This window comes from Quercus suber, unplaced genomic scaffold, assembly GCF_002906115.3.
Source record: "Quercus suber isolate HL8 unplaced genomic scaffold, Cork oak 2.0 scaffold_261, whole genome shotgun sequence".
NCBI classification, from domain to species: Eukaryota; Viridiplantae; Streptophyta; class Magnoliopsida; order Fagales; family Fagaceae; genus Quercus; species Quercus suber.
Window position 1 is genome coordinate 746,491 of NW_027069717.1, and position 64,100 is coordinate 810,590.

At 33.2% G+C, this 64,100-nt stretch overlaps 3 protein-coding genes across 3 annotated transcripts; 1 reads left to right on the forward strand and 2 right to left on the reverse strand.

The window, feature by feature from the left end:
- Window positions 1-22,033: 22,033 nt before the first annotated feature.
- LOC112000457 (probable serine/threonine-protein kinase PBL21) lies at window positions 22,034-24,698 on the reverse strand. Its single transcript, XM_065781258.1, has 5 exons — window positions 24,464-24,698; window positions 24,088-24,305; window positions 23,843-23,987; window positions 22,269-22,396; window positions 22,034-22,168 (listed from the first exon to the last, which is right to left on the reverse strand). Exons 1-5 carry the CDS (start codon window positions 24,591-24,593, stop codon window positions 22,034-22,036), a joined length of 756 nt encoding a protein of 251 aa, XP_065637330.1. The 5' UTR covers window positions 24,594-24,698.
- Window positions 24,699-32,839: 8,141 nt separating this feature from the next.
- On the reverse strand, window positions 32,840-37,441 carry LOC112000513 (probable serine/threonine-protein kinase PBL12). Its single transcript, XM_065781259.1, has 5 exons — window positions 37,364-37,441; window positions 36,569-36,581; window positions 34,030-34,157; window positions 33,794-33,914; window positions 32,840-33,170 (listed from the first exon to the last, which is right to left on the reverse strand). Exons 1-5 carry the CDS (start codon window positions 37,439-37,441, stop codon window positions 32,875-32,877), a joined length of 636 nt encoding a protein of 211 aa, XP_065637331.1. The 3' UTR covers window positions 32,840-32,874.
- A 21,004-nt stretch (window positions 37,442-58,445) lies between these two features.
- On the forward strand, window positions 58,446-62,639 carry LOC111985753 (wall-associated receptor kinase-like 10). Its single transcript, XM_024017401.2, is given in 6 exon segments — window positions 58,446-59,390; window positions 60,313-60,444; window positions 61,273-61,356; window positions 61,359-61,388; window positions 61,391-61,507; window positions 61,510-62,639. Coding segments are annotated over 6 exon segments (2,211 nt in total). The 5' UTR covers window positions 58,446-58,507; the 3' UTR covers window positions 62,475-62,639.
- Window positions 62,640-64,100: the final 1,461 nt, after the last annotated feature.

Below are 64,100 nucleotides of genomic sequence, written 5' to 3' on the forward strand. Positions count from 1 at the left end.
GTAGTTTTTTTTTTTTTTTTAATTTTGTTGAATTACAATTTTAACCCCAGTTTTTATTTTTAAGAATAAGGATTGTCCAATTAGATTAGAGGTATTTTTGACATTTTTTTTGAAATCATAACTAACTTTTGAACCCTCTTAATATATAGAGATTAAGAACATTTTAAATTGATAAAAAAAAAAAGCATTTTAAATTGTAGGAGTTTTTATGGGAGTAAAATGTGGGAGAGCGAAATCAAAAGTGTATATATATATAATATATTTAGTTGAGTCTTTTTTTACCGAATGTGAGGGTGCTTTTATTTTTTATTTTTAAATAAAATATTAGAAACTTGTGTTATTTAACTTAGTCTATCTATATATATATATATATATATATAACCGAAGTCTCTGAAACTTCAACAATTTTTCACGTCAGCACAATATTTAAATATAATATAAAAACAAATTCAAAAAAAAAAAAAAAAAACATAAAATTGATGCACAGGAAATTCAGCCACGAAGTAGTAATATATAAATCTCTTAAAACCTAAACCTAAACCTGAACGTAAGGACTAAGGCAACGTAGAAAGCAAACATCAAAGTGAGGGGAAAAAGTCCTTCAATTCAACATGGCCTTTTCTCCATGAAATTTATTTTTTTCAATCACCAAGTTTCAATGTCTCTGTAGTTTTCTCTTTTTAATCAATGTTTTTCAGATTCATGGTGATGGGGTTGGCCTCTCTTCACAGAGATATTGATTTTTGTGATTATGTGAAAAGGACTTTGGGTGTTCTAATTTCTAAATAACTGTGATCAATTGTTAAGTGCTTGAGTTTGAAATTTTTTATATTTTGTTTGTTTTGCTTCTATTTCGTAAACACTGCTGGCCAAAATTTGTTTTGTATTTTTCAATGACTTCTTCGGATTGCCTTTTCAATGGGTCTATTGAGTGGACTCATAATCTCAATGATTTTCTATAGATTATGCTATTTTACCGTATTTTCTTTCTTTTGTAGCATGCAGCTTATCCAATTTTTGTGGCAACACTTTCCACCTATATCTTCTGGTAGTTAGGTGTGCTACCAATTCATGCAAAAAAAACTACCAGAGAAACTTTTTTCTTAAAAATTAGAACATTCTTTATTTGAATTTAAATATATCTCACGCATGTTTGATTCACTTTTTCCTAAAAACTAGCATTCACTAAACTCAACACTGTACTCTTTCAATTTTGAAATTTTAGTTTCTTAAAAATTCATTTATGTGTAACCTCACTAACAATAGATAAATTCAAATTGAAAAATTACATTAAACTCAAAATAATAAAAAATAGCTTCATCGCACATGCAGAGCGCGTGTGATGAGGTTGGTGTGTGTGTGTGTATATTCTTTAATATCTACGCTATATATCTATATCTATCTTCTATAGAATCTATATCTAAACTACTATTTAAAGGTCTCTCATTTTTGTGGTTCGAAATTATCTATGCAAACTAGGTTTAAATAGAGACAAAATGGGTATGCCTACATTGGAATATGAATGGTTGCAATTCTCCCATATTCCTTTAATCACTAGAATACTTTGCCTAGGTTTTTAATTTCATTTTTGATTTACATGTTCCTTTGTTTTCTTTTATTTTTCTTTAATGAGTTAGAATATAATAAATGAGAAATCCCATTCCCATGTGTCAATTCATTAGGTCAGAGAAAAAAAAAAGTTAAAATGCAAAATTTACCTTTTAAGTTTCACTAGAATTCATTTTAGTCTTTTTACTTTATTTTTATTCATTTAAGTAGTTTCAACTTTATTTAATTAGGGCATCTTCATCAACTTCTACTAAAAATTTTTAAAATAAAAGTTATGGAAAATATTTTTCAATCATTAATTAGATTTTTTTCAATATAAAAATTGTTGGTGGACTAGGCCCAGGGCCCATTGAGAGTGATGGGCCCGAGGAGCAACAGAAGGATTGCCTTGGGGATCCTTGCATTGGGCCCGACCATCAGCCGAGCACTGGAAGGGCCTGGTTATTCGGTCCAAGAGGGGTCAGTAATCGAGAGCAAAAGATTGAGAATGAATCCACTACCGAGCCTAAACCGGCGTCTGGAACAAGTTCCAAGAGAATTCTCTGATTTCATGAGGATCCCTAGGGATTCTGAGAGACATGGGAATACGTGAGTGAGTGGGAATAAAAAGGATGGCAACCCCACTCACTTATGGATATAAAAGGGGAGCTAGGCCGTTGTAAATGGGGTTGGAAAATTAAGAGTAAGGAAGGTGATAAAAGAGAAACTAGGAACAGAGGGAAGAATTAAGGGATTTTCTATGAGACTAGTACTTTAGAGGGAAAAGCCAAGCTTGAGTTGAAGCCCTATAAGTAAGATTGAGAGTAAGCCCACCAACAAATAAGTTAAGGGTCCAAGTATTTGATTCATCAAGCAGAATTTGCCGCCCATAATTGGCGCCATTTGTGGGGATCTTACTCATATTGAGGGCTTCGAGTTAGGCTAGTCTTGCTAAATTATGGAAGGCCCAGAGGCTAGAGAAGGTTTTATGAAACTGTTGTAAGGCCTCATCACGGGGCCAACGGAGGTTGAAAAGGGAAAGGAGAAGGGAGCAGCAGCACATGCAAGATGGGCATGAACGAAGGTTTATTCTAATGAAGGGTCTTCGTAAGAGGAGAAATCGGTATCGTACATTCCCGAGTACTCTCACCGGGGTGGTCACGAAAGGGAGCTAGAGAACCTGCGGAAGCCGATGAATGACTTGGAAATTGAACTGAGGGGTTAGCACCATTCCGAGGGCGTCATCCCGAGGTAGCGGCTCATACCGGTCAAGAGAAAGGTCCCACGAGACAACAGAGCGATGCAGTGAGTCTCCCCATCATGGTCGACATTGTTATCAAAACGCGGCCCTTGATGCAAAGAGCCGAGCACTGAGGAGGGCAACCCGTTCACCTTTCTCTAAGGAAACAGAAAGCACAAAGATGTCAAGATGATTTACTTGACCTATATTTACCATTTATGACGGAAAAACTAATCCTGTTGAGCACGTAAGTCACTATATACACATGATGTCGCTTTATTCTCATAATGATGGGTTGATGTGCAAGGTTTTCCCTTCGAGTCTCGATCCGACCGCTATGCGATGGTTCAATGGGTTGAGGAAAGGTTCCATCAGGAGTTTCGAGGAGTTAATCCAAGAGTTTGGCGCTAGATTTATCACATGTAGTAAAGTGCAACAACCCATTGGTGCTTTGTTGTCCATGAAGATGAGGAGTGGGGAGACCTTTCAATCTTACAGGAATAGGGAGCTCTATAATGGAATTGGCAATGGTCATGAATGTTGGTGGCTCTTAAGTCCTTTATTTATTTTGCTAAAAAAAAGCCCTTTATTTATTTATTTATTTTCAAAAGAATTAAAATAATTTTAGTCGAATTTGTTGACTATAGTTTTGGCTGTGTCTAGGAATGGAAAGGCTAAAGAAAGAGAGGATGAAGAAATTCTTGAATTTTTAAGTTTCTTGTCACAGAAAACTAAAAAGGGTACACGTGTTGTGCTTTAATACGTTAATAGTTTTGATCAATTTTGAGCGGAGTATTTCAGTACGAAACTCACCTTAATACGTCCCTCATTGATTGCATCTGTTTTGCATCCCCTTGAATGATAACCTAATCTAATTAACTAGTAACAAACTCAAGTGATGCATGTCAATATATGTTATTTTGTGATGTTGTTTAATGTATAGTTTTAAAAAAATTATTTTTCTTGAGAAAAAAGAAAAATCCATAAATATTGAGAAAAAGAATCACATTTAAAATCTCATAGCAACAAAACAACAAATCCAAGGAAATCTCAAATCAAATCCATCATACCCATTCAAATTTCCTATTCACAGAAATCAAATACATTTGAAATCAAAATCTAAAACAAGCACATGCAATGAACATCAAATCTTAACAATCAAATCTAAATCCTCAAACCCACAAGTTAAACAAAGAGAATCTATATCCCTAAACCCACTGATTAAATAAAGAGAAAATAGAAGAACAACGTCAATAACCATTGCCGTAAATCACTGTGGTTGTGGTCATTGGATTCAACTATCACTAAACTCAGTGTAAAGCAAATAAAGGGAGCAAGATTGAATGAAAGTGGGTGAGATCAAAGAGGCTTTGTAGCAAGGAATGAAGAAAACCATGGTGGAAGCGAAAGAGCATATACTCACAGAAGAGAACCTTAGATTGTCATCTTTGTCTTCTTCGGCAGAGAAAGCGAGACTGAGAGGCTGAGAGCGTAAGAGAGGGGTAGCTGAGACTAGGTGGCTGGCGGTAAAGAGAGAGAGAGAGAGAGAGAGAGAGAGAGAGAGAGAGAGAGAGAGAGAGAGAATTTTTTTTATCAAATTTAAAATGTTCTTAATCTCTATATATTAAGAGGATTCAAAAAGTTAGTTATGATTTCAAAAAAAAAAAAAGTCAAAAATACCTCTAATCTAATTGGACAATCCTTATTCTTAAAAAATAAAAACTGGGGTTAAAATTGTAATTCAACAAAATTAAAAAAAAAAAAAAAACTACCAGAGAAACTTTTTTCTTAAAAATTAGAACATTCTTTATTTGAATTTAAATATATCTCACGCATGTTTGATTCACTTTTTCCTAAAAACTAGCATTCACTAAACTCAACACTGTACTCTTTCAATTTTGAAATTTTAGTTTCTTAAAAATTCATTTATGTGTAACCTCACTAACAATAGATAAATTCAAATTGAAAAATTACATTAAACTCAAAATAATAAAAAATAGCTTCATCGCACGTGCAGAGCGCGTGTGATGAGGTTAGTGTGTGTGTGTATATTCTTTAATATCTACGCTATATATCTATATCTATCTTCTATAGAATCTATATCTAAACTACTATTTAAAGGTCTCTCATTTTTGTGGTTCGAAATTATCTATGCAAACTAGGTTTAAATAGAGACAAAATGGGTATGCCTACATTGGAATATGAATGGTTGCAATTCTCCCATATTCCTTTAATCACTAGAATACTTTGCCTAGGTTTTTAATTTCATTTTTGATTTACATGTTCCTTTGTTTTCTTTTATTTTTCTTTAATGAGTTAGAATATAATAAATGAGAAATCCCATTCCCATGTGTCAATTCATTAGGTCAGAGAAAAAAAAAAGTTAAAATGCAAAATTTACCTTTTAAGTTTCACTAGAATTCATTTTAGTCTTTTTACTTTATTTTTATTCATTTAAGTAGTTTCAACTTTATTTAATTAGGGCATCTTCATCAACTTCTACTAAAAATTTTTAAAATAAAAGTTATGGAAAATATTTTTCAATCATTAATTAGATTCTTTTCAATATAAAAATTGTTGGTGGACCAAGCCCAGGGCCCATTGAGAGTGATGGGCCCGAGGAGCAACAGAAGGATTGCCTTGGGGATCCTCGCATTGGGCCCGACCATTAGCCGAGCACTGGAAGGGCCTGGTTATTCGGTCCAAGAAGGGTCAGTAATCGAGAGCTAAAGATTGAGAATGAATCCACTATCGAGCCTAAACTGGCGTCTAGAACAAGTTCCAAGAGAATCCTTTGATTTCATGAGGATCCCTAGGGATTCTGAGAGACATGGGAATACGTGAGTGAGTGGGAATAAAAAGGATGGCAACCCCACTCACTCATGGATATGAAAGGGGAGCTAGGCCATTGTAAATGGGGTTGGAAAATTAAGAGTAAGGAAGGTGATAAAAGAGAAACTGGGAACAGAGGGAAGAATTAAGGGATTTTCTATGAGACTAGTACTTTAGAGGGAAAAGCCAAGCCTGAGTTGAAGCCCTATAAGTAAGATTGAGAGTAAGCCCACCAATAAATAAGTTAAGGATCCAAGTATTTGATTCATCAAGCAGAATTTGCCGCCCATAATTGGCGCCATTTGTGGGGATCTTACTCGTATTGAGGGCTTCGAGTTAGGCTAGTCTTGCTAAATTATGGAAGGCCCACAGGCTAGAGAAGGTTTTATGAAACCGTTCTAAGGCCTCATCACGGGGCCAACGGAGGTTGAAAAGGGAAAGGAGAAGGGAGCAGCAGCACATGCAAGATGGGCATGAAACGAAGGTTGATTCTAATGAAGGGTCTTCGTAAGAGGAGAAATTGGTATCGTACATTCCCGAGTACTCTCACCGGGGTGGTCACGAAAGGGAGCTAGAGAACCTGCGGAAGTCGGTGAATGACTTGGAAATTGAACTGAGGGATCAGCACCATTCCAAGGGCGTCATCTTGAGGTAGCGGCTCATACCGGTCAAGAGAAAGGTCCCACGAGACAGCAGAGCGATGAGTGAGTCTCCCCATCATGGTCGACATCGTTATCAAAACGCGGCCCTTGATGCAAAGAGCCGAGCACTAAGGAGGGCAACCCGTTCACCTTTCTCTAAGGAAACAAAAAGCACAAAGATGTCAAGATGATTTACTTGACCTATATTCACCATTTATGACGGAAAAACTAATCCGGTTGAGCACGTAAGTCACTATATACACATGATGTCGCTTTATTCTCATAATGATGGGTTGATGTGCAAGGTTTTCCCTTCGAGTCTCGATTCGACCGCTATGCGATGGTTCAATGGGTTGAGGAAAGGTTCCATCAGGAGTTAATCCAAGAGTTTGGCGCTAGATTTATCACATGTAGTAAAGTGCAACAACCCATTGGTGCTTTGTTGTCCATGAAGATGAGGAGTGGGGAGACCCTTCAATCTTACATGAATAGGGAGCTCTATAATGGAATTGGCAATGGTCATGAACGTTGGTGGCTCTTAAGTCCTTTATTTATTTTGCTAAAAAAAAGCCCTTTATTTATTTATTTATTTTCAAAAGAATTAAAATAATTTTAGTCGAATTTGTTGACTATAGTTTTGGCTGTGTCTAGGAATGGAAAGGCTAAAGAAAGAGAGGATGAAGAAATTCTTGAATTTTTAAGTTTCTTGTCACAGAAAACTAAAAAGGGTACACGTGTTGTGCTTTAATACGTTAATAGTTTTGATCAATTTTGAGCAGAGTATTTCAGTACAAAACTCACCTTAATACGTCCCTCATTGATTGCATCTATTTTGCATCCCCTTGAATGATAACCTAATCTAATTAACTAGTAACAAACTCAAGTGATGCATGTCAATATATGTTATTTTGTGATGTTATTTAATGTATAGTTTAAAAAAAATTATTTTTCTTGAGAAAAAAGAAAAATCCATAAATATTGAGAAAAAAGAATCACATTTAAAATCTCATAGCAACAAAACAACAAATCCAAGAAAATCTCAAATCAAATCCATCATACCCATTCAAATTTCCTATTCATAGAAATCAAATACATTTGAAATCAAAATCTAAAACAAGCACATGCAATGAACATCAAATCTTAACAATCAAATCTAAATCCTCAAACCCACAAGTTAAACAAAGAGAATCTATACCCTAAACCCACTGATTAAATAAAGAGAAAATAGAAGAACAACGTCAATAACCATTGTCGTAAATCACTGTGGTTGTGGTCATTGGATTCAACTATCACTAAACTCAGTGTAAAGCAAATAAAGGGAGCAAGATTGAATGAAAGTGGGTGAGATCAAAGAGGCTTTGTAGCAAGGAATGAAGAAAACCATGGTGGAAGCGAAAGAGCATATACTCACAGAAGAGAACCTTAGATTGTCGTCTTTGTCTTCTTTGGCAGAGAAAGCGAGATCAAGAGGCTGAGAGCATGAGAGAGGGGTAGCTGAGACTAGGTGGCTGGCGGTAAAGAGAGAGAGAGAGAGAGAGAGAGAGAGAAAGAGACCTAAGAATCTAAGATTAGGTTTAGGGTTTTGAATGGTTAGGATTATAGGATATATATATATATATATAGTGTGGGCAATTTTGTAATTTTACTTCATTCGGGTTCGGTTCGAGTTCAGGTTTGGGATCGAGGTGGGTATTCCTAATACCCGCGTCCAACCCAAACTTGCTATGGGTTGGATTATAAAAACCCAAACCTGCTAATGTTTCATAAGTCGGGTACTCATAGGTCAAATTAATTTTGCCATCCCTAGACCTAACTCCACCCGACTTGTGGGTCAGCCTCCACTTATTGTGTTCTAAATCCTAATCCCGTTAAAGGGTCTTTTAACATGTTATCTTAAACTCACACACACTCTAACATGCGTCTAAACATTCAACATCATCATCCCATTGCATCACATGGTATATAGTCCTAACATTCACCTAATCAGTTCATGTATTATATCTAAGGGCAGTAAACATTAACAAGGCAGAAACATCAAAGAGGCAATAGTATAAGAATCATCACATGCATATTCATCATGACAAGCACGTCCAATCACTTAAGCATGGCATCCTCATATCCAAACATACTATCATTCAAAAGATGCATGTTTATATTCATATATATGACTTACCTCACTACATCACAACACTTATGCATCAGTGCATATTCATGTTATTATCCAAGAATGTGAAACCCTAATCTTTAATCTACTAATTAAACAAAGCAAACATGTTATTCCACTGACCTAAAACATGTGAAAGAAAACTAAGCAAAATAGACAAAACTTGAAGAAGCCTGAATATGGGTTTCTAAGCACGAGCATGTATGCGCATGCATGGGGTATGCATGCACATCCCATGTGCTTGAGTATGCATGTTGTGAGTATGCATACACATGCATGAAGCATGCACATGCTTACAACCCCTAAAACACAAACCTAGAAAACACAAAACAGATGGTTAAAATTGAAAATCTAACAACCAATCATGCTTATAATATAAAGATTAAACAACCTAAACCTCATACAAAGACATCAAAGCAATAAAACACAAAAACAAACAAACAAACAAGAAAAATGAAGAGACAAAGTTTGAACCTTTACCTCAACACTAGAACTCTTTAGAGCTTTGATTTGACCATTTCCCTCAATTAATCTAATCAAGAAAAATACCAAGAAGGTTAGTAATCTTAAAACTCAAAGGTCAAAACCAAAATATGTCCCAATCAAGTAAACTTTAAATTGAGGATGTTTTAGTATAAAAACTCCCTCTTTGATTCACCGTTTTCTAGTGAATTCGACATGTTTTGGTAAAAGAGCCAATATGACTTGTTTATAGTGATTGTAGAGGGGTGTAGGGCGGCTCCCAAATGATGTGAGATTCACTCTATGCAAATTTATGTCCAAAAACTTTCCTTGAAGGTATTCTTAAACCCTATATGCATGCACATGCTCCATATATGCATACACATACTTAAAGGCATGCATGCACATGCTTAGGGTTTGTCCTGCACATTTTCTTTCCCAAAATCATCCTTTTAGTCAAAGTTTCACAAGATTGGGCCCCAAATCAATCTTGGTCCTTCGAGCGATGTTGTCATTGAGGAATGGGGGCTTGAGTTGCAAGGGTACAAAATGATGTGTCTTCAATGGTATGTGGTTGTGAAGTAATGATCAATTGGGTTTGGTGGTAGGTCGTGGGGTGGGTTTGTTGTTGGAGTGGGTTGCAGTGGTTTGATATGTCCAATGATGTCATCGATGGTTGTGGACACATCTAATTTCTAGTGGTTGGTGGTCTAATTTGTCCATTGGTCGGTGGTCAGTTGGGTTTAGTGGTGGGTAGGGGTGGGCTATTAGTGATTTTTGATTGCTTGAGATGTTTTTGAGTTTTTTGACATATGATCTATTTTGAGATGTTTTGGGATTTTGGTGATTGCTAAATTTAAGATGTTTTGGTGATTGTTGGGTTATGGTCTCAATGTGAAGATTACTATGTGTGTTTTGTATGTTTGGTTGCTAAGAAAATGCAAGAAAAGAAAAAAAATCTTGATTTTTTTAATTTTCTGAGTAACCAAACATGTTATTTGGAGAAGAACATGTTCTTCCAACTAAATAATAAAAAGAAATTTTATTTATTTATTTATTATTATTTTTTAAATAGAAGTTTAGAATTTTCTTTCAATTGTTTTTCTGATGTGGCATTATATAAATGCCAAATAATTTTTAAAAAATTTATTTTAATAGCCACAACAGCATCTAAAATGCCAACAATGCACTTTGTCTAACACGTAAGATTTTCCCATTACTAAAATGATAGTAGGGACCAAAATGGTAACTATAATATCCTACACTTCTAATCCAAATGATTAAGTGTGTTTGCATAATCTCATTTATGATCAATATATAATAAATTAAGTTTATTTAACTTAATTAAAAGGTTACATTTTTAATTGTTATGTTACATATATATGCACCTAGTAACTTAGTAAAATACCTTGATATAGGTATATAGTAATTAGGTGTGATGCTTGATATATTATAACATGGTTAAGGTTGTAAATAGGTAGTCAAGAGAAATATTATTATTTTTTAAATAGAAGTTTAGAATTTTCTTTCAATTGTTTTTCTGATGTGGCATTATATAAATGCCAAATAATTTTTAAAAAATTTATTTTAATAGCCACAACAGCATCTAAAATGCCAACAATGCACTTTGTCTAACACGTAAGATTTTCCCATTACTAAAATGATAGTAGGGACCAAAATGGTAACTATAATATCCTACACTTCTAATCCAAATGATTAAGTGTGTTTGCATAATCTCATTTATGATCAATATATAATAAATTAAGTTTATTTAACTTAATTAAAAGGTTACATTTTTAATTGTTATGTTACATATATATGCACCTAGTAACTTAGTAAAATACCTTGATATAGGTATATAGTAATTAGGTGTGATGCTTGATATATTATAACATGGTTAAGGTTGTAAATAGGTAGTCAAGAGAAGGATATTGTGGTAATTTTACCTACACATACAACCAATTAAAGTTAGGCACATGTAATACCAAAGAGTCATACATAGTGACACATGCTATCCTCTTAAACCCAAAGACCAACACTTGGCCGGCCATGTGACTACACTTCCATCTCATTCTAGCTAGTTCTCATTTCTCTACTCTCTCAAAGGAAGAAACATCAAAACACAAAACTCTCTCAAGCACTCTACCCCTCATATTTTCAGGTCTAGCAACTAGAAAGGGAAATTCTTTCATTTCCTTACAAGTTGTCAACCACTATTTCATGCTAGAGTGATTCTAGTTCTACTTCCCCTCAAGAACCAAAAGCTAGGTAAGGGTTCTAGCTACTCTCACCTTGGAATCCATGATTTCTTAATGAAATTTTAGTAAGGATATTTGAGTTTGTAAAATTAGGAAATTGTGAACTTGTAATTATGCATATGATGTTTGAACAAGCTTTGAAACTAATTGGTGGTTATTAGAAGATGAGTTAGGTTCTTATTAATAAATTATTGTATGTGAAAGAAATAAACAAACTATGATAACTACTCACTATGGTTGCTGCCTGAATTTTCATTGAAAGCCGTGATGATTAAAATGGTTAATTGGCTACCTATTAATTTATTCTAACATGTATAGTATAGGTATAAAAATACCCACACAAATTAAAGGTCATTTGCAATTATTTGATGATTTTATGAGAAAATGTGTTAAAGTTGCTACTATGACAAATTCTGTGTTTATAACATGAAAAAGTTGGATTAAATCATATTCTCTGAATTTGGATGCTAAAGGATGTTCTTAAGAATTCTAAGACACGTATGGTTGTAATGGAATTGGTCCCGCATCAATTGAATCAATATAAAAATAATGGTGTAAATTCTAAGTTAAATGAAATTTTGTTGGGACAAATTTTAGTATATTGGCTTGGATGATTTTTAATAAATCATGGTTTTATGCTTTGGCTCTAAAAATGACATGGATCTATGAGAAATCCATAGGAGTGGCTTTGTAAATTGGCATGAAAATTGGATGTGAATTGATAGCCCATTTGTGTTTTATAAGTGAAGTATATGTTGCTAGAATAAGCAGTGAATAATAAGTGACTTACCTAACTTTGAGAATTTAATTCTAAAGTTAGGGTGAATGATTTGAGCTCTAAATTAGTATGCTCATCATTTGGTATGTTTGGATCATAGATAAATTTTTTATTTCTTGGTTTCATGGTTTAGTACTCATAGGAGGGTTTCTAAACCATTCTACTGCTATTTTTATATTGCTGTTTTGTTCAATGTGTTGTGTGTTGTCATATGAGTGTATGGTGATATGACTATGCTTAACGGATTTTATGTTTATGCATGCATTATTGTCCTAATCTTAAGCACATTTTGAAATGAAGTTGGCTTCACTAGAGATATGATATAAATATGAGAATGATGGTTTTTCTTTAGTTTGGTACATCATTTTGTTTGATGTATGCATAATATGTTTTTGGGTACGTATCTCTTTGAGATGGAATTATGATTTCCTTAATTTTGAGAGTTAAGTGTGATTAATGATTAAGAGGGTTTCCTTGATTTTCTTTGGCTATGCTTAAGTGAGAATTGATAATAATAAGATTTGATATTTGGTTTAGGAGTTACCAGCTCCCAAGTCTAAGCTCCTTCAACTTTAGGCTCTCAGTACCTCTACTTTCAGGTGAGAAATAAGTGATATAGTAATTTGGTAAGTCATGAGGTTATTTTAAAATGTATCATGCACTAAAAGGGTTTTGATTAGAGATAAGACATATAATCATGTTTTAGACGAAGATATGTTCATGAGCTTTCAAAACCTTATATATATGATTTAAGCATATTGATGTTATTACATATTTCACGAACATGATATTCAAATAAAATCATGGAAATGCTATTGTTATGAAATGTTATGAAATGTTATGTAAAAGTATGAATTTCAATATGATGTATAAGTATGAAATTTTTTCAGGTTATGTCCTTCGGTATGATTTGAACTCGGCCAGTAGTGGTTAAAATTACTAGCTTTCCATGGAAAACGTTATATGATTGGCCATTAAAAGTGGCATGGACTCTATTGTATGCGCCTTTTTTGGGAACAGCCAACTTGTGGGGGATGCCTATGTCCCCTTGTGGCTGTAAGGGAGTACATCTCGTCCTTGGAGTGGATTGGGTAGAGGGTGAAAAATTGATTCATCGCCTAGATTAGGTCTAGAAACCATATTGGGCCTTTTGGATCACTCATTTACATACATAGGTCTACATACTAGATTATGAGTCCAGAGTTTGTCTACAACTTGGAAAGATGTTAGGCACCCAAAATAGTCCAGTTGTGGACTGGCCTCCATTATGTGTTACTAGGCATACTTAGATAAAGAAGTTATTAAAAGAGCCATAATCCTTAACTTGAACATACATCATGCACTTAATAAAATAACACACACAATATGTTAATGATTACATCACAATATAAAAAGAAAACAAATAAAACACAATTAAACAAAATAAATTAAAAATGGAAAGTTAACAATTAAATATAACACACCAGGAAAAAAGATCAAATAAACCAAACATGCCAAAAAGACTTAAACAAACATGGAAAATAATTAAACACAGATAATTAACCTAAATAGAGTCAAACATAATCAAATAACATGTGAAAAATGATTAAAACAATAAAAACGAGATTTTGCCCTCATCTAGGTTTGGGATGCATACACATACTCAATTATGCATATGCATGGTCGAAACCATGTGCACGCATACTTAATGATGCATACGCATCTTTTAGCCCAGAAACTATAAAATCACATTTTTATGATTTAATCAAAAGCAAAACTAAAGAAACATATGAAAAACCCTAACAATAAATATGATCAATTACATCATGGTTAGATTTACAAGAAATATAACAACAAATAAAATAAATACAACAATTAAACTAACGTCAAAACAATCAAATAAAATACATGTCAATAATTAAACTGACATCAAAATAAATAACATGTTAATATAACATAAGAACCAAATAAAATCACAAAAACAATTAAGGACAGATTATAAGCAACCTAAAATCATATTGATACATATCAAAAGAATTAAAAACAACAAATAAAACAAATACAACAATTAGAAAAACTATATTAATAAACTCATGTGAATCATACTAAACCAAAAAAAAAAAAAAAAATCATGGAAAAAATGCTCACCTTGCTTAAGATTATGAGTATAGAGATTGTTTGACCGACCCCTTAATGCCTATAACACAAAGATTAGATTGAGAGGACAAGAATAATCAAAGAACAAAAAAGTTTTTAGGGATCACTACTTAAGAACAAATTAGTTTTGAAAAGGTTTTGAGAAATCAAATTAGAACATTAGTTTCTGCCTTAGAACTAACTAAAGAGAGGTTTTGAATCTGTAAAAAACGTGCTAAGGTGTTGTGTATGAGTTTTAGAAAAGAGAACTAGGGTTTTAGAGATGATGGAGGCAAAAAATAAACTCTCTCTAGCTAGAGTTTTGATTGGAGACATAAGATGAGTATTTATAAGTTAAAATTAGGGTTTTCGAGGCTATTTAGAGGTCTTTGGACATTCCCAAGGGTTTAGGGGCTGGCCCACATCAAAGATTGATGTTTTGGGCCCTTATAAAAGAAGTTCCATTGCCCAGAAAATGAGTGTGTGTACACACACTTGATTCCTGTGTATGCGTACTATAAATTTGACTACTCTGATGGCCCGAATTCAAACAGCCATAACTCACTTAAAATAAATTCAAATTAGGGAAAATTTGTATTCAAATTGAAGCCCAAGATGTATACTTTCCAATGAAACTAACCTCACTTAGAAATTATTTGTGGATCAAAAGTTATGGTCAAAATAGTGAGCAAATGTCATTTTTCAGCATTGTTTTCAAAGTGATTTGAGCACTTTTGAGTTATGATTACTTCTAGACTATTGTAAACTCTTTAATTACTTTGGTTGATGTATGTCAAACTCATCATTAGGGCTGGGGACCAAAATTTATTATCGGATACAAAATGAGGTGTCTACAATTGCCCTTTTTTTAACTTTGGTTGCACTACAAGTATAGTTAAAAGTCTAAAGAGACAAACATGCAAGCAATTGTGCAAGCATGGGGGCGCGCTTAAAGAAGGTGATTAGTGCAATTCTAACAAGAAGTGTGAAAAACCACATGAGACATAAAAGAAAGTATGAGCTGTTTTCGAGTTTTAAGGACTTCACCTTCATGACACACATACATGCAAGTAATCATGAAAACAAGAAATGTACCTTAAGAGACATTAAAGAAATCTGAGATGCTTTCGAGTTTTAAAGACTCTACTTTTGAGTTTTAAGGACTCTACCTGAAGTTGGGGGAACCACTTTAGTAAGCAATTTACGTCCAAACACAAATAGACCACTTAAGAATGAGAAATTTACGCTAAAGGGACCACTCAACTAAGCAATTTCTATCCAAACGCAAGCAAATCACTCAAGAATAAGCAATTTACGCCAAATAGACCATTCGACCGAGCAATTTACATCCAAAAACAAACAGGCCACTCAAGAATGAGCAATTTACACCAAAGACACAAGTAGTCATACATGACTCACACAAACACACAATCGCACAAGGTTTGCAAAAACAAACACACAAGATTTATGCAAACATGCAAAAATGCAAAACATACACAGACTCACATAAGAAAAAGAACACACATTCACACAAGAGTGAAGCAAATAAACACACAAGGCTCACATAAACATCAAAGAAACATGTGATAAATAAATAAAAAAAAAACTATAAACAATCACACACAACTTACATGAACAACGAAGATGTATGCAAAAGTTTAGTAACACAAAACATAATCACACAAGACTCGCATCAAACACCAAAGATGCATATGATTACAAAAGATAACAACATGGATGAACACAAAAACAAATGGGCAAACAAGCATAACAAAACATGCAAACACACATGATGCTAAACAAGATGGGCCTAGGGCCCAAGACAAAACAAGGATGGGCCTAAGGCCCAACACAAAGCAAGAAAAGGCCTAAGGCTCAAATAAAGTATGAGATGGGCCTAAGGCCTAAGATGAAACGAGGACACAAAAAAAGCAAACAAAAATGTGAAAAACCACATGAGAATATGATTTTAAAGAGTATATATGATTTTTTTTAATAAGAATATATATGATTTTAAAGAGTTAATATTAAGTTTAATAACATTGTAAGAAATGAAAGAAACACAGTCTAAAAGGTTTTTGTTATATTATTCTGATAAGAAAAAGTACAATTATTTCTATAAAAAGTATGTAAGTTGATGATGGATAAAATCAGTTTGGTTGAACACTTCGGCTTCGGTGGGCTACGGCGTTTGCAGAGGCCTGTAAAAGAAGAAAAAAATCAAAGGATGACCGGGGTGGACCGGCCAAATATCCTCCGATGGTGAAGTTAGTGTCTTCCCTTGTATGGAGTTCTAACTGTATTGTGTGTAAAGATCTCAGAATATCATACCTTTACATAGTTCGGACCGGTTCTTATATAGGGTACTTTAGGGCGGTTATTGGTTCAATAACTTCCCCCAGATTTGTGGAATCCGGACATAACTTCTTCAACGGCTATAAAAATCATAACCGCTGCTGGAAGCTACATACTTGGGAGAAATTGACGGCGATGAACACGGGTTGATTAACTGCTTCAGAATTTGCTAAGTATCGTGTGGTCGTCCATGTGCAATGCTTATGGACGACCCTTTGTCATGCTGTTCTTTGGTCGTCCATGCGATTCATCCGTGGACGACCCTTTTGACTTGATTACGGGGTCTACCCAATTGGTCGACCTCTGTGGGAAGAGAGGTCTGGACGAATAGGAGATGGCCTAGTTGCTTGCCAAACTGCATGTCATGGACGACCCCTCTGGACGAACCACATGTGCCATTTTTCGCTATCCCATCATAAGTTATTATTATGAATAGAATAAAATACTATGCATGAAAATATGTTCTCCTATCTGAATATCCATAAAATTAAATGCTTTGGTTTATACGCATTCTTATTAAATTCTCATGTAACTTAACCTTACTGACCTGTGTAGCTCACTCTTTTCACTCTTTTAGTTAATAGGTTTTATCTTGGAGCAGAGGAAGCCTTAGTCAAGTTTTGAAAGGAGCTGGTTTTAGTTTTAAAAGTACAATCCTATTTTGGTAGTTTGATGTTTAGCTCTATAGTATTATGTATTTTAGGATCTATTGATGGGACTTGTATATTTTAGTTTAATCAAAGATGTATTATGTGAAAGTACGAAATTTGAGTAATTGGTGGATTAAGTTATTCCTTAAGTATAGTGTAGATGTTCTAAATATCAAGTGAAAATTTTATATCAAGAAAGTAAAGAAATAAGAATGAAAAAAGAAAAAGAAAAGAGGAAAGCTTTTGTTTAAAGTTTAGTTAGTTCTTTTTAATTTCAGTGTAAGGACACGTAAATTAGGGGTCCAAACCCACCTAGAATAGTGAAGCTTGTACCACCCAACTAGGCCCAAATAGATATATTTGTTTAGAGAGTGGATAAAATAAGTCAGGCTCAAGTTTGAAGATTCAAACAGGAAGGGAATGAACAGAAGTTAAAAACAAGTATATTGATGGTTTCTTACAAACTCACTCGAGGACGATGTTCTTATGCAAGGTTACACACTGTTCTCTCTCTTCCTATTGTTCTTGTTCTAATCTCTTTTTCTTGATTTTTTGCGGGGGCTTCATCTGGAAGTTCTCTTCCTTTATATACTCCCATGCTTCTTGCATCCTAGCCCTCCATCTGCAATCCTCTAGTTCCTCCTTAGGACATTTGTCCCATTAGACTCCTGTTGAATGTGGTAGAAGGAGCTGCTTAGCTATGAACCTATTGTTCAAGGGTCATTTCCTCATCAATGTAGCTAATAAAATTGTTGCCAACCATTTAATGCGGAGGTAGTAGGTAAGCTTTCACAGGAAACTTCTCTCAACTACCTTCACTCTCTCTCTAAACGTTATTCTCTTCGTCTAGATTTCTAGGAGGTATTTTGTCTCTTCCCCTCCTTTCCACGGGCAACCCCACTCCTCAGGCTTAAAGTGCTTTCTCCATGTTGAGGCTCATTTTTTTTAAAAAAAGCCCAACAGGCCCAAGGCCTAGAGTTGCGGACAAACTGAAAGAAAAAGAAAAAAGAAAAGAGAAGGCATATGAATGGTTTAAGGGTCCATGAGATGGGTTCAGAAGAAGCAAATGGGCTTGAATAAGCCCGGAAAGAAAAAAAAGAAACAAATCTGTGGAAAGGATAAGGGAAAAGGAAGAATGGGCCATAGCAGGCCCACTGTAATAAGAAAAAAAGAAAAGAGAAAGTAACAGGCAAATGGGGAACCCATAAGCCTAAAGGAATAAAGTTTATAGAGAAAATTGGGCCAAGAAAGCCCTAAGTGAGTTAGCAAAATCCATGTGTGAAACAAAATCAACGGGCCAGGGATGCCCATAAGAAAAACAAGGGACATTGGAGCCTGCAAGAAATAGAAAAGAAGCCCAGCAAGCATACTAGGCTACGGAGAAGAAAAAAACACACAGCAGGTTCGAAAGGGCCCAGCAGGATTGAGTTGAGCAGCAAGAGTAACAAACATGGCACGGCAGGAGGTGCAAAGTCACAAAGCAAAACGCCCAAACTAAAGGGAAGCCCACTACGGAGCTCAACCCTCCAAAGAAAGAGACAACACATGGACATTGGCCTGTTGGGAAAACAACCCACATCAGAAAATGCCAAAAAGCGCACGGTAAGATATGCGCGCCCATTTTCAGACCTCGACAAATGAATGAAACACCAATAAGGTAACGCATGCGAACGACCCAGGCATCATCAGCCTATACCCAGCCACTATGGGAAAGGGTGACGTCTTGGGTGAGGGCATGGTCTGGCGGTGGGGAGAGGAGCGGGGACCCATTCTACGTTTCTTGCCCAGACTCTTTCGGAGGGCACAGTCCTGCTGGAATGACATGCCACCTAAAAGAGGCAAGGGTGGGTAAGGACCGCTGGGTGCATGCCATGAGAGACCGAGAGAGAGAGAGGACACACTGGACGAAGTAGAAAACGAAGCTTCGTTGTCTGAAAGCCACGGGTCGATGGTGGATCAGAACCATTTTGACTTGGTAAGCGAATGGCAAAAGGCTACGATAGTAGAATAAGGCCATAGAAAGGCTAGAACAGTAAAATCGGCCACGACAGGCCCTATATAAGGGACCCGTGGCTGTGTGCAAAGGAAAACGGGGGGAATAAAATTAAATGCTTTGGTTTATACGCATTCTTATTAAATTCTCATGTAACTTAACCTTACTGACCTGTGTAGCTCACTCTTTTCACTCTTTTAGTTAATAGGTTTTATCTTGGAGCAGAGGAAGCCTTAGTCAAGTTTTGAAAGGAGCTGGTTTTAGTTTTAAAAGTACAATCCTATTTTGGTAGTTTGATGTTTAGCTCTATAGTATTATGTATTTTAGGATCTATTGATGGGACTTGTATATTTTAGTTTAATCAAAGATGTATTATGTGAAAGTACGAAATTTGAGTAATTGGTGGATTAAGTTATTCCTTAAGTATAGTGTAGATGTTCTAAATATCAAGTGAAAATTTTATATCAAGAAAGTAAAGAAATAAGAATGAAAAAAGAAAAAGAAAAGAGGAAAGCTTTTGTTTAAAGTTTAGTCAGTTCTTTTTAATATTAGTGTAAGGACACGTAAATTAGGGGCCCAAACCCACCTAGAATAGTGAAGCTTGTACCACCCAACTAGGCCCAAACAGATATATTTGTTTAGAGAGTGGATAAAATAAGTCAGGCTCAAGTCTGAAGATTCAAACAGGAAGGGAATGAACAGAAGTTAAAAACAAGTATATTGATGGTTTCTTACAAACTCACTCGAGGACGATGTTCTTATGCAAGGTTACACACTGTTCTCTCTCTCTCTCTTCCTACTGTTCTTGTTCTAATATCTTTTTCTTGATTTTTTGCGTGGGCTTCATCTGGAAGTTCTCTTCCTTTATATACTCCCATGCTTCTTGCATCCTAGCCCTCCATCTGCAATCCTCTAGTTCCTCCTTAGGACACCTGTCCCATTAGACTCCTGTTGAATGTGGTAGAAGGAGCTGCTTAGCTATGAACCTATTGTTCAAGGGTCATTTCCTCATCAATATAGCTAATAAAATTGTTGCCAACCATTTAATGCGGAGGTAGTAGGTAAGCTTTCACAGGAAACTTCTCTCAACTACCTTCACTCTCTCTCTAAACGTTATTCTCTCCGTCTAGATTTCTAGGAGGTATTTTGTCTCTTCCCCTCCTCTCCATGGGCAACCCCACTCCTCAGGCTTAAAGTGCTTTCTCCAGAGGAACGAGCGATGGTCTCAGTGGTTTTATCCTTCCTCGGTCCTCAGGCCTCCACAATCAGGCTCAAGCTTAATATTAGCATGTCAGTCATAGTTACAAATCCGAGTATTTGGTTTGGGTCATTACAATAGTAGTTTTCAATTTTCAAGGACCAACTTAGGTTCCCTAATAAAGTAGCAACTAAAATAGAAATTGGCCCAAAATATAGGAACCAAATGTATTTTCCTCTATGTTTTAATACCCATAACTTTTAGATGATCATAAGTTCAATTAATTATTTTATATTTAACTATATTAGCACCTAGTATGTGTGCATGTGCGTGTGTGTGTGTGTATATATACAAATATATCAAACCTCAAGTTCACAAGGTTATTTGCAAACACATTTTTATGTTTGAGTTTGGCTTGTTTTAAATAATTGTTTAGCTTAAACTTACTTTATTTGCTAAATAAACACAGACAAGCCTTTCCTAAGTAAAGCTCAAATTATTCAAAAAGAGCTCAATTTACAACCCTATCTAAAACATCTATTAGCAACTTACTACTTCAGTTCTTTTTCTCGCTTCTTTTTCGTTGTCTGAAGCGCTGACCCCAAATCCAATCAAATGCACAAGTAAACAAAAATGTGATAACTTGTTATTCCAGCAGTGCTTCCCATGCAATATACATCATATTTGCGGACCTCATGCGAGGCTAAAATCATATACACGAATCAACTTCATGACTGCAATTGATACAGAACAAGTAATCCTATAAAACGGTAGTGAAATCAAATAGAGAAATAACTGAATCCTTCTAAAGTTCCAAATTCCCAAATTGATCAGGACAGATAATCATCTGTTTTTACATTCCAACTACATTGCCATAAAGTTGAACAGCTTGTAAACCCTCAAGACGCTTGACAACATCCTTCATGGAAGGACGCTTATCAAGTTCTATTTGAATGCAGCGCATGGCAAGCTCAGTTATCATTATTCCATCAGAAGCATAAAAGCCAGGGTCTTCAACGAGGCTTTCATGCACAAGATAACGATTAGGCCTATAGTGCTTAATTCCAGGCCCAACGGTAAACCAAAGTCTTCAGAGTATCTTCCTTGTCCACAATTCTTTTTGTTATTAGCCCCAGGAGAACAACTCCATAAGAGAAGACATCGTGGTAGGTTACCTCAAATCCACGTTCCTCTGGTCCACCTGACAAACTCAATAATCAATTTCCAGTGAGTAAGAAATACTCAAAAAAACATAGTTTTTCTAGATAAATCCATTAGTGTAAGCCGTTAGAGGCTCTTATTATAATGCTGTTATAGCTCGTCAAAACATGACGAATGCTTTACATTGTATACAGCCTGGTCCATAATGAAGTTGTCCAACTCCTACGGCATAAAAATTAAGAGAGAAGAAAAGAAAGAAAATTGAATACTAATACTAGATGAACAAATCTAAAAGCATGCATTGAATTGAAAACATGTAAGTAACTTCAAGCCTCAATACCTAAGGGGAAGTCTTCTGGATCATCATAGCCAACAGTCAACAATTGCTCTTTGGGGCGTGTCAGCTTACCAAGAATACCTCCACTCATAGTTGAAAAGTCAAATATCTTTGGGTTAATGCTGTTATAGCTCGTCAAAACATGACGAATGCTTTACATTGTATACAGCCTGGTCCATAATGAAGTTGTCCAACTCCTACGGCATAAAAATTAAGAGAGAAGAAAAGAAAGAAAATTGAATACTAATACTAGATGAACAAATCTAAAAGCATGCATTGAATTGAAAACATGTAAGTAACTTCAAGCCTCAATACCTAAGGGGAAGTCTTCTGGATCATCATAGCCAACAGTCAACAATTGCTCTTTGGGGCGTGTCAGCTTACCAAGAATACCTCCACTCATAGTTGAAAAGTCAAATATCTTTGGGTTGCAATCCTAAACATCACATTAAAAAGTCAAGGATAAAGCAAAAAAAAGAGTAAAAAGAGAGAAAAAGATGGATTTACTGATAGCTATCAAGAGTCAATTACTGAACTTGATCAAGAATTATATGAGCTGCGTTAATGTTGCGCACTAAATAGGGCTTTTTTGGATCATGAAGAAATTCAAGTGCGCGAGCAAATCCAAGAGCCACTTTAATCCTTTGAAGCCAAGTAAGACTACCTAAACACAAACATAAGGAATTTAATGACAGTAATAACAATTTATCTACAAAAGTAAAAATTATAACCTCACTACCAAATTTTAACATATTTGGATAAATACAACCAATTCACTACGTTCCAACAAAAGTCCAATGTATTTACCATATTACAACTGAATCACCTGTGACTAGGGGTGTCAAATGAGTGGGTTTGGGGTGGGCATAATTGGGTTGGGTATAATTGGGTTGGGTATATAAAACTCATTCACCCATTAAAACCCATTTAACTAATTGCTTTTAACCCAAACCCAACCCAACTCAATTATAATGGGTAAACTCCAACCCACTCAATTATCAAAATTACTAAAATGCCTATAAACACATTAACAGCTCAGCAACTGGAAAATGGAGAAATAAGATAAGAAACTATAAGTGGTCCAGCGTTTGGTTGCTGAGAAAAAAAAGAAAACAAAAATAAAAGAAGACAAAACCTCTATTCCGCGTTTGGTTGCCAATAAAATGATAGAGAAAATGGGAAGAGAAATTAAAAAAATGAGAAATCCAGATCTCTCATTATTCAAATGCCAGCAAAACACCAACATTAAAATTAAGCAAACATCATTTTCCTTCCATTACCTCCGTGAAAACACTGAAATAAATGAGAGCTTGGTTTTTTTTTTTTTTTTTTTAAATTATGAAAAGGGCTTGGTTGAATTTGAGTATATTGTATTTGGATTAAATGGGGTTCAATGAGTTTTTAGTTAAAACCCAATAATCATTGGGTCTAATTGGGTTGATGCCCATTTAACCCGACTAACAATTGGGTGAGTTTGTGTTCAATTAGAGTGAGTGGACATATGAGTTTGGGCTTACTTTGCCACCCCTACTTGTGACCTCAAAATAAAAATAGGTTTTTTCTTGAAAAAACCAACCCTGGGACCCCCCAAAAAAATAAATCTTACACCACCAGTTGGACAATCCCATGTTTTCCAAGATGCTTCATCCATAATATAAATCCACATTCAAGTTTGAAAAAAATGACAATTAATAGATTTTAAAGTAAAGCAGGAACAAGGAGAGAAGTTAAAATATAAAATTAGAGTGGATTTGTGATACATATCAAATGCCAATTTTTTTAAATTGGTAAGTTACTCATACACCGAATGGGTCTTAAACCCACAACTTCACCCTCCACATAGCAGTTGTAAAGGGAAGAGGTGGTAGTTGAGCTAGAACTCATTGGCAATTTTAAGATATGCTATTTTCAATAATTTGGGAGTCTTATTCTATTACACCAAAAATTGAGATATAGTAAAAATCTAGCGCACCACCAAAATTATATTTAGTTTTATACCGATTGATTTGAATTAAAATGACACTTCTCCTATAACAATGGATTGGGCACAAATGAGACATTTAGATGGAGCCAATCTTATAGCAAAAAAATAGAACAACAATAGTAATACCTGTGGTAGCCAAGTTATGAACAGTATCCAAAGGATTGAGGTCATAAACAACAGCTTCAAGGAAGCGTCTATTAGAATAGCCTAACAAATTTACTACGTTTGGATGTTGTTTTGCACTTGGTTGTGTTAAAAACATTACTTCTTCCTGTCACAAATCGTGTAAAAAAAATGATCACTTCCAAATGCGAAAACAGGAAACACAAAAAATAATTGCAAGAACTTAATTAAGTAAAAAACATATATACATTAGTACTTTCATTTGCGTTGAGATAACACGATGATCGTAGAGTATAATCCCAAATCTTCACAGTGACAACCCAATCTTCAAAAGGAAGCCAACCATGTCGGATTGTCCCACGGTACAGTTTGCTAAATAAGGTTTCTCCAATCAAATTTTTTTCATTAAAATTGTCAGTCATATCAGCCAATTCTTCCATTGAATATAAGAGCGGCTTGTGAGATCCTACCCAACATAACACAGGAGATACAGAATTTCTTCAATTATTTAAATAAAACAGAGAGAGAGAACGAAAGAAAGAATGAATGAATGTAGATTAATGAGAATAATGTAAACAAACCCCAATAAAATAAAAACGCAACTGATTGATAGAAAGTAGATACCAATGGAAGGAAGAGATTTATGGACAGGCAAAACGCGGGGTGGAGCGAGACGGTCGCGTTGTATAACTTGCTCTCTATGTTCAAGAAAAGCCTTTTGGTAGATTAACGATTCCCTGGTTTCCGCTTCCATTCTTCTCAGCAACAAACAACACCAAAACCCTAATTCTTTAAAGTTTAAACTTCTCTTCTCTCCTCTCGCTCCTTTGTCCTTCCTATTAGTACTCACTACTCAGTATTTCCCATCCTTTACTCCGACTCGGACACCAACAAATATATACCGCATGTAAAGGCTTTTTTTAATTTTAAATAAAATAAAATGTAAAGTACTATTTTAATTCTTACATTATCAAAAGTTTGTTTTTTACCCCTAAATTTTAAACAGTTCATATTTTATCTCTAAATTATTAAAAAATTCATATTTCATTCTTAAACAATTGAAAATATTTTATTTATATCCTTAAATTTTACTAAAAGTTTGTTTTTCATCCTTAAATTATTAAAAAAAAAAAATTCTTTATTCTTATTTTTGTCTTTATACTATTCAAACAAACTGTTAGTAAAGTTATTCTAAAAAAAAAAAAAAACTGTTAGTAAAGTTTAGGGGACCAAAATAGTGTTTTACCCTAAAATAAAAGTTGAGAATATCTATATCTATACTATCATTTAAGACGCTTTCCATATTTGAAATCCTGAATTTTGATGTCCAAATTCCTTCAAAATTATCCGTTTGTAAAGGTTAAATGATAGGGTTAGATAGGTAAGATTACTAATTAAAAAAAAAAAAAAAATTGCCTACAAAAATGGGAACACTCCCACTAAGTACTAACCCACTTATTCTAAACAATCCGTACATTTTTTTTCTTTAAAGAAAATTAGAAAAACTAAGTTAAATAACACAGTTTTTTAATATTTTATTTAAAATAAAAAATAAAAACACCCTTACGTTTGGTAAAAAAAGACTCAATTAAATAGATATATAAACTTTTGATTTCACTCTCCCACATTTAACCCCCATAAAAACTCCTACAATTTAAAATGCTCTTTTTATTTATTTATTTATCAAATTTAAAATGCTCTTAATCTTTATATATCTCTATATATTCACAGAATTCAAAAAGTTAGTTATAGTTTCAAAAAAATGTTAAAAATATCCCTAATCTAATTAGATAATCCTTATTCTTAAAAAATAAAAACTGGGGTTAAAATTGTAATTCAAAAAAATTAAAAAAAAAAAAAAAAAAAACCTACCAGAGAAACTTTTCCTTAAAAATTAGGACATTCTCTATTTAAATTTAAATATATCACACACACATTTGATTCATTTTTTCCTAGAAACTAGAACACACTAAACCCAGCATTGTACTCTATTTCAATTTCTAAATTTTAGTTTCTTAAAATTCATTTATGTGTAACCTTACTAACAATAAATAAATTCAAATTAAAAAATTACATTAAACTCAAAAAAAAAAAAAAAAAAAAAGCTTCATCGCACGTGTGGAGTGCGTGTGATGAGGTTAGTGTGTGTGTGTGTGTATTCTTTAATATCTATACTATATATCTATATCTATCTTCTATAGAATCTATATCTAAACTACTTTTTAAAGGTGTCTCATTTTTGTGGTTTGAAATTATCTATGCAATCTAGGTTTAAATAGAGACAAAATGGGTATTCCTAGATTGGAATATGAATGGTTCCAATTCTCCCATATTCCTTTAATCACTAGAATACTTTGCCTAGGTTTTTAATTTCATTTTTGATTTACATGTTTCTTTGTTTTTCTTTTATTTTTCTTTAATGAGTTAGAATATAATAAATGAGAAATCCCATTCCCATTCCCATATATCAATTTATAAGGTAAAAAATAAAAAGAAAAAAAGAAAAAAAAAAGAGTTAAAATGCAAAATTGACCTTCTAAGTTTCACTAGAATTCATTTTAGTCTTTTTACTTTCTTTTTTTTTTTATTCATTTAAGTAGTTTCAACTTTATTTAATTAGGGCATCTTCATCAACTTCTGCTAAAAATTTTTAAAATAAAATTATGAAAATATTTTTCAATCATTAATTAGATTTTTTTTAATATAAAATTTTTGAAGAAATTAATTAAAAATTCGCACAATTAACCGCAACATTTTATCAAAGTTTATCANAAAAATGTGGTTCTGATTTCTTTTTTAAGCATGAAAAGTTACTAATGAACAAGGAATATATTAACCCTACATCAGTAGTAGAAACTATGCTTCAAGAATTATGGTAATGGTACATAATACAACTTCCTGGCAATCACTTAGAGAGAAGTTTAAGCAATAAACATCTAAACCTCTCCTCGATAATTAAAAGCAAAACTAGCTTTTAGCTGTTTTTGCAGTGTATCCAACCAAGAACATTCAAGTACTTGGATCCAAACAATTCCCTTTCCTGGGCATAGGCATAGCAGAGCATTATGATGGTTGTTGATAAGCTGAAAACCACCACATCAGATCTCTTAAAGTTCTCCGATTGTGGTAGATATCAATCTTCAGCAAGACATGAGAAGAAGCTCTCAATAGTCAGTGCAAAGCAGGAGAGTGATATCTCCATTTGCCTGCTTTTCTTCTCAATGGGCAATGCCAGGCCAGTTGGGAACTCTACAAGTGCATAAAGGGTTATTTGTAAAGCAAAAGCATGCATTTACCATTGGAATTTTGCATCTCTTGAAAATCCTAAAAGGCAGGCATGTCCACACCCTGATCATAACAATAATAATGGGATTTCTGAATATCACAGATCATTTTCTCAATGATTAAACTTTTGTCTTTGCTATTAAAATTTTAAAAAAGTAATAATAATAAGAATACACCTGCATAATTACCAATCATGAAATATAGTGAAGTAATCAATATATCATATTATATATAATAAAAGTTGGGCTTAGACGCCGTGGTTGCGCCAAGTGGCGGCACCAAATTGTAGAAATTTTCTTAGATTTTTAGATTTTAAGAAAAAATATATATATAAGTTTTTGTCAACTATAAATTCTAAGTGGATATAATTTTTCTTTAATTATAATTTCCAAGTGGATAAAAATCTTAATTAGATTGAAGATAACTGAATAAAACTAAATAGACAAACTTATGAAAAATAAATAAATAAAAAAGAAGAAGAATTTGATCACAATTGGAATACTAAACCCAGCAGTATTAGGAGACCAGCAGACAAATAGTGCTAAAAAGAAGGAGGGATTTTGATGAATACTAAACCAGACTTCTTGTTGAAATTTCTTTATCAGAAGCAAGGTTTCAAGAGGTAAAGAATTATGCAACTTTCTTATTTTCTAATTACTATACTACACATTTATATATATAACCAAAAAAAAAAAATGTCATGTGTTGATTCTCAAATACCAATTTCAAATAGATAATACTAAGACAAATAAATAAATAAATAATTCTACCACTTATCAAGCAAACGTTTTTTTTTTTAAAATTGTTTTACTAATAACCAAATATCCGAACCATGCATATTATACAATATACAATAATTGACCTATAAACTTATAAAAAAAAAAAAAAAGCAGAGGAAAAATCAATTTATAACAATGTTATCTATTTCTTTTGTGTTTATCCAAAAATAAATAGAGGAAAGTTGATAACAAAAAGTAAAATTTTGTATTTATCCAAAGATTAGTAGAGGAAAAGTTGATAAGAACAATTAAGATTTTGTATCTATCTAAAAAAATTGCTGCTATTTTTGCTTACTTTCAAGTATATCTAAAACTTGCGATTAGATCATAGGGAATAAAAATCAATTGGAAAAAAAATTATAAATATATTTGCTCCACCTCCCTCAAACTTCTCATTCGGATTGTTCATGAAGGTTATATTTTATGTATTCTTAGTTTTTTTTTTTTTTTTGGGTATATATTTTTAGTTGGATGGTTTTGTTCTATTATGGAAGTACATATTATTTATACTACAACTAACTATATTGGAACTCTTTGAAGCTATAGAGTTTGAAGGGAACTTTGAAAAGCTTAGTTATTTTGACCATCTCTATTTGGCCATGGAGGGAGGCATGTACATTTTTGTGGAGTCATGGATGCTATATATTTTCATGGATCATTAAGATTTTTATTCCATAATTGGTAAGTATGATCAATCCTCATTACTTCTGGTATGTATTCTTTATTCTTTTGCCTAAATTTTCTTAGGAGAAAAAAATGGAAGTATTCATGTTATTGGAATTTTGAAAGTGATTATTTACAATAAGCTTGAATTGTCAAAACTTAATTAACTAGATCTTCATCAACCATAATCTATTGGAATATGATCACAACAAGGATTCTCAAGTGAGATAAAAACCTTAAAAATTAAGGTTAGTTGGCTTAGCAATAAAGATTAGTTGGCTTAGCAATATAGATCTTCATTTACTCATAATATAGATTGTTGTTCACAAAATTAGCCTAGAAGGATGTGCAAACCTCACAAAAAGGTATTACTTTTTAATTCTTATTACATCTCAATGCTAATGAAGCTATTTTCAATTATCGATGCAAACTTATTGCCAAGGTCTTAACTCTTAGTATTTCTCAAAAATATTTCTTGAAGTTTATATTTACACATTTGTTTTGATAGGTTGAAATTCGATGCCTCCTCCCTTGCTTTCAAATACAAAAATTCAATTCTTATGTAAATCTCACTACTTTTATTTATTTATTTTGTTTAGTAATTTGGGTTGTTTATAATTCTTAACTATTAAATTGAGTTTACCAATTAAATATATGTTATTATTTAAATTTAATTTAATTAAAAAATATTTATTATTTTCTTTAGATTACACATGATTCTTGATTAAGTCGTGCATCGCACGGGCATAATACTAGTATATATATAAAATCAGAGACCTTATATGAGAGTGCATGAGGTCCTGCCATGTGGCACTCTAAAATTGCATTTAACTTTTTTTTACCTTTTTTTATTAATTTTTTTTTACTGTTACCCAATAAATCATAATAACTTATTTTTACTATTATATAAATTTAGCATTTTTTACCTCTTTTTATTAATTTTTTTTTTTACTGTTACTCAATAGATCATAGTAACTTATTGCATTTAATATTTTTTACCTTTTTTCATTAAGTTTTTTTTACTATTACCTAATAAATCATAGTAACTTATTTTTACTATTATATAAATTTAGCATTTTTTACCTCTTTTTATTAAGTTTTTTTACTGTTACCCAATAGATCATAATAACTTATTTTTATTATTATATTGATATGAGTTGTTCTTAACAAGTAGATCAATTAGACCAAAAGTTATTCACTATAAAATTGATTACCTTTTAAAGGTAGACCAAACCTGATGAAAAACTTAGGCCAAATTCTTATCTTACATATTATGACCAAAGTTTAACTATTTTCACGTGTAAATCAAAACAAAAACTCTTACTCTCTTTCAAACTCTCTTTTTCCTCCCCCACATATAGATGATACTTCTAGAAAATTTCATTCTCATGAAATATCTCTTCATTTCTAATATTGCATTTAACTTTTTTTTTACCTTTTTTTATTAAATTTTTTTTTACTGTTACCCAATAAATCATAGTAACTTATTTTTACTATTATATAAATTTAGCATTTTTTACCTCTTTTTATTATTATTATTATTATTATTATTATTATTTTCAATTATTCAGCAACCTGAGGGATCTCAAGATTTATATCTATTTTTGTTGCACTGGTGATGATAACGAATTTGTCTGCATAAATTGCATAAAATATTATTAATAGACAAAAGCATATTGAATTGAAATTGGGGAAAAATGAAGAAATATTTTAGAGAATGAAATTTTCTAGAAGTATCATCTATAGTAGGGGAGGAAGAAGAGAGTTTGTAAGAGGGTAAGAGTTTTTGCTTTGATTTACACATGGGAATGGTTAAACTTGGTCATAATATGTAAGGTAAGAACTAGATCAATTTTTCATAAGGTTTGGTCTACTTTTAAAAGGTAATCAATTTTATAGTGAAGAACTTTTGGTCTAATTGTCAAGAACAACTCATATCAATATAATAGTAAAAATAAGTTAATATGATCTATTGGGTAACAGTAAAAAAAATTTAATGAAAAAATGTTAAAAAAAAGGTAAATGCAATAAGTTACTATGATCTATTGAGTAACATAAAAATAATATAATAAAAATNATATTATTTACATTAAAAAAATACATATTAATTTCAAAGTTCATTGCAAGATGTGAATTGCTATGGTATTGCAATAATAAGTAACATTGATACAACAATGGGTTGGTATTATATTTTGTGCGTACTTTGTGAAAGGAATGTCAAATTACAAATAGGACCATTTTGGTGTGCAAAATGTAAAACAAAAATAAATCTTTCTATCCCAAAATTAGAGGCACTCACATTAACTACATACTCTCCAAATATTTATAATATATTTATCTCACTATAACTACTATATATACAATTGCAAACTACTTTAGATACAGGATTCAAATTGAAGTTTTTAATGCAATAAACAAAACAAAGTTTGTGATATTCAATCGAGATGCCGAGAAAATCCTAAATAAATCTACAAGATCGAGATCTTACTGAAAAATAAACTAAGGTACAACTTATTTAAATTATTGTAAAAATATTGATATTGGAGAAGGAATCTCACGTTATTTGAAAAAAAAAATTAGGAAAAAAATGGATTTCTCTACATCATTTGAATAAATTCAATCTAAAAGATGGTTTTGAAAATTATATAGTTGCTAAGAGTTTTTATGCTCCTTCAAATGATAAAAAGGTATGGAGGGAAAAAAAAAAAAAAAACAGAATTCAACATGCTATGTTAGTTCTTTTTGCTGCACTATTCCAAAATTAACAAAAATAAAAAATTTACAAAAAACTGTCACATCATTGAAATTTAATATAAATGCAAATACCTATGAAAAATCTTAGTGACAAAGTCCAAACTTTGTAAGATCTAATTAAAAATCTCTCGATGCCAATTCATTAGTAATTAACACAAATGATGCAATAAAAGAAAAAAAATGATGAAAGCTAAAAAATTAAACAAATATGGACGGACTAAATTTCAAATGTTGAAGATGAAGAAACTGATAATGACAACAAGCGTCACTATACCACAATAATAAAGCATTGAAGATTTTTTTTTTTTTTTTTTTCGTAATGAAACTTTTTATTATATCACATAATAAAAATCAATAATATAGAATGAATTAATATGCTTTTATCAACTTTTATTATACAATATTACTCAAAGTTGTTTTCAATATTACTCATTACTTGAACAAAATAATTATAATAGATATATGTGTACAATTTATAATTGTTACTTTTTATGATGAACTCATTACTAACAAAATTTTATAATAAATATGCTATAATATATGTATAATATTTTCCAAAAACAAATTTACATAAAACATTATAACATTATCCGTGCATCGTACGGGAAACTTACTAGTATATTATAAACTTAAAACTACTTTCATTCAATTAGGGTGGGGATCCCCATAATACAGCCATATAAGGTTTATAACACCTTGGCACCAAATAACTTCTCGAGCTAGCAAGAAACAACATAAAAATAAAATTTAAATCAGGTTACAATGACAATTTACATAATTCAGATCAATTGTTCTAGATCAAGCATTATCTAATTCAATTTTTTTTTTTAGAATGTCACTACAAACCGAAATGCTGTAATTTCTTAGATAGTAACTAAGAGGGAAAATATCATCTGTCACACCACTTTGAGACATGTTGGTATCTCGAGGTTGCAGTTTCTCACATGTATCAAACTTGACGTTTAAGAAAAAGATAAAAAGGAGTTTGTAGAAAATAATAATTAAAGCACAATAATTTTGTTATGCCAGCGTAGTCACTATTTCTTTTCAGCCAACATCCTTTGGATTTAAAATTTTCCATTAGTAACTTTCACCCTTCTATTAGTTGTCTGAAGCGTTGAACCCAAATCCAATCAAATGTACCCTAACACTAAGCTCATGAGAACAAAAATGTGACAACTTCTTGACAAATACTTCCCATAAATTATGCATCACATTGGCAGACTTGGCGCTAGACTAGAACTAGGACCTTTACATATTCGGGAATCAGCTTCGTAGCTGTGCTAGATACAGAACAAGCAAACCAAGAAAAAGTGATGAAATCAAACAAAGAAAGATGGGAATCCTTCCAAATTCAGTTTTCAAATGAAACATTTTCCTTTCATGGTGAATAAATAATCTCAGCCCAGTTTATATCTGTTAAAGCATAGTAAAATCCCAGATTCACACTTCGATTACAGGACAAGTATCTTTTACCTTGGTAGAGGACAAGTATACTCTACTTTAACCCAAAGCCTAGCCTTGACTTACGTGCAAGTTGATCTCCCCCATATTTCACATTCCAACTATATCCTTCATGGAAGGACGCTTATCAAGTTCCATTTGAATGCAGCGCATGGCAAGCTCAGTTATCATTATTCCATCAGAAGCATAATAGCCAGGGTCTTCAACAAGGCTTTCATGCACTAGAGAACGATTAGGCCTATACTGCTTCCAACCCCAAAGGTAAACGAAAGTCTTCCAAGTATCTTTCTCATCCACTATTCTTTTTGCTATTAGCCCCATGAGAACAACACCAAAAGAGAAGACATCATGGTAGGTTACCTCAAATCCACCTTCCTCCGGTCCACCTGACAAGCACAACAATCAATTTGCAGTAAGAAATACTCAAAAAACACAGTTTTTCAAGGTAAATCGATTAGTGTAAGCCGTTGAAGGCTCTTATGATAATGCTGTTATAGCTCATCAAAACATGATGAATGCTAAACGTTGTGTACAGCCTGGTCCATAATGAAGCTGTCCAACTTCTACGGCTTAAAAATTAAGAGAGAAGAAAAGAAAGAGAATAGAATACTAATAATAGACGCACAAATCTAAAAGCATGCATTGAATTGAAAACACATAAGTAACTTCAAGACTCAATACCTAAGGGATAGTCTTCTGGATCATCATAGCCTAAATTCAACAAGAGGTTTTTGAGGCGAGTCAGCTTGCCAAGAATCCCTCCACTCATGGTTGAAAAGTCCAATATCTTTGGGTTGCAATCCTAAACGTCACATTAAAAAGTCAAGGAAAAAACAACCAAAAAAAAAAAAAATTGTGTACAGCCTGGTCCATAATGAAGCTGTCCAACTTCTACGGCTTAAAAATTAAGAGAGAAGAAAAGAAAGAGAATAGAATACTAATAATAGACGCACAAATCTAAAAGCATGCATTGAATTGAAAACACATAAGTAACTTCAAGACTCAATACCTAAGGGATAGTCTTCTGGATCATCATAGCCTAAATTCAACAAGAGGTTTTTGAGGCGAGTCAGCTTGCCAAGAATCCCTCCACTCATGGTTGAAAAGTCCAATATCTTTGGGTTGCAATCCTAAACGTCACATTAAAAAGTCAAGGAAAAAACAACCAAAAAAAAAAAAAGTTAAAAAGTAAAAAGAAGGAAAAAGATGGATTTACCGATGGCTATCAAGAGTCAGTTACTAAACTTGATCAAGAATTATATGAGCTGTGTTAATGTTGCGCTCTAAATAAGGCTTTTTTGGATCATGAAGAAATTCAACCACACGAGCAAATCCAAGAGCTACTTTAATCCTTTGGAGCCAAGTAAGACTACCTAAACACAAAAGCAAGCAATTCAATGACACAGTAATAAAAATTTATCTACAAAAGTACTGATTCATAATTATAACTTCACTACCAAATTTTAACATATCTAGATAAATGACAACCTGTTCAATACATTCCCACAAAAGTCTAGTGTGTTTACTAATTATAACTGAATCACCTGTGACCTCAAAATAAGAATAGGTTTTTTCTTGAAAAAACCAACGTCCCCCCACCCAATACATGTCAGCGCTAGCTTTGTTCTCAATTTATGTTGTTAAAAGATGGATGTCTTGCAAATTAATCAACTACATGCTAAGCTCAAGTTTGATGCAACGGCATATTTGATCATTCCATGATAATTATTTTTACTAATTAACAAGATACAACAATACAATATCAAGGGGCATACTGCATACCCCTCTAATACAATAAAGCCTCTACTTGAATAGAGGACAACTTATTACAAGGCATTGTTCTTATAAAAAACAAAACAAAACACAAGTTTTGGAAAATTGATCTATCCGATTATCTTATCACAATAATAGCCTCTGGAAGGTGAATCTGCCGTAGACAGATGCATAACAAAATTTGAGAAAAGACGAGTTTGAGAAAATCAATGTGTGATTCAAGTTGGCGGCCCCAAACGAAGTTGATCAACCACTCCTTATGGCATAGGCAAAGGTCTACAACTTCAAACAATCAGACATTGATGATCATGAAGTGAGGTGCCTTTTAATACCCTTACAACAATCACAGAACCAAGCAATCAAGCATTCAACAACACTCACAGAACCAAGCAATCAAGCATTACAGACATACGAATGTGTTCTTTTTCCTTTTGAATGAATGATCATTTTTCTTTTTTGCTAAATCAGAAATCTTATTGATAAAGAAACAAAGAATACAAAGTGAACAAAGACCAACAGGTCTAACAACAGATTCAAGACTATTAATCCAAAAGCCCCCGGTAAACCAACCCTACCAAGTACCACCAACTACCTAACAGAATCTATACAGTGATAACATTAGCTAAACAGGTCCCCGGGATCATAATAGGATAGAACACAATCAAACCAACCAGTCTGCCAAATAAACCAGAAAACAAGCTAGGATCGCATCAAAACAAAGTTAGCAAGAACTGCTAGCACACGGTAACAATCATAGAAGCATTTAGCAAGCTATATTCTGCAGCATTTACAGTGAATGAAAAACCCACTAGCTGAACTTAGAACAAAAAATAGAATTGGCCCCATATAAGCAGCCCAAAGAGAACAAGCAAAGAAAGCATTACCAATGATGCAATACAACAATCAGTCACTGACAATGCAGCATTATACTGTAGCATCCCAAAGCAGATTTATAATGAGCAATTTATTTCAAAAGGATTGAAATGTCAGATTCAAGAAACACCTAAATTAAATCGCTGAAAATAACCAGCTCTACTACAACCTAGACCAAATCGATAAGACCAGGAAAAACAGTGAAAACAAAACAGGGGATTGACCCTATGAATTGTCCTTGCACAAAATTATTCCGAAGGGCTACAATATGAGATTCCAGAATAAGAAACATCCAAAAAGCAAAAACAGCAAATGGCTCTAACAAAAAACCATCATCACCGACACAATCATCATCACTAATTCATAAAAAATAATCTATCAAACACCAATTTTTTTAATAAAAAAATGAAACAAAAATTTCTATCCTAGCAATTTCTGGCTGAATTTTTAATAAAAAATAATCTATCAAACACCAATTTGTAAAATGTTTGCGCTCTAACGTTACTCAATTTTTAATAAAAGGCAACCATTTGGTATAAGAACTGGTTTGGGTCACACATGTAAGGCACGTGCTTCTCATTATATTGAGTAGTGAATGGTGACCTAAGATCAAATATAATACTTACTATTTGTAAAACAAAAGAAAGATTTAAGTGATTTGAGTAGTGAAGCATCTATAAAATTTTACACTAAATAAAAAGAGATCAATTTTACTATTTATGAAGGAAATTTATAGATCAAACCATATAGGACATCAGAATCTAAGATTGTAGCATATTCTAATAGATGTGCACTTAAAAAGCATAAAATCAAAAACATGAGCAGATATGATGTCTAGAAAGGACTGAAGAAAGTGGATCCAAATATTAGGCATATAATGGATTAACAAAAGAGGACATATGTTTTTCTCTTCATCTCCCAATATAATAAGACATAGTGATACAAAATACATATGTATATGTGTCTCTTTCATTGTACTAAACTTGAACTACATATTCATTTTGTTTTTGTTTCAATGGATCATGGAAGAAAGACAATATTGAACCTGTGTCATGGTTCTCCATGAATTTCAAATCCCGATGCTCTTATATAGACAAGAACTTTTGATCAAAAGAAAGCTTAGCAATGCTTTCCATACCCATAACGACATCCTACAACCATAAGAGTAACAATGTAAGTTATATAGGTTTTAAAGGTAGCTAATTGAGCTTCAATATTATATAAAAATAGTTGCAATTTCATACAAATAAAGTACAGAACTTAACACTGTTAGAATAATGTGGCCCAACATAATATATATATAATGCCTTTATTATTAACAAATAAATGTTCAGTCTCTTATGAAATTATGCAATATTTTTATGATGTAAGATATTGATATATTGAAATAGGTCTACTTGATTTAGTAGACTAAGATTATGAATTTATTTATTATAGTCCTTGACTTGACCATATCCATCATGATGTAGCCTATTCTGATAGGTACATTGTTGGACCATGATGGAAAGGAGGTGCAGAAGAAAGGAAGTTGATGCTATGTAGATTTTTTTTTTTTTTTTTTTTTTGGGGAATGAAAGTAACGCAACTAATTCTTGATATATGGCAAAAATCAAACTCAGGTTCATTCCCTCTTAGCCTCATCCACTCCCACTCCAAAGAGGATAAAAAATTCAACACCTAGAGGCTTCGTAAGCATAGGAGTACATTTCATTAAACCAAACCCTATAGGCTATATGTCATGTCTCTGACAAATTAAAACCCAAAGTGGAAAAGACCGAAGATACTTATTCAAGAAAAAAAAAATTATTACTTTTGCAGAGTCTTGGCCATCATATTAAAGATGTAATTAATCTCAACAAACATGACAGAAGTTTCAAACATGAAGCAACCACATTTGAGATATCGATAGCAATCTAAAGTAATGCTAATTTACCTGCAAGTCGTAGCCATGCTCCCAAATATCTATACCAGGCAATTTCCTCCTATTTGCCTGTGGGTCTGGGTCCTGCATTTTAAATTTTTTTGAGAATTTAAAAGAGTTTTATCCACATATTAGGACAGTTAGAGACATTTTGACAAAGAGGAGATAATCCTTGTACAAAAAGCAAGTTCAGGAGTTCTTCAGCACTATATTTAACATCAATATGTTTTAAATAATAGGAATTCTTCATACTTGAAGAAACTCCTAAAAATGAGGGTTAATACTTAATATGGCAGCACATGCATGTTCCAACATAAAATTATATGGGAGAGACATCAACCGAAGTTGATACTTGATACTACTATCAATTTGTAAAAAGTAATTAGTATGAGCTTGGGGTTATTCTATTCTATCATCTGGTAAGCTGAAATAAGTAAACAAAATGGATACATGGCTGAGAAATGCTATGCCTGCTTCTTACGAACGTAATAAATAAAGACCACTATATGCAATTTGATAGTGAGTTTGTAACAAAGAGGGAAAGCGTAGGAGTAAATTGGCCTATGCCGGACAACATTTCAAACCATTTTATTGTTTCCTCTCGAGACATCAACTGCAAGTACACACAAAATCCAAGTTATGATTTTGATTAAAAATAATTAATTTTAACATGAAAACTATTTGAATATCATCAACACAACAAAATTTACACCACATATTAGGACAGTTAGAGACATTTTGACAAAGAGGAGATAATCCTTGTACAAAAAGCAAGTTCAGGAGTTCTTCAGCACTATATTTAACATCAATATGTTTTAAATAATAGGAATTCTTCATACTTGAAGAAACTCCTAAAAATGAGGGTTAATACTTAATATGGCAGCACATGCATGTTCCAACATAAAATTATATGGGAGAGACATCAACCGAAGTTGATACTTGATACTACTATCAATTTGTAAAAAGTAATTAGTATGAGCTTGGGGTTATTCTATTCTATCATCTGGTAAGCTGAAATAAGTAAACAAAATGGATACATGGCTGAGAAATGCTATGCCTGCTTCTTACGAACGTAATAAATAAAGACCACTATATGCAATTTGATAGTGAGTTTGTAACAAAGAGGGAAAGCGTAGGAGTAAATTGGCCTATGCCGGACAACATTTCAAACCATTTTATTGTTTCCTCTCGAGACATCAACTGCAAGTACACACAAAATCCAAGTTATGATTTTGATTAAAAATAATTAATTTTAACATGAAAACTATTTGAATATCATCAACACAACAAAATTTACTTCCAACTTGATATATATATATATATATATAAAAGGTAAATTGCAAATTACACCCCTAAAGTTTGGAGTTGATTAAATTTTACATCCTAAAGTTTTAGAAACTTAATTTTACATCCTAAAGTTTGGTTCTGTTGGCAATTCACCCCCCAAAGTTAGATTATGCGGTTAAGTAACGCATCATTATGCTAATGTGTTTTATTTTTGCCAAATCAACCCCAAAACTACACTATTTCAATGATGACCAAGTGAAGAGCTGGTACAAATCAAAACTACGTCGTTTCAAGCCTAAACTTAAAACACATTACTATAGCTTAAACAGCAACGTTCAAAATAAATTCTAAAATCTAAAACAGAACCCATGGAATCGCATGAACAAATTTGTCTATACCAAACCCCATGAATCCAAACCCATCGACTCTTGTGAACCCAAGTGGTGGCGGCTGCTCCAAGCAGCCTTGGTAGCAACAACAAAGGCTCAAAGTTCAATATGTAGAGTGCAAGAAAGAAGAGTGATTTTTACTTTGGCAAATAGAATGTGTTTCATGTTGGAGATTGCGAACATCTTGTCAAAACTACAACATTGCTTAAATCCAAATGCCAAAAGAAGATAATCAACAGAAGTATGCTTCAAAGTTCCAAGATATTGGCCAAACTTGAGTTTCGAGGTTAACAAGATGGTTGACTAAGTACATGCCCAGAGAAGTATAGATAGATTGAACCCATACCAAGCATCCCCAACAAATATAAAAGCCAATTGCCAGAGCCATATGTACAATGAACAATATTAAGATTGAGCATGGATAACACTAGACGCAGGGTGAAGAAACCATGATAAATGAGATAGACTACTATCAAAACATGGTGTTTCTACCATCGCCTAGACGCCTGGAGCCTTCACTGCTGCCGCTGCAGCCTAGAAGCTGGAGCCTTTGTTGCTGCCGTTGCCAGGGGCATAGCCAGAAATTTTTGGTTGGGGGGGCCGAGGTATTATTATCATATTGATTTGCAATTCAAAAAAAAAATACAAAGTATGACATATATGCATATATACATGTCTTCTTGCATTAGCTTAGAAAAAAACATTAAATCTAATCAAAATTAGATTACATTTATAAGAAATTATATTTATAGAAATTAAATATAACAAGGTCACTATAAGCAACCATAAAATAAACAGTAGTTAAATTCAACCAAATTAGACTACTATGGTAAAAAATAAATTCAAAATCAATTTCATTCACCCCAACTAAATTCAAAATCAATTTTGTGGGTGCATTTTTTTCGCTAAGGCCAAGGGTGTCCGTTGTAACCTTAGGCATTTTTACGATCCCACATCAAAAGAATCTCCCTCCCCCTTAGGCCTTATAAGGGGGAGCGAGATACACCCTTGGCCTTATCACAAAAAATGCACCCACAAATTTCATTCCCACTAGTAGTCTAATATTGTACCCTCATAATCTCTCTTCTCTCTGATGATAATTCCCACACCAGTACAACATAGGTCTTGAATAGCTATGGGATATGGCCTCACTCAAGAAAAAAAAAATGTGGGATATGGCTGACATGTCTTAGAGAAGGAAAGGAAAAGTCAAAAAGATGAAAAGTAAGAATTTGGGGTGGGGCATTTTTATGGCTACGTATTGGAGGAGGGGCCAAGTTTTTCTCATAGAGGGCCTAGCTCTTAAATGAGAGAGTGTGAGACCTATTTCTTCCTACTATTATAGAGGTTTTAAAAAAATTTGGGGGGGCATATCCCCCTCAATGCATAACGTGCCTTTGCCCCTGGCCGCTGCCAAGGTTGCTTAGAGCTGCTGCCGCCGCTGACACCTGGGTTCACAAAAGTCGACGGGTTTGGGTTAGATAGAGGGGTTTTTTTTTTTTTCAAAAATACACTAAAACTCAAACAATTTCATTAGTTAGCATGTTTTCAAAACTATTTAACAAACTAACATCTCGAGTGTAAAAGACTTGATTTTGTTGTGCTAAATTAAGTATAATGAACTCGAGTTTCATGCGCTGGCAGGGCTGTGGTGGAAAATTATCCACATAGAACCTGGGCTTTAAAGACTCAAGTTCCATAAAGAGATAAAAAAAAAAACAAAAAAAAAAAACAAAAAAAAACAAAAAAAAAAAAAAAAAAAAAAAAAAAATTTTTTTTTTTTTTTTTTTTTTTTTTTTTCAAAAATACACTAAAACTCAAAAAATTTCATTAGTTAGCATGTTTTCAAAACTATTTAACAAACTAACATCTCGAGTGTAAAAGACTTGATTTTGTTGTGCTAAATTAAGTATGATGAACTCGAGTTTCATGCGCTGGCAGGGCTGTGGTGGAAAATTATCCACATAGAACCTGGGCTTTAAAGACTCAAGTTCCATAAAGAGAAAAAAAAAAAAATAAATAAAAATAAAAAACCACAAAGAAGAAAACTAAACAGAAACACGAAGAAAAAAACAAACCAAAAGAAACATGAAGAAGAAACCCAAACTAGAAACCACGAAGAAGAAACCCAAACAAAAACATGAAGAAACAACAAACCACAAAGAAGGAACAAACCAGAGTCAGAAACCATGAAATAGGCAAACCCCATGAACCCAGATCTCCTTAACCCAAACCGTTTAGCTCAAATTGAACCCAAGCAACGACAGCGAAGGTTCTAGGAGGTGGTGGCAATGAAGCTCCAAGTGAAGGTTTTCCTTTAATTCCTTCATTTTCTTGTCTGGGTTTTTGGGTTTGATGATGTTTCGTTGTTTTTCTTGTCTGGGTCTTTGGTTTGATGATGTTTCATTGTTTCTCTCTCTGGGTTTGTTAGAGAATTTAGTGCTTTAGGGAACTCAAGTCTTAAAGACTCAAGTTCTATATGGATAATTTTCCACCTTAGCTCTACAAGCACATGGAACTCAAGTTCAGTATACTTGATTTAGCACAACAAAATCAAGTCTCTTACACTCGAGGTGTTAGTTTGCTAAATAGTTTTGAAAACGTGCTAACTAACGAAATTGTTTGAGTTTTAGTGTTATTTTGAAGAAAAAAAAAAATCCTTAGACAGATCTCTTTGTGTGGTTTCATGGGTTCTGTTTTAGATTTTAGAATTTGTTTTGAACAGTGCTGTTTAAGCTAGAGTAATGTGTTTTAAGTTTAGGCTTGAAATAATGTAGTTTTGATGTGTACCAGCTCTTCACTTGGTCATCACTAACACGACATAGTTTTGGGGTCGATTTGGCAAAAATAAAATACAACATTATTAGGACTGTTCAGATGACCCGAAGACCCGCTCAACTCGGCCAACATGCCCGCGTCCAACCCGCCGCCACTCGATCCGACGACTCCAGCGGTCGGACACGGGTTCCAGCAAAGCTAACCCGACCCTTCACGGGTCGGTTGTCGGTTTTTGGTTTACAAACCCGTGATACTTGACCCGAACCGATCCTTTATCCTTACTAGTGAAGTATTACGATTTTCCGACTAGATCCGGTGAGATCTCGCTGTTATTCGACTAAATCTAGGCCAGATCTCGACGGATCCGGCCAGATTTTTGTCTGATCTCGACGGATCCAGCCATATTTCGGCCAGATCTCGAAGGATCCAGCTAGATTTCGGCTAAATCTCTGTCCGATCTCGATGGATCCGGCCATATTTCAGCCAGATCTCGAAGGATCCGGCCAAATTTTGGCCAGATATCGCCGAATCCGACCAGATTTCGTTCTCGGTGATAAACTTGATACCGACCCGAATCAACCCGAAACTGACGAGACCTGAACTAAAAAATCCAACTAGATATTCGGGTCAGTTTCTAGTCAATTTTTTATTCACCCGCCCTATTCAGGTCGAGTCCAGGTTGGGCACAAACCCGACCCGTGGACACCCTTAATCAGCATGATGATATGTCACTTAACTATAGAATCTAACCGCGGGGGGTGAATTGCTAATGGAATCAAATTTCAAGGTATGAAATCAAGCTTCTGAAACTTTAGGTTGTAAAATCCAATTAATCCAAAACTTTAGGGGTGTAATTTGCAATTTATCAAAGAAAATAAAAAGAACTTTAAATTGAAAACTGTTTCAATATCATTAACAACACAAAACCCACTTACAATATAATAGGCAGAAAAATGTTAAACTTGAAAAGTGTTTGAATATCATCAACTACACAAACCCTAGTTACTATTTGATGAAGAAATTAACTTAAACATGAAAAGTATTTCAATATCATCAACTACACAACAGCCACTTTAAAATTTAATGAAAAAAAAAATCAAACTTTAGGTTGAAAAGTGTTTCTATATTATCAACTACAATAAAACCCACTTCCAATTTGATAAAAGAAATTATATTTTAACTTGAAAAGTGTTTGAATATCATCAACTATACCAAACTCACTTAAATAGCTGGCAGTGAACTCCTCGGTTCAAGCAACAAAATTAAGAAAATTAATTTAACGCAAAATGGTTAACCTATACAAATGAGCATGGAGAAAAAAAGCTAAAAAGGATTAAAAAAAAGATATCAATGGGTACAAGAGAGAGAACTTGGAGGGTTTTCTAAGGATTATGGAGCAAGATTCTTCGATTTTTGTATCTAATAATTTACTTGGCACAAAAATTTAAAAATTTAAACTGACATATAATGCAGAATTGGACTTTGATTGTAGAATGTAATTGAATTTTCTAAGCATAACTAAATGCATATTAAAATTTACCCAGTTTATATGTATATATATATATATATATAATGTTTGTATATTTGAAAATATAAAATAACTACTTATAAAGTAAATATAAGTTTATTTGAAATAAACAAAAAAAAAATCATTTAAATTGGTATCCAGGAAATTGTCAATTTTAGTTTTTTCAATCACTATTTGTATAATAATAATAATAATAATAATAATAATATAAGAAAAAATTATTGATGGCAAATGTTAGTAATTTTCTGTTGTGGTAGAGTTTAGTTTACGTTGATTTAAATTTGGTCTAGATGGGAATGAAACCTAAGTTGAAGCCTAAGTCCAACATAAATATTCTTCTCAAAAAAAAAAAGTCCAACATAAATATAAATTATATTTTTGTTATTTATTTAATTTTGCTCTATCCCCATTACCAACAATCCCGTTAATACATTGTCAAAGTCAAAACGAACTTTTTGTTTTTTGTTTTTTCAGCTTTTGCACTATAATAACTCAATTGACTTTAAAATGATAAAAACTATATGAGATATATGGTACCAAAATTAAATTCCAATTTGAAATCATTGGATTTGATCCTAGCTTTGACTCTATATATATATATATATATAAAGAAATATCTCATATAATTTTGGGTAATTTTATTAAAGTTTTTTTTTCTTCCAAAAAAAAGTTTATTAAGGTTTCTTTAATAATTAGAAATGGGTCCGGTTTCCATCAAAATAAATAAATAAATAAAAATAAGTCTGGTTAATAAGTGCCCTTAAGACATTTGTTATTAAATCATTTTTAAAAAGTTCTAATATCAATTTTATAGAAAATATAAAAAGCTATAAAAAATATATAATTACTTTTTTTTTCTCATAAAATTTTCTAAAAATATTTCATAAACCAATACCTTTAAGACATCAATTAACTTTTCTAATCAAAAGATACAATACTTTGTTGATATACAAATTGAGATTACATCATTTACCCTTTTCTTTTTTGTTGGATAGTTACATCATTTACTCTTCTTAAAAGAAGAGAAAAATTTCTGTCATTTACCATCACGGTAGAATAAGGGTAGCACCTTCTCAATGCCTTGTAGCAAAAGCCAACCCATTATCATCTTGTTTCATTTCATTTTTCAAAGAAAACTTAGAAAAGAACACAAACCATTAACTCACTCTCGAAAACCTTTTACCTTTTATATATACTAGTCAGGGCAGCACGTGCAAGGCATGTGCTAGCCATGGAAAAAAAAGTAGTAATTATGATCAATTTTAGATTTTATTTGTATCACAAAATAAAGATATAAATCATTTGATTTTTTAAATACATAGAGATTTACATTAATCAAAAGAGACATTAATTTTAAGAATTTTGAAAATTATGTCATAAAAAGTTAATCTCATTCGTATAAGACTGTGACAGATCCCAGTCCAATATTTTATTATTTTATTTTGACCTATAACTTACACCTCAATAGTTGTAAATATATTGTAATAACAGCAAAATGTCACGGCATTTTTAGTTATGTTAGATCTCGGTATAATATTTTATTATTTTATTTTATTTTATTTTGACCCATAAGGAATTGACAAATGCGTCACAACATTTTCATAATATCTCTATGTATATTTGTACTTAATTACAATGTAAATTTTATTGTAGACACTAAAAAATTGGCAAATTTTGTACACATTTACAAAATTTGTACAATATTTACCATTGTTTGTGCAAATGTGTATAATATTAACCACTTTTGTGTATATACAATGTAAACTTCCATTGCAAGTACAAAGTAAACATATAAGATCTTAAAAAAACAAAAAAAAAAAAAAAAAAAAAACAAAAACAAAAACAAAGCTCAAACCAACTGGCATACTTGAAGGGGAAAAAAAAGAAAGAAAAAGTGCATCTCACTAATTGAATAAACCAAAAAAACACTATTTATGAGTCTTTGGCTCTTTTTATATAGTTAATAGATATGCCAGCTTACATAAATATTTATAATTAAAAAAAAAAAACACAAACCGATAATTGGGGAAAAAAAAACTTTAGGCACTGTAGAAATTAATGTTAAAATGTTGTGGACTTAGCAGTTTTTTATTTGATCTATAAGAAACTGAGATCTCAACAATTGTGAAAATATGGTGATAACAATAAGTGTTGTAACATTTTCTCAAAACATTTATTTTTAGTTGTGGTTGGTCACAATCTCATATTTTATTATTTTATTTCAACTTGTAAGAAATTAACACGTCAATAATTATGAAAATATTATGAAATTTGTTGTGTCAGTATAACAATATATATACCAGCTTACATAAATATTTAAAAGAAAATAAAAAAACACAAACCGATTTTTGGAAAAAAAAAAAAAAAACCTTTAGGCATTGTAGCTACCGTGCCAATTGAATAAACCAAAAGCACTGCACAATAAGTGTTGTAACATTTTCTCAAAACATTTATTTTTAATTGTGATTGGACACAGCCTCATATTTTATTATTTTATTTCGACTTGTAAGAATTTGACACGTTAATAATTGTGAAAATATTATAAAATTTGTTGTGTCAATATAACAATATATATACCAGCTTACATAAATATTTAAAAAGAAAAAAAAATTGTAACTACTATAGCTACAGTGCCACTTGGCACTGTAGTTACTGTTCAAGACTAGGAAAAAAAAAAGTGGCTCACGAAAGCNTCCTACTTATATTTATTTGACCTATAACTTACACCTCAATAGTTGTAAATATATTGTAATAACAGCAAATGTCACGGCATTTTTAGTTATGTTAGATCTCGTATATTTTTTATTATTTTATTTATTTTTTATTTTGACCCATAAGGAATTGAAAATGCGTCACAACATTTTCAAAATATCTCATATATATTGTACTTAATTATTAAATTTATTTAACACTTTTTAATTGTAACATTTTAATCAAAATTTGTACAATATTTACCATTGTTTGTCAAATGTGTATAATATATAAACCACTTTTGTGATATACAATGTAAACTTCATTGCAAGTACAAAGTAAACATATAAGATCTTAAAAAAACCAAAAAAAAAAAAAAAAAAAAAACAAAAACAAAAACAAAGCTCAAACCAACTGGCATACTTGAAGGGGAAAAAAAAAAAAAAAAGTGCATCTCACTAATTGAATAAACCAAAAAAACACTATTTATGAGTCTTTGGCTCTTTTTATATAGTTAATAGATATGCCAGCTTACATAAATATTTAATTAAAAAAAAAAAAAACACAAACCGATAATTGGGGAAAAAAAAACTTTAGGCACTGTAGAAATTAATGTTAAAATGTTGTGGACTTAGCATTTTTTTATTTGATCTATAAGAAACTGAGATCTCAACAATTGTGAAAATATGGTGATAACAATAAGTGTTGTAAAATTTTCTCAAAACATTTATTTTTAGTTGTGGTTGGTCACAATCTCATATTTTATTATTTTATTTCAACTTGTAAGAAATTAACACTCAATAATTATGAAAATATTATGAAATTTGTTGTGTCAGTATAACAATATATATACCAGCTTACATAAATATTTAAAAGAAAATAAAAAAACACAAACCGATTTTTGAAAAAAAAAAAAAAAAAAACCTTTAGGCATTGTAGCTACCGTGCCAATTGAATAAACCAAAAGCACTGCACAATAAGTGTTGTAAATTTTCTCAAAACATTTATTTTTAATTGTGATTGGACACAGCCTCATATTTTATTATTTTATTTCGACTTGTAAGAATTTGACACGTTAATAATTGTGAAAATATTATAAAATTTGTTGTGTCAATATAACAATATATATACCAGCTTACATAAATATTTAAAAAGAAAAAAAAAATTGTAACTACTATAGCTACAGTGCCACTTGGCACTGTAGTTATTGTTCAAGACTTGGAAAAAAAAAAGTGGCTCACGAAAGCCCTGTAGCTACAGTGCTTTAGTGCATTTGCGCACATCAATAATTGTAAAAATATTATAAATTTGTTTTGTCAATATAACAATATATATACCAGCTTATGTAAATATTTAAAAGGAAAAAAGAAAAACACAAACCGATTACTAAAAAAAAAAAAGACTGTACATATTGTAGAAGTGGCATTGTAGTTACTGTTCAAAACTTGGAAAAACAAAAAAAAAAGTGGCTCACGAAACCAAATCAGTGTAGCTACAATAATTTAGCGCATTCGCGCTTTTATATATAGTAGCTATAGTGCCAGTTAACTAAACCAAAAGCATTGTAGCTACCGTGCATACATGCGTTCTCGATAAAGCAAAAGTACTACACAATAAGTGTTGTAACATTTTCTCAAAACATTTATTTTTAATTGTGATTAGTCACAATCTCATATTTTATTATTTTATTTCGACTTATAAGAAATTGACATGTTAATAATTGTGAAAATATTGTGAAATTTGTTGTGTTAGTATAACAATATATATACCAGCTTACATAAATATTTAAAGAAAAAAAAAACACAAACTGATTACAAAAAAAAAAAAAAAAAAAAAAACTTTAGGCACTAGCTATAGTGCTAGTCAATAATTGTGAAAATATTGTGAAATTTATTGCATTAGTATAATAGTATATATTCCACTTTATATAAATATTTAAAAAAAAAAAAAGAAAAAAACACAAACCGATACTTTAAAAAAAAAAAAAAAAAAAACTAAACTAAACTTTAGGCATTGTAGCTATAGTGCCGGTAACTAAACCAAAAGCACTGTTGTAGTTACAGTGTTACAGTGCATGCACTTTGTTATGTCAGTATAACAATATATATACCAGTTTACATAAATATTGAAAAAAAAAAAAAAAACACAAACCGATTATTGAGAAAAAAAAATTTAGGCACTGTAGCTACAGTTCCAATCAATAATTGTGAAAATATTGCGAAATTTGTTATGTCAGTATAACAATATATATACCAACTTCCATAAATATTTTAAAAAAAAATTAGGGACTGTAGCTACAGTACTGATTAGCTAAACCAAAAGCATTATATATAAAGAAGAAGGAAAAGACAAAAAACACAAAACAAACCGGAGAAAAAAAAAAAAGAAAAAGGACTCACCAAAGCATTGTTGTCGCTATAGTGCTTGCACAGTGCAAATACATTGAGTGCACAGTACTAAAGCATTGTAGCAGCATAGCCGCTTTTTAAAAGGAAGTTCAAGTGGAATTCAAAGAACCTAAATGGAAAATACTTGACCCAAAAAGCTTGGGATAATTTGTGCCTACCAAGAAAAGAGGGAGGTCTTAGTTTTAAGAAAAATAAAGAGTTCAATAGAGCTCTTGTTGCAAAGCTCTCCTGGATGGTTGCTACCAAGGGAGAGTATATGCATGAGGTAGCTGAGGTGCAAACACAAGGTGACAGAGGATTGACTTAGGAAAAGCAATGTTAAGAATGTGTTCCCCAATTTGGAGTGCAATTGAGAAGGCTAAGAAGATGTTTGAGCATTTTAATATTAATTAATTAAAATAGATTTATATTACAACATAAATGTAGAGATATGAGAGTTAATATAGAAGATAAGGAGTTAGTGGAATGTTTAGTCCTACATTGAAAAGGAGAGAGACTCTTTTATTCTTTTTAATTGTGGTGATTAATGAGCTAATATGTATTAATTCAGATATTAAGATAAATACGTGCACAAGGGGGAGGTGAAGGGACTCATTCAGACTAGTTACAAGTTACTCTATGGGGGAGACAAGTTCGAAACACCAAGGGCTTGAATCCCTTTATAGATAACGAGTGTCACGCCCTAGTTAGAGAAGAAAGATTAGTATTTTTTTTTTATTTTCAAATTAATAATATTTAGCAGTTAGGGGAGACAAGTTTGAAACAAAGAAGGTCTGGACTTGAATCTCCTTGAAGAGAGTCTTAGGAAAGACAAGTCAGAGAAGGTTTGCACCGATTACAACGTTTAGCCATAAGTCGAGGGAGACAAGTCCGAAATAGTGAAGGTTTGGCCTTTAATCTCCTTAAAGAGAGTTCTAGGGGAGACAAGTCAGAGAATGTCTGCGTCGATTACAAAGTTTAGCTAACCAAGAGCGTGAATCTCCTTAAAGAGAGCGAGTGTCACACCTCAATCACCAAACATTTGTTGGGCTGTTGTATCCTGGGGAAGACAAGTCAGAGAAGGTCTACATCAGTTACAAAGTTTAGCCAACAAAGGGCTTGATTCTCCTTAAAAAGAGAGAGTGCTGCACCCGCACCCTAGTTCAAATAGTGTTATGTATTTTTTATTTTCAAATTAATAATATTCAGAAGTATTATTCAGTTTCTCTTTATATTATTTCCATTATTATTGTGTTTGCACCACCAGTAGATAATAGCTAAGAGTGTTTGTTACCTTATTAGTGATACCAAACTATAAATGTGTGAAGGGATCCATGGGTACCTTGGATAGATGACTACATGCCTAGACCAAGAGATGATTCAATTCCACTGGATCTGTTGATGGTCAAGCCTAATAGCTTATCATCTCATTGCTGGAAACAAGACAAATTGACAAAAATTGTTGGGTACAGAGTGAATGCAATCAAAAGAATCCCTATTCTAAAACACCAAAGCCCGATAGGCTGATCTAGTTAGGAGACTCAAAAGGCAAATTTTCAGTAAAATCTTCTCATAGAGTGAACCAAGAATTCAACACAACCACACAAGCTCTGCTTTGGAATCAAATTTGGAAAATAAGGTTAAATGCTACTTTGGAGGATATGTGCCAACAAATTGCAAACAATGGAGAACTGAAGCAAAGGATTGGAGTTGCAGATAAATGATGATACTTATGTTTTGCTCCAACTGAATCATGCTCTCATTTATTTGGCCCAGATTCCTACCATAAGACCGAAGGTAGACCTACATTCCTCCACCGAGAGAGAGCACCCGAAGCTCCGCACGAACAACACCATACACCATCGAGAGGGGCCCTTAAATGGGGCCCCGCGCGCGTGGGAGCTGTTGCCTTAGTGGGTGTCGAATGAAGGCTCGGAGAATGGCGATAGTTTTTTCGCTGTCCAACCAATCGGGGCCGGGCATCAACAGACTGGCGACTCCGCTGGAGATCGATGAGAGTTTAGCCTTTAAAGCTTTTGATAAACCATAATCTTTGGACAATTGGCTTCCAAAAACACAGAAATTGGCATTGGCCTCCAGGGCTTTCCTTTTGAAAAAGGCTTCTACTATNTGAGACCACTCGCTTAATAAGCTAGCCTTTCCTATGATGATAGCCCCAGCTTTCCTCAGCTTGGTCACCACTCCAGCATCCTTAGGCACCATGCACTGAGCCTAGCAGTGCATAAGAGCCAGCCGTAGTGTTCAACTTATCCTTGGTTGCAATATTATCCTTGAGCAGAATGGGAATACCATGTAACCCAGAGAGTGACCCAGGTGCTTTTGATTTGCGCTCGGAGTCAGCCTTATCAGCTAGGTATAGTGCTTCTGGGTTCACCTCTATGACCCCCTTAAGGATTGGGTTAAGTCTGTGTATTTGTTTTAGGTAGAACTCAACGAGTTGCCTTGAGGTGAGTTGGTTTTGCTTGAAAGCAAGTTGGATGTCATGTACACTTGCTTCTTCGATTGAGAAACCATGGCCTGTGACAGTACAGTGCGACCCAGATGATAATATAGGTAGAAGAATAAGAAGCAGTAATGAGAAAAGACAGAATTGTGGCTTTGAATTGGTAGCCATTGAAATAGTTAACCGATCAGTAGGTGAATGCTTTGGAGCTCAAAATGACTTCTTATGATTGAAGTAACATTATATTCATCTTATTTCACCCTAACGTGAGAAGATGTTTTATGAGATTGTCTCATGAGACATTTCTTTCACAACATGCAAGACGCACACATGTTAAAGAGATGTCTCATAAGATTGACTACTAAGATAATTTTTGTACTAATACTACCTGTAGGGTTAGTTTTTGTAGCCTAAGCCCAAAAGATTCGAATGGTGAGCCCAACAAACCCGGAACAATGAATTTGTAGAGAGTGGGTGAAAGGGCTAGGCTGGTTGTGAATTGAACAATAGTTAGCTGTGGCCCTTAAGAACGAAGTAACATGAGATAGTGCTTTCAAAACTGAATGAATGAACGTCCGAAGAGATGTATTATTGAATGAGAAATGATTACAACACTCAAAGCTACAGTAAAGTTATTTTTTCTCTTCTTCACCTCCCTTTCTCCCCCTCATATTAGGAGCCCTTCTTCTTTATATAGCATCCTCCCTCATCATCCCAGTCGTCCACTTGTCCTTCATCTGCGTACATACTTGAGAATAGGTCACATCAAACATCTTCTCTAGCTTTTTGTGAGTGGCGGTAGCTGAGGTTGCACTATTCAGGGGTCTTCTCCACATAAATGCGGCCAAAAAAGTTGCTGCAGTGCATTAAATACGGTGGTAGCATCTTTTCCTTGAGATATTTCTTTGTCCTTATCATCCACAGATATGCCCAGAGCTTATCTTTGTCATTGGGATTGCTAGGAAGGTCATTCGAACCTTCCATACGTTTGTTTGATCAAGACTATTCGTATCCGAGGAGTAAAACCTCTTCAGACAAAGGGTGACCTCTTCAGATGGTACTCTTCCTCCATTTCCGGGTTTCTTCCATCCAGATGAACTCTACCCCAACCAGTTATTCCTCTTTGGACATACAGTAATCTTCAAAACAGGGCCCTGGCCCAATAGGTAGGTCTGGGCTTTTACCCCCCCATACTACCTTTATCGTACACTAATTACAACATATTAGAGCATTCGCACTGGCACTTGGATATGCTAAATGTAAGCTCTAATTTACAATTAAGTCCAAAAGTAGCCCACAACTGGACTTGTATTCACCAACTATTGCAAAAAAAAATTGCAATAGTGTTATAATGCAATTTTAAAGGTAGAATTGCACTATAGCTCAATTCTTAAAAGAAAAAAAAAAAAAATTTATTGTGTGACTTTATCAATTCCTCTCTCTCTCACTGGGTTTTGGGTTTTTGTTTTTATTTGAGTTTTGAGATATATTATTTTATTATGTAAAAATATTATTTTAATGTGTTGTATTATAAAATAAAAGTTGGGATGCTGAGAGTATTGTAAAATGATATGGTATAATTCATAAAGTAACTTTTTTGAGATGATAAAATAGGATGAGATAGAATTTCCTCATGCAAATACTCTTATGTTAGTAACTGTAAAAAAAAGAGTTGCAAAAAGTGTTTTTTCCATCTACTTTTTGCTATAATATACCATGTTTTCTTACTCGAAACATCTCACTTTCAGTTTAATTAATTAATTTAGTATATTTACAACTTTATAAACTTTAATTACTATTTTACGGTATAATTGTTCTTTTGCATAAGATATTTTTTAATCCTAATAATAAACTAATAAAAATAAACTTTTTAAATGAGCATGCGTATGGTATGTGATTAAATGGGTGCCATAGTAAGCAAGTTTTAGGGGCGAGCAAAAGCGGATGGAAACAACGAAGGCCTTGCTCTAAAATATTGTGAAGAACTTTGTCAGCTTTTTTGGTCAAATTTGGCTGGCTGTTGGTATCAGGGCCACATAATTATAAGCTTTTTGCTCAAATTCTTAAAGCAAAATATTGGATGATAGCGAATTGGCTAAAAGGAGAATCAGTATCTTGGATATAGAAGGGGTGTGGCGCAGGACAACCACACTAGGCCTCATCTATAAGATAATAGGTTGGGCTGTTTTCTTTTTGTTCTTCCTCCCATACATGCGTATAATTGGAGGTTTGTACCTTGTGTTCCCACCAGAATGAAGAAGAGTAAAGATGCTATGGATTATGCTATTTGGTGGGGCATGTGACAAATATATATGTGTGGAATGACCCTTGGATAACTTTGATTTGGGTTTTAAACCAAGGCCTAATAAGGTAGCTTGGCAACTAGTGATGGTAGCAATTTTAATTGATCTAGCTAGAGGGTTATGGGATGTGTCCAAATTAGATGGTTTGATAATGACTATTGATCTTGTATTGCAGTGGCTGCAGAAGAATTGTCATTGCTAGAAGAAAAGACAATGTTTGACGCGGTTGAAACTCAGGGCATGCAAGTAAATTGGGAAATTATGCAACTTAGCGAAGAGATCGATTCTTTAATTCAAGTACAGTATTTATGAGAATTATTGATCAATAAGTTTAGGATCATAACTTTTTTCACAATAGTTGGCATGATTTGTTGTAATTTTTGTATTACAAAGGTAGTGTCAAAGGTGGACTAGTTGAAGATTAAAGTAATGTTTCTCCAATAATAAAAACAACATCAACAGTTTTTAAAACTAAAAATAAAAACGTTGAAAAAATTGTGCCCCTAATACTACTCTTACGGATATGTTGGATGTTGACAACTGAGGCATCTGACTTGCGGGACTCGAGAAGTTATATAATTAGACCCAAAAAAAAAAAAGAAAAAAAAAAAGGAACTTCATAGATAAAACTTTCCAACTTTTTACAACATACATAATTTTCATAAGAATGGATTTAGCATATTACATTGCATGGATCCCTACTCTTGGGATTGTCTGTTTGGTAGGAGATGGTATCTCAAGCTTCATAAAATAGGAGTCATAGATTAGTGTATCCCATAGGTTAGCTCCATCGAGTCGCTGTGTCTTCAAGATGTGCAAACTGCAATAAAATCAGGAGGAACCATAGTGTGCATATAATATGCCACCTAGAACATCAGTAGAGCCAAGAACACCACGTTCAGATATTATACCAAGTGATTTAGATACAAGTTGCATGTGATTTTGAAGCCAATAATTAATCTATCAGTGTAAAGGACTCAATTTGGTACCAGAGCTAGGTTGTTCTCTGTCACTCTGACAAGGCATGATAACATAAGTAAGAAAAAAATCAAGAAAACCAATGAGAAGACTAAAGGGAATCTTTATAGATAAAAAATCCTCTCAAACCTAACTATAAATTAAGAAATTATTAAGAAAATGTAAAAACAACAACAAAAGATATGGTTGTAACATGTTGAAATATCTCACCCAAGTTTACCACATTGCAACTTGCCTCAACGCTAGTCCAATCAATTAACTCTGATAACTTTGGCAATATAAAAATCCTATGCAATGACTCCAAACAAAAGATGCTTATAACCTGAAGAAGATCAGCTTCAGTTATGTTGTAATGCAGATTCTCAATATACAGCCTTCTGGCCCCTCCTGAATAGGTGCCTATAAGCCCACTTGATGCACTAGCGACTGCTGTAGTAGACTGGAAAATTCTTGACCTAACTGATAGCTGATGAACTTTGGAAGTGATTCTTGACAATTGATGTGACCAAGAGGTTTTTCAATCCTGATCTTGAGAATAGAGTTGTCTACGATCAAAGGGTTTTCCAACCTCGATCTTGATGATAGGTAATTGTTTGCGACCTCGATCTAGACGAAGGAAATGTCTACGACCCCGATCTGGATGAAGGAAATGTCTGCGACCTCAATCTAGACAAAGGAAATGCCTGCGACCTCAATCTAGACAAAGGAAATGCCTGCGACCTCAATCTGGATGAAGGAAATGTTTGCAACCTCGATTTGGACAAAGAAACTGTTTGCAACCTCAATTTGGACAAAGTGTCTGCGACCTCAATCTAGACAAAGAAAATGTTTGCAACCTCGATCTAGACAAAGAAAATGTTTGCGACCTCGATCTAGATGAAGGAAATGTTTGCGACCTCGATCTGGAGGAAGGAAATGTTTGTGACCTCGATTTGGATGAAGGAAATGTCTGCGACCTCGATTTGGACAAAAGAAATGTCTGCGACCTCAATCTGGACAAAGGAAATGTCTACAACCTCGATTTAGACAAAGGAAATGTCTGCGACCAAAGGATCTTGATCTAGATTAAGGAAATGTCTGTGACCAGAGGATCTTGATTTGGACTAAGGGTAATCAAGGGCTTCTCATCCTTGAAACCAAGTTGCTGCCTGCAAAGTCAAAATTTGGAATTAATCTTTAATTGATGAGTGCTTTATTGTTCCTCTGTTTTTTGAGATGTGTGATTTTCATTTGTCCCTTCTTGATTTGAATTTTTTCATTTTTGTCAAGAAAACTTTGATTGATTTTTGGTAGTTCTTTGAAAAATATTTGATCTTTAAAACTTGAAGCTTGGAATTTGAGGTTTGAAATTTGGAAATTGAAACTTTGAGAATTGAAATTTTGGAATTTTGAGATTTGAGATTTTTGGATTGAAATTTGGAATTTGAAACCTTTAGATTTTGGGATTGAATTTTGAAATTTTAAACTTGAGATTTTGAAAGATTCGAAACTTGAAATTTTGGAAAATGCCTGTTTGTTTTACCATCTCAAATTCACATTTTTATATTTTAAACAATATTACACATATTTTCATATACTTTTTCACCCAGTGTATTTCAAAAAACTACAAATAATATTACTCAAACTACTCTACCAAACACCCCTAAAGATTTGAAAATTCGCAACTTAAAATCTGGAGATTTTGAATTCAAGAATTGGGCATTTAAAATGTGAAATTTTAAACTTCGGAATGAAAATTTTGAATTGAAAATTTGGAATTTGGGACTTGAAAAAAAAAAACTTGAAATTTTATCCGGTTCCAAAAGATTTTTCCTCCCCTTTTTGTTTTTTTTTTTTTTTTTTTTTTTGGTTGAGGTTTTTGGATTTGGAATTTATTGGAGGATCCGGTAATTGTGGTTGTAGTTCGTGGCGGTGGTTGTGGCAGTGGTTGTTGTTGTGGCGGTGGTTGTAGTAGTGGTTGTTGGTTCTTAGGTGGTGGCGACTGCCACTGGCTATGCATTTGTATATTTGCTGGGTTTTGGGTAAATATATTATTTTAATGTGTAGTATATATTATTTTAATGTATAGAATTGAAGTATAAAACATCTGATAAATGAGATATTGTAAAATGATGTGCTGAAATGATAAAATAGGTTTTTGGTGTGTCAAAATAGCATTTTTTATGAGAGAGCTGATGAGAATGCTCTAATAATTCCTTGAAATGCATAGTTGAATCCCGCTTGAACTTAAATCCTCATCCATTTGAACTATAATAATATAACAAGAATAAATAAATTAATAAAGCAAAATCATATTTTAATATAAATAAATGAATAATTGAAAATACCTTCTTGATTCTGATTAAGTTCTTCGAGCCCTCCCCTCTCTTAATTTGCTTCAGAGTGTGTCAATATTTTTTCTAAGTACGTTCTTAGAAGTGAGTAAAAAGAAGAGTGATGATTAAAAAAAAAAAAATTTGACTATAGAGAGATAAGAGATGAAAAGGTGAAATAGTCGATTGGAGGGAAAAAGTAAAAGAAAAAAAAAGTGAAATGGAGGGAAAAATTAACTAGTATTTTTTTAGTTTGCTTCTTTATTTATCTCACATGTGGATGGACTTCTTGAGTTGGGTGGGACTGCATATGGATGGGACATTAAATGGAGAAAACAGAAAAAGCTGAAAGGGTATTTTGGGTTTATTGTAAAACATTTGTTTTCTTTTAAGCAAATTGACGCATGCCATTAGGGGTGTCCATAGGTCGGGCCAGGTTGGGTTTGTGCCCGACTCGGACCCAACCTGAATTTTTCGGGTGGGTGAATATCAAAACTGAAACCAACCCTTATTAATGGTCTGATCAGTCGGTTCGAGTCCGACAATTTCGGGTACGTTGTCGGTCGGTTTCGAGTTTTGAAGCCGGCGTCGATATTTCGTCGCCGGTGTCAATATTTCACTGGATCGGTTAAGATCTGGCCGATATTTGGCCGGATCCATCGAATCTAGACTAGATCTCACCGGATCTCGCCGAATATGGTGGATTTCATGTTGCTCTTCTTCGGAAAATCCAAAATATCGCCGGATCTGGTGGATTGCAGTGGATTTCAAGAAGCTCTTTATCGGAAAACCTTTGGATCTCGTCGGATTTTGTAGATTTTATGGTCGGGTTGGGTGGCTCGGGTTTTTGGGGAGGAAACCCTCCAACCGAACCAAAGGGATCAGGTTCTGTGGGTGGCGACCCGCCGACGACTGTTGGATTGATCGGTTCGAGTGGTGGCCGATCAGTTTCGGGCGGGTTCGACGGTTTGAGCAAGTCACCGGGTTGTCTGGACACCCCTACATGCCATTTCATTGCATAGATTTTTGCAGCTGGCCATAAATGTAATGGTATTTTAGTAATTATGAAGTATTACTCTAAAAGTTAAAAAAAAAAAAAAAAAAATTTGTTTTTCATATTCAATTTGCTCTTCTTTTGATAGGCCGAAGTGAAAGTTTAAGTCCAAAACATGGTAAGTATTAAGTGCCAATCGAAAAAGGAAACTCTATTTTTTTTAGACAGTAGTGTAAAACCAAAATCCAGTCATTTTATCACTCTTTCAGTCTATCTCTCACTTTCACGCTCAATCTCTCTCTCTCTCTCCTCATTCGTTGCTTCTTTCCTGTGCTTGGTTGTGTTGTTGTGATTTATCCTCTAAGCTACACACATGGGTAGTTGGGTACCATTCTCTTTTTTGTTTATACTATATATTCTATAAATTCTTGGTGCTTCCTAATTGTTAATAATGTCATGATTTGTGATTTTCAATAATACCCACTCAATTCACCCAAACTACTCAACCCACTTCGCTCCGCATTACCTCCATATAGATATGATATTTATTCCAAAGCGAATAGATTATACTATTAATGCGATAGATCAGGTTGGGTGGCAAGTTGAGCTTTTTAAACCTCCAATACATGAGCCAACACGCCTCTCTCTCTCTCTCTCTCTCTCTATATATATATATATATTCATTTTCCATTAGTCTATATCTCATATCAAATTCAACTTTTTTTTTTTTTTTTAAACTAAAACTAACTTGCCAAAGCCAACCTACAGACACCCTTAACCACAACATATGGTATAGAAAGTCCTAATATTGATAGGACATGGCACTACTAGAGTGACCAAATTAAAATGAACCCGTCAATATTGGCTGCTAGATTTTTGCTGACTTCGATGTTGACTTTGGTCTTCCACGGCATCCATGCAATTTCCATAGAAATATTTAGAATTTTTTTATTTTAATTTTTGTGGTGGCCTATCATAAGAAGTCAGGGCTTGGCCTTGCTGTTTCACACTGAGACTCATCATCATCAGAGAGAGAGAGAGAGAGATGGGTATGACGGTGGGAATGGTGTTTTTGTTGTGGTCAATGAATGTATTTATAGAAGCAGTGGGTTTGGGAAACGGTTCATGTAGTGGAGCAGCAGCAGTTTGTGGGAACGTTAAAATTCCATACCCTTTTGGAATTGAACCTGCTTGCTACATTGACGATTCGTTTGCGATAGATTGCAACTACACTCTTGGCTCTCCCAAGCCTTTCTTGAGAAGATTAGATCTGGAGGTGCTGGACATTTCATCAGAGGGCACACTTCGCGTCAACTATCCTATGTCATGGTCGTGTCCTAAGAGTGGGACTGAGAGTGCATCAAATGTGAGCTTAGCATCAAGTCCCTTCGTCTTCTCAAAATTGAGAAACATATTCGTTGCCATGGGTTGTGGCAACGTGGCTTATCTTCTATCCAGTGATGTCTCAAATAGCTCATTAATTAGTATATATGGCTTAATTGGTGGGTGCATGTCCGTTTGTGAGAAAGGCACCATACAGTCAAACGGCAGTAGCTGCAATGGCATCAACTGTTGCAAAACCACAATCCCTTCAGATCTCGATGTCTTTACCACAATTATACGGTCAATGAGGGGAGCATCTTTTGAGAGAACCGAAGATTGCAAGTATGCCTTCTTAGTAGATCAGAAGTGGTTCGAGGAAAATTTAACAAGCCACTTTGAAGTCCAACAAATGTCTCACGTTCCTGTGGTATTAAATTGGGAAATAAATGCAAACTTATCTTCTCTTATAATGGGAAGTAAATCATCTCGCTCAACCTGTCAGTTTGCAAATCGTTCTTCGTCATTGGGTAATATGAGTTCAACTTTTACATGTTCTTGCGACTCCGGCTTTGAAGGAAATCCCTATCTTGTTGATGGATGTCAAGGTACACTTCTCGCACCCTATTAAATCCATTTATTAATAAATTAAATGTATATTCTATTTTCATGGACAAATAAAAATGATTAAATTAATTAATTTTGATGTTGTCACAGTTTTTCATTTATATTTTGGGCGAACCATAAAATTTCATTTTGGTACCACAAAGTCTGTGGATATATTTTTGTGTCACAACAAGGACATGTGTGACTATAAATGCCAAAGGAGTGAAGTTCCTAACTCTTTACTAGCTTGCTTTCTCTTGTCCTGTCTTAGCCTACTTCTAACTTTGCTTATCCTTGTGAGAGTGTTCGTGCCTCATACTGATAAGTCACTTCACTCCCTTTCTAGTATATTCACAAGTTTTAGCATTGGTTCCTACCTTTAACTCTGTTGAGACTTCAAGTGACAAAAAATATGGATTTATATGAAAGTAATGGTTTATTAATGAAAATTGCACATATTATTAAATTGTGAAAATATTGTGTTCCAAAAAAAATTATTTTGGTACCATCATTTGTTGAAAATTATGTTTGATAATCTTAGGGGAGAAAAAAGAGTTTATTTCTTCTACTTTGTTCCTGCTTGTTCTCTTCCTTTTTTTTTAAGCTTATCGAGCATCTTCAATTATTATTATTATTATTATTATTATATAGAAAGTGGACTAAAGGAATAAATAAACAAACATGCCTTATATCCTCTTGAGTCGTAGCCCTTTTTCCCCTCTCAATTTCCTCTTGAACTTTCAACTTAAGGAAACCCTCTCGTGAATGAGAATAATGCGCAACTGTTTTAGTGACTACTGACTAGTAGCATTATACAGCGAAATGACTTTTGGATGAATGTCAATGTTGCATTGTCGTGTTTAATTGTTGATAATTTTGACATCTATTCTAATGTGTGTTTGTTATTGCATGCCACTATGTCAGATATTGATGAATGCGCAAATCTCGAAGTATGTAGTTTTTACGATCTTCAATATCCTTGTGTAAATGTTCTTGGGGGATACTATTGTGATCCAGTTTTAGATCACAAGTCTCGCAATAAAATTATCATAATAGGTATGTCCTTTACCCTCTCTGAGATCTACAATAATTGAAAAAGATTTACCTAAAATAGGAAAGTGAGTTTGGAACTCCAAATGGTAAATGCATAGGGATAATATTGAATGAAGAATAACCCAATTGTTGCTTACTATTTCATTTTGTCTCTTAATCTTTTTATGTTTTTAATACTTCTTTAGGGGTGACTCCCTTAAATCAAGTCAATTTTTAAACATTTTCTATTTATTCCGTCACGAACCAACTGGTTACCAAAAAATGGTATTATGAAGATGACCCATAGGTTGTTTTTATTTACTCCCAAAAAATAAAAATAAAATAAAGATGACCCACAAGCAAACTTGAAAGAATTTATGCGAATGTTCAACAAATTTTCCAAGAATTTTAGAGTATTATTCTCTTTGATTACTACTTGTCAATGCGAATTAATATACTTTTGTCACAAAATAGTTTTTTTAGCCTTTAACGTTCAAGAGAAGTTTGCTCCATTTTATATAAAACTATTTTAAGCTTTCAATTGGTCTTGGCTCTTGAGGTATATTGGTCCCTTTAGAACTTAATGCTTGTTCTTTCCTATTATCTATATATATATATATATATTTTTTTTTTTTTTTTGCTAAACTTCTTTTATTTATCTTTATCCTCTATCTACGACCCACTTTTAGTGTATCATTCTCTTTGACTACTACTTGTAATGTAAGTTAACATACTTTTGTCATGGGATTGTTTGTCAAGCCTTTTGGCATTCAAAAAAGTTGTCCCTATTTTATTCAAAACTATTATAAGCTTTACTGGGATTATTCTTTCTCATTTTGTTTTATTAAGCAGGTATTAGCACAGGCATCACTGGGCTATTATTTCTATTCATTGGTGGATGGTGGTCATACAAAGTGGTAAAAAAAAGGAAGAATATTAGCGCAAGGAGAAGTTCTTCAAACGAAATGGTGTTTATTATTACAACAACAATTGTCTTCAAGTGAAGTGGCTGTTGAGAAAAACATCAAATTGTTTAATTCAAAGGATTTGGAAAAAGCCACTGACAATTTTAATGTGAATAGAATTCTTGTCAAGGAGGACAAGGCACTGTTTATAAAGGTATGTTGATAGATGGGAAAATTGTTGCAGTTAAAAAGTCCAAGGTAATTGATGAAGGAAAACTCGAAGAATTCGTTAATGAAGTCGTCATTCTTTCACAAATTAACCATAGGAATGTGGTTAAACTACTTGGTTGTTGTTTGGAGACAGAAGTTCCTCTACTAGTTTATGAATTCATTCCTAATGGAACTCTATCTCAATATCTTTATGACCAAAATGAGGAGTTTCCAGCAACATGGGATATGCGCTTACGAATTGCTACAGAAGTTGCAGGAGCTCTTTTCTACTTACACTCAGCAGCTTCTACACCCATTTTCCACCGAGACATTAAGACTACAAACATTCTCTTAGATGATAAGTATAGAGCGAAAGTAGCAGATTTCGGGACTTCAAGATCCATTGCTGTTGATCAAACTCACCTAACCACAGTAGTACAAGGCACCTTTGGATATTTGGACCCTGAGTATTTCCAATCAAGTCAATATACAGAAAAGAGTGATGTTTATAGTTTTGCTGTTGTCCTTGTTGAGCTCTTAACCGGAGAAAAAGCGATTTCTTCTACAAGGACAAAAGAATGCAGAAGTTTAGCCACATATCTCATTCATTCAATGGAGGAGAACAATTTGTTTGATATTATTGATGATAGAGTTATGAAGGATGCTAAACAAGAAGAAATCATAGCAGTTGCAAACCTTGCAAAAATGTGCTTGAACTTGAATAGGAAGGAACGACCTACAATGAAAGAAGTTGCAAAGCAGTTGGAGGTAATCCAAACATTGCAAAAAACTCCTAATATTCAACAAAACTATGAAGAGATTGAATATGTTAGAACTGAGATGCATGAGCAATGGGATGATGTTTCTACATCAACAATGTCAGGTGCAGACAGTGGTATAGCTTCATCTTCATGCTCCCGCCCACTGTTATCTTTTTAATTAGGCTAAAGTAAAAGCTTTTGTTGCAATATGTACTTAGTTTCATCTTGTGATGCTATATCTTTAACTTTTTTTTTTTTTTGGGTATTATAAAACTCATTTCATGGAATTAGTTCTTTAAGGTGGATTAACCTTACACTCTTGTGGTTGTACAATATAGCAAAAGTCTGCATTTTGGTATTTATAAGAATCCATTAGTATTATATGGATCAAATGATTTCCTTTCAAATTATTAGTATTATCATCTCACACTCTTGGTGCGATGGTCACTTCACAAGTATAAGTGATTGTGGAGTGTGGGGGCAAGAACCGAGATTCAAGTCTTCAGAAGGAAGCTTCACACATATATACACTTAAATTAGGCTATATTAGAATTCTATCTTATATCAAAAAAAAAATATATATATATATATATTGGTGTTAATAGTATGCTATGTGCCTAAAAGAGTTACAATAGTCATAATATGGTCGATCCCATATACCATACATGTCCAAGGCCTCTTCTTATAGTTCAAGCACCCACCGCAAGATTGCATTTTCTTGAAATTGGAAGTTTCCATTGTTGCACTTTCCATTTATTGAACAGTCTTAAATTGCCATCTTATTTTTTGTATTCCTCTTATGAAACAAAATGTCGAGAGAAAAGAATCATTCAAGCACACCAGGAATTGAAAATTTCTTGCATTAGTTGTGAGATTTCCCTCTTTTTTTTTTCTTTTTTTTTCTTTTCACAAGTAGGTGGAAATGGAACACATACAAATATTAATCTTCTCTCTACAGCCCTTAAGAGCATGTAGTTGGTTTCCTTGATGTGATGAAATTACACCCTTCCAGTAATGTGATAGGTTAATTAGTTATTTGCGTGATACATGGAAATTTAAGATTACCTTGCTATGCGTGCACGAAAAATTACTAGTAACAACCTTGCTATGTGTGCATGAAAAATTATCAAATAATTTTTTTTTTAAAGTAAATAGGGAAACATTTAATTGTAGTTGGATATATGACACGTGGAATTCATTTGATTTTTAAATGCTACACACGTTACAACTAAATAACAAGGTTTGTAGGTTGTAATTCTAGAAACACTAAGATTTGTAGACAATATGTTTAGCTAAAAAAAAAAAAACTTTTTGTACTGCTTTAGTCAATTCATCCACACGGTTGAATTAAATTGAGTAGTTTAAGAGCCTAATAATTATATCTAAGTTCTACCCTATTGAACTGCATTGCACCATCTTTACAACATTGGTAAGTTAAACCATGTAATTGAGTTCAATCGAGGAACCCAAGGTAAAATTCCTAAAAATCTATATCTAAGTTTTTCCCTATTAAGTAATGCTATATTGGCAAGGGACAAGGTTTTCCTCCAACTAGTTGCCATCTCTATATCTAGCTTACTTATAGTTTTACTAGGTACACCTTACATATGGCTTTAGGGCAACGCTCTCAACAATTAAGAGATCTATCTGAGGAACATGAAGACTAGTTGAAGTAACGAGCCTCCCAATATAATCTCCTTCAACTTATTATTTGGCAATTTATTAGACTATTCATGTATATTATTTAAAAAATCATATGACTAAAAATATACATGAATAATTTTTTGGGATAATTACAACCCCC

Excerpts from the sequence above, each read along its gene's own strand:
- LOC112000457 (XM_065781258.1), bottom strand. The coding sequence starts at position 24,593 with ATGGAAGCGGAAACCAGGGAATCGTTAATCTACCAAAAGGCTTTTCTT. Across the intron at positions 24,306-24,463 it reads TAAATCTCTTCCTTCCATTG|GATCTCACAAGCCGCTCTTA; the intron begins GTATCTACTTTC and ends TATGTTGGGTAG. Across the intron at positions 22,169-22,268 it reads CTCATATAATTCTTGATCAA|GATTGCAACCCAAAGATATT; the intron begins GTTCAGTAATTG and ends TGTGATGTTTAG.
- LOC112000513 (XM_065781259.1), bottom strand. The coding sequence starts at position 37,441 with ATGCAGGACCCAGACCCACAGGCAAATAGGAGGAAATTGCCTGGTATA. Across the intron at positions 33,915-34,029 it reads CTCATATAATTCTTGATCAA|GATTGCAACCCAAAGATATT; the intron begins GTTTAGTAACTG and ends TGTGACGTTTAG. Across the intron at positions 33,171-33,793 it reads TCCAGAAGACTATCCCTTAG|GTGGACCGGAGGAAGGTGGA; the intron begins GTATTGAGTCTT and ends TGTGCTTGTCAG.